Source organism: Zalophus californianus, chromosome 15 (genome assembly GCF_009762305.2).
Source record: "Zalophus californianus isolate mZalCal1 chromosome 15, mZalCal1.pri.v2, whole genome shotgun sequence".
Lineage (NCBI taxonomy): Eukaryota > Metazoa > Chordata > Mammalia > Carnivora > Otariidae > Zalophus > Zalophus californianus.
Window position 1 is genome coordinate 67947222 of NC_045609.1, and position 72089 is coordinate 68019310.

At 39.2% G+C, this 72089-nt stretch overlaps 1 long non-coding RNA gene across 1 annotated transcript; it reads right to left on the bottom strand.

Annotated features, from left to right (window-relative positions):
* Positions 1-3015: 3015 nt before the first annotated feature.
* On the bottom strand, positions 3016-33527 carry LOC113923479. The gene is made up of 3 exons (XR_003520339.1): positions 33436-33527; positions 31380-31520; positions 3016-3079 (listed from the first exon to the last, which is right to left on the bottom strand). It is a non-coding gene; the product is annotated as an uncharacterized LOC113923479 (long non-coding RNA).
* Positions 33528-72089: the final 38562 nt, after the last annotated feature.

Sequence of the window (72089 nt, forward strand, 5' to 3'; positions counted from 1 at the left end):
TAGAAAGATGCCAGGTACTTGGTAGATACATATGTCTAACCAATGAAGGAATGAATGAATTATGAATTAATGAATCAAGGGTAATGGAGTGTCAATCCAAAGTATTGAGATAATTGTTAAAAGTTTTTTTATTAGGGCGCCTGGGTGGCTCAGTCGTTAAGCATCTGCCTTCGGCTCAGGTCATGATCCCAGGGTCCTGGGATCGAGTCCCACATCGGGCTCCCTGCTCAGCGGGAAGCCTGCTTCTCCCTCTCCCACTCCCCCTGCTTGTGTTCCTGCTCTTGCTGTCTCTCTCTGTCAAATAAATAAATAAAATCTTTAAAAAAAAGTTTTTTATTAGATATTGACCATTAGTATTACATAATCCCCCTTATTATAATTGTTTCTTTTTCCAAGGTCAAATTTGGAGTGAGACCAAACCTTATTTGTCCTAATTCAGATTCCCCAGAAACAGATACTGAGACAAATATTGGTGCACCATGACTTATTAATAAGCACTACCAGGAGAGACTGGTGAAAGGCTGGAGTTGCTGGATAAGGACTGGGAAGAGGCCAAGCAAGGCATGATTTTAGGTAACATCTCAGACTCAGTTTGAGCCTATAAAGAGCTCTAGAGATCAACTTCACAGTAGTTTATCACAGTTTAAGAATTGTCCCAACTTGACATGAAGGTGCTGGGTTTTCATACTGCTACACCAGTCAGTCATTGGTTTGGGGCTATGGAGGGGGCTGTAAATGACTAAGCACTTCCTGTTGTGGTCCAGAGGCTCTAGTAGCCCAACAGTAGTGCTTTAAAGAAAGTTGTAGGGGAAGCACACAGAAGTTAGTAGCTATGCACCCAGAACTGGTAAAGGTCATCAGAGGGGATCTGAGCAGAATACCTACAGTGTCCACTACAATATTTAAAACAGCTAAGAAAAATAAGACACATACCACATATTAATTAGAATTAAGTCCGAACCTCAGCTCTGTGCTCATTACCTATATGGCCCTCGGCAAGCTACTTCCCAATTCCTGAACTTCATATGTTCTAAGTTAACAGCATATACTTCATAGGTATGTTAGAAGGAACAGATGAGAAATACATGGAAAACAACTTAAAACTGTGCCCTGACTATAATAACCACTCAATAAATGTTAATTATTGTTATCATCATCATCAACATCATCACTATCATCACCATACTTTCCTGGGCCAGACTAGTTCTTTGGATTAAACACCATGGTGAGTCTATATTTCTTTTTACATCTTTACACCTAAATCCCTATCTCTTCTGGTCTTAAGATACTTAGCTCTATGCTCTGCTTTCCAACTTTAGAGCGTGTCCTCCCCTTCTTCATCTTTCATCTTCCTCTTTTCCTCTATCCTCACTTTTTTTAAGATTTAAAAAATCTTGTGCATAAGCAGGGAGAAGGCCAGAGGGAGAGGGAGAGAGAATCTCAAGCAAAACCCCACCCCCCCCACCCCCACTGAGCCCAGAGACCAACTTGAGGCTCCATCTCATGACTCTGAGATCATGACCTGAGCCAAAACCAAGAGTCATATGTTTAACAGACTGAGTCACCCAGGCACCCCTTTCTTCATTTTCTGACCGTCAGGCCTGAGTTTCTTTTGACCTTGACCTTGGAGGCAGATAATTCAGACAGTGCCAGTCCAAGCCAGGAGAATGTGTGACTCTAAAACTAATGGATTGTGTCAGGCATCTGCATCTGAAATTAATGAAAGTACCACTAGCTCCCAGGAAGATCTGCCAAGAAGCAGTGGTGACAAGGACTCCTGGCAGCAATAGTGCTGCAGCAATAGGGCCTTGGTGAAAGGACAGCAATGGACTGATTATAGAACAGGGCTGCTAGACTCAGGCAGAAGAGAAAGGACTGGAGCAGTCCCAGGAATTTTAAGATGTTATTCTACATGTTGGATGAATTCATTTTCTTTTTTTTACTTTTTTTTTTTATTATTGTGTTCACTTAGCCAGCATATAGTATATCATTAGTTTTTGATGTAGTGTTCAACAATTCATTAGTTGCATATAACCCCCAGTGCTCATCACCACACGTGCCCCCCTTAATACCCATCACCTGGTTACCCCAGCCCTCCAACCCCCTCCCTTCTGTAACCATCAGTTTGGTTCCCAGAGTCCACAGTCTCTCATGGTTTGTCTCCCTCTCTGATTTATTCCCATGCAGTTTTCCCTCCCTTCCCCTGTGGTCCTCCACACTATTCTATTTGAGTGAGAAAAAAAGAGATTAAAAAAAATCTAGGGTGAGTTTAAAGAGAAGTGTTGCTCAGCACCCTTTCAACAGACATGTTTTCCTCTTACTAAGAGATCTAAACTCTTTAAAGAACCCCTATTTCTCATTAGCTCCGCCTCCTTGGCTGTTCATCATATATTTTCTTTGGGAAGGCAAGGCTACCCTATTTGACCACTTTGCTGATAGCCACTGTGGGATGTCATTTGTGTCAGGCAAATCAGACCCCAGACAAAGGCCTCCAATGGGGTACCTCGATGACTCAGTAGGAGAAATATTGCCCTTTGACTCTTTTCTCTTGCCGTAAAGATGTCTAATGATAAAATTCCTTGAAGATTAAGACAATACCAATAAAACTAATACTGAATCTGAGAGCACATTTCAGGTTAAAGAGTAAAAATTATTTTGAGTCAATTCTTTTCTTATTTATATTGATCCATAGGTCTCCATTTTTATTTACTTTAAGATGCAAATTTAAGACAGATTAGAAATTCCTTGCTGAAAAATGGTTCTAGAAGGCATGCCAGGTAGACCAAAATTGGTGTTTATATGATAGATTGTGGCCACTTATGCTGACTGAGAATCCTCAGTTAGCATATTTGATTCCAGGTAAGTTTGCTGCCTCCCAAAAGACTTAGACCTCAGATAATGGCACAAGAACAATAAACCATCTTAGACACCCAGCACTCAACCTACAAGGGTGGCAAAGCAGTGAGTAGAAATGTAGCAAAGTATAAAATATTCTACACACCTTGTGTTACCAGTGGTAATGTGAACCGGAGGGATGGGAAGCATCCATCAGTTACCAATGTTCAACTCGGAACAATACCTAGGGAGAGATAGATTGTGGGGTCAGAGAAGGTCCGTGACTTGAAACATTACAACTTAGCCCCTTGCTCTTTTACTGGCTAGTAACAAAGATGAAAAGAATAGGAAGATTTATAGACACAATTCAGGAGTTTTGTTGTTCCTTTTGTATAAAATGTCTGAGTACATAAAGTGAAAAGAGCTGCAATGTCAAATACCTCTGAGAACCAATGAATCAAAAAACCAAGAAATCTTGTTTGAGTAACTATTATGTCCCCTAAACTGTACTTATGACTATGGGGATGCAGAACTCTATTTTCAAATAATGTAGAATTTAGTTGATATGGAAGGCTAATCTGTACGAAAATATCAGGACAGTTTGCTGCAATAAGGGAGAACAGCCTGAACTTGTCAAAAAAGATGCTGCAGCTGGCAAGGGTGTTGGTAGCTGACAAAATCCTGCGAAACAGCTCAATAAATCATCTTGTTTGAAGGGTGTTCATAAAATACAAAATGGCCTGCATCCTGTTAGAAGCCATGTTTCAGAGGGAGGGTCTATAACACAGCACAGGGCTGTGAAATCTGAACTGGAATTGATGTGAGTAAGAAATTAAGTTGTCAAGGATTATTTTTTCTTGCAGCTGAGTCTAACTTATTCTGATTACTGAAAATACTGTTTCCTAATTTTTTAGCATAAATCCCAGGCCCAATTCTAATTCTACTGGTTTGAGTCATGTGCCTAATCTCATACTACTCCCCAAGAGGACCAACCTAGGAGAAACCAGTTGGTTGCATTATATGTTCTATGGTCTTAGTGGTATTTTGGTAGACAAATTACTATATAGTACTGCCAAATACCTAGAATTCTTGGTATAACACATGTCCACTGTCCCTTGGTAGCTGCAAGTGTAACTGCTCCAAGAACAAGAGTGTGGTCTCTCACTAACATAGATTCCCTGGATATTTTGTGGTTCTGTAGCCACATATTTCCTCAGGCAAAATAATTTTCTGTCATCCACATCACCTTTCAGGTCTTGGAGTTAGCACTATTCAATTCAGTGGTCCTATTCAAATAGAGAACAGCTCTATACAAATTTCTTGTTTTTCACTTTTACTGACAGTCATCTGGGCTTTGTTTTATTAACTAGTAACACATTTGTCTATGGGTAAAAATTCTTCTTTGAAAATCCTGGAGAATTGGAAAGTTAAACTTCAGATACTGTGATTGATAGCGTTTTAGTATCCTTTCTAACTCATCAGCATTAGTCCCATTTGGGGACCAATTTTCATTATAGAAAATCTATTTCCTCTTAGTAAATAGAGCAGAAAATGTTCCTATCCTGATACCACAGGGAAAACATAAACTAGGTATTTTGCAATGAAATCAGAGATCTTTAAAATCATATGGTTTCTCTCATTTTGAACTTCATATTTCTTTAGAAATTTGTTTCTGTAATTGGACATAAACTTAAGGAACAACTTTTGTCATAGCATAGGTTCTTCCTGTGGTCTGCAACCATATTTTCATTATGATTTAAATGTTATGATACAAATATATATATGTATGTGTGTATACGTATATGACATGGAAGAGAAGATATATAGAACTGCATGCCCTGATTTGTGACAAAGACAGTAAGTTAATATTGAAATTGCTCATGCTCTCAACAAACTTGGAAAAATAGTAAAACAAGAGCCCATGTATCTCTCATCTCAGTTCACCACTCTTTTTTATCGTTATGTTAATCACCATACATTACATCATCAGTTTTTGATGTAGTGTTCCATGATTCATGGTTTGCATATAACACCCAGTGCTCCATGCAGAACGTGCCCTCCTTAATACCCACCACCAGGCTAACCCATTCCCCTACCCCCCTCTCCTCTAGAACCCTCAGTTTGTTTTTCAGAGTCCATAGTCTCTCATGGTTCGTCTCCCCCTCCGATTTCCCCCCCTTCATTCTTCCCCTCCTGCTATCTTCTTTTTTTTTTTCAGTTCACCACTCTTAATATCATCATCTTTTTAAGTTGGTCCAAATTATTTCAAATTTGACCTGTATAGGTCCCTTCAAGTCAACTCTTAACCAATTTGATAAGACCCCCTCCCCATGGGTCTCCTATGGAAATAGCTTGATATAATCTTGACTCTCAAAAGTGGTAGCATGCAAGTCTGTTTCCTTACACACAACTAACCCAGCCATTCCTCCAAAGTATATTGCAGGAATCTGAACATAACCTCACATTTCGAACTCATCACCTGCACCAAAATTCAAATTATTGCATCATAACAAGGCGCCACAAGCCTATTATATTTTATTATATATACTGTATTATTATACCTTAAGGTCTAAATTTTCAACAAATTTAGAGGTCAGTGTAGTAACCATATAAAGAAAATCCCTTTTCAAAGTGGTATATGTTTGTGGCAGTACCCACAAAAGTGTGTTATCCTGGGACCCCAAAAAATATAATGAGAAACTGCATGTGACTTTATTACTTAGCACAATGACTTACAAGGGCTTAATCTGTTGACAACATAATAGTTATGATGGTGATTTTTTCCATTTTTTTCCATTGTGTTTCTTTAGCTACAACTAACTAATATTTAGATAACTAATATCCAGATTTATTCAAATATAATGATCCTAGTCTTTTAAATAGTGAGACTCATTAGAAATCTTTAAAATATGATTCAACTCACACATGGTTGTCAGGGAACACAGCAAATGTGCTGTGCCAGGTACACTTTCTGATGGATTGTGGGAGAATTTTAAGCCATGGTCTCAGATGAGGCACAATTAGTACCTAGATTTCCTGAACCAGTTTGGAAGCAGCATACCGAAGCATGCACAGTTGTCAAGCAGGATTTTTATGAGAAAAAGCAATTAAACTCTGCCACCACATGGCAACTCTTCCTCTGACCAGCCCTGCTCCAACACCCAAGCACCTCCTGGGGAGGTGTTTAAAGAAGGGAAGCAGAAGTTTTCTTGGAATATTCAGCTGAAAAAATTCCTCAATGCTCCTGGTTAAATATCAGCAATAAATTATGGCCATGACAAACCAACACTAGAGTTCTCCGCTCCCTTTTAACTCAGTCTTTCAATTCCAGCAATGGAAATGATGGCATCTGTATAAGTATCACTTTCCTAGTCCAGCCTCCCACACATATGTTCACTCATATAAAGCTTTAACAAAGATTGTTTGTTTAACCAAACTTTAGTTAGGTTCTAAACTGTCCCCTAGGCCCATCTGGGCACCTGCTCATAAAATCCAGTTTTAGCAAGAATTGAGCTAAGTTAGTTTAGAAAGAACCCTCCCATCCTCAATATCTGATCAGGTTCATCATCCTCCATCACCCCTAGGTGATAGCTGATCACTGTGGTCTGTCTTCAGCAAGAATTCTGTTAGGTCGGTTTAGTCAGAATTCTCCTTACCCTTGATGTTTCCTTTTAGTAATTTTTCAACCACTGACCTTCACCCTGATCCTTGGCAGCAAATTCCCATTTGCTCATGTTATATTTGGACTTGACCCCAGTTCTATGCTGAGGTCTCATTTCCTCTATTACTGTCATCTTGAATGAAATCTGTTTTTACCCCTCTAACCACTGCCCAGCTCTGGTTTTTCTTTGGCAACTTTCTCTGAGGCTCACTAGAAACCATTGTTGAGTACCTAAGTAACCTCATTTGTTGCTCTGTGACTGACTTTTACTGAGCTCCTTCCACTTACCCACATAAACTCACTCTGCTCAGAATTTAGCCCAAACTGCATATCCATTTCTTTACTACCTGGTGATTTTCCCCCGTTCATCATTTAAATCCAGCAAATGTCCCATTTCATGATTATCCACATATCACCAACTCTCAAGTCTGGCCTTCTTTTAATACAGAGGAGAAAACACAGTACTCTGAGAAAGCGCAATTCTTACTCTTTAACAATGCGAGGGCTTCATTTTTATTCCTGAATTCTTTTCCCCCTTGATTTTTTAAATTCTCTGCTTCAGAATGGGTAAATCTCTATTCAGAAACAATGCTTAACTCTGATTCAAACATTTCAATTACCAGCTCTCTTTTCATCCCCATTTTTCTTGCTGTTTACAATAAAAGAAACCCCTGGTCTCCACCAGAGGCAGCCTCCTATAAGGGAACAATGTACTTTGCTTCTTAAGGGTCCAAATCCAGTAACATAATATTTATACAACATGATTCATCTAAACATGCCAGCTCATGATATTTTAAGATTCTCACTTCTCAGAGGTGGCTAAGCCCCATTAGGGTAAACTGAAGATGGCCCCAGGAAAACTCAGTCCTCCATTTGACTATAAAGTATATATTCCTGAGAGAAGGGACATCACCTGTTATTTCATAAATATCTTTAAAGATAAGAAGTTAGGGTGAACATGTGGGGAAGAAACTGAGCAGAACAAAAAATGTATTTATTGTCCATATTCTATCTATATTTCCTTGCTAACTCTCTTGAGTTGTTTTTCTAAAACTTAAACCTTTTGTTTTCATGGTAATTTGAGAGAACAGTGATTGATAATGTGCTTGGATTTTACAGATATCTTGAGTGATCCAACAAAAACATAAAAGCAGGAGTGGGAGGTGGGGGTGGAGGAGGATCTTGGCTAAGCTAGTAATTACAGATATATTTGACAGGATAACTGAACAGAAATTCTGAAGAAGTCATTCATTTTTCTCTAGACCCTACATATGTTTCTGTTTCCCACTGAGTGTTCACGAGGAACTACCAAGTCTTCTGTTTCCTGCTACAGCAGAGGCATTAGAGCCTTGAAGTGCAAAGTGGTAAGCTATTACTGTGATAAATGGAAAAATTCCTATCTCCTCTGGAGTCATGCTCTGTTACAGGGAAGGACACCCAAAGAACACTTTTAGGTCCAAAGCCCTTGTAGAACTTTTCTGTTTTTTTACCGCTGTGCTACACTGACCTGATAAATAACTCCTTCAGGGGGTTGGCTCAAGAGAAAAAGTCAAGTAATGGGCTCCATTTTGCATATAGAATTGTCGCTCACCTCCAACAATGGAAGCTTTCCAGACCATTCTTCCCTTAGACAGGGTTCTCTCCCAGGAGTTGCTTCAGGCCCCAAGCAAATAAATCCTGGGTAAATTCCGCTACCTCTAGGGAGGCATGAAGGAATCCCACTCAAAAATAAGTTTGCTCCATCCCCTGCTCTCTACAACTTGTCAGCATCCCCTATTCCCTATTCCCAACTATAAAGTGAAACAGCAATTGTGTTTTCCCTGCTGTTGTTTCTTTCCATTAAGTCTATCTTTGCTATGCTAAATATGGGTCTAGTTAGTTCACTTAATTAGCACAGAACATGAGTGAGGTAAAGTCTTGAATTAGTTGTCAAATGGCTTAGCCTAGTCTGGCCATGGCCCCTAGGCCCAGGTAACAACACTAATCCAGCCACTTTATTATGAGAAGCCCCAGGGGTAAAAAGGGAGGCCAGAAAAGAGACAGTTCCAAGGATACATGATCTTTTCATGGCAACATAGTGGAGCCATCTGGCAGCATCACTGTTTCTGCCTTTGAATAGTTTGAAGTTTGGGAAGGATAAATTTTCACTGGTGAGAGAATGATTAAACACCCTGGGATAGCACAGACTCAAGTGCTCAACCAGGTATTGCTTTGGGAATTGCCTGGGATTGACACAGTCATTGAAAATGACATAGAGGCCAAGGAGGCTGAGCAGGGTCCTCAGGGCTACATACAATTTAAATAGAAAAGAGGAGTGGACGGTCTTCAAAAGTGAGGGAAAAGAAACTTTCACATCTTCAAAAACATAGTGACTCAGATTCTTATGTTTGCTTGTCATTAGTAATGATGACTTTCAGAAAGTATTTAAGTCATTGTAAACCCATGGAAAACAAGGAGAAAAAGCTTCCATATGACAGATGTTGCTAAAGTCCTTTAAGGACCAGGAACTATGAAATAAGAACCTATCCCTTTTCATGTTATTTAGACACAAAATTATTTCCTCACATTTCCCATCTTCTCACCTAAACTCAAGACTTGAATTTCCTTTCAAACCCAGGATTCCTTTAACACTGGATGAGAGTTAATTTGCTAAAAATTCCAAGTGTGAAGTAAATGCTTTGCTACTTTCAAACCAAATTAGCTTTGCTTAATAAGCATCAAGCCTAGAAATTTTTTAACCTTTAATGATCTTAAACACCTTATTCTATAACCCAAGTGCTTTGGCAAAGCTAAGGAAAATCACAGTTTGTTTTAATATCCTCTTGATTTACCAATCCAATAAGCCAATAAGTTGCAAAAATAAGTTATTTTTTGGACTAAAACCTGCAACATAATTAGCCTGGGTTACCCTCGGGCTCTTAATCACACAGCAGTAACCTTCAAAAGTGGTGACAATGTTTAATACTTTAACAACTGATGCAGTTTCTGTTGAGGAAGAGAAATTTCTCAATGGACTTCACTTTGACTTGTGTGGGAGAGGTAAGGGGAATCAAGAACAGAAAACAGTCTTGTTCTTGGAGAGGCAGATACTCCTAGGCTTATATAATTATGAAAGATATAGACCTTTCTTATTAATTAAGTATATGTTCTTGCTGTTTGCATTTACCACTTAGATAATGATAACATAAAGTATGGAGAATTTAATGCCTCCCCTTATTCAGGCTTCCATAATTTTTAACAATTTATAATTATTTACTTTAAGAAGAAGGAGGGATTACAGAAATAACATTTTAAGAAAATATATTAAAAAGCAAGTAGACTTTATTCATTATATCAGCTTTGATTTTAAAGCACCACAATGGAGGAGAAGAGAAGCTATGGGTAATATGGTCAATCATCAACAGAAACTGATTTTCTCCAGTATATAAAATTGAAAATCATCAGACAAGCTTGAGAACTAACTTTGATTCATCTCATAAATATCTGGAGCCTTTTTGTGTTTACTATTTAACCTCTTCCCTCACAATCTTGGAAGAAATCCTTTTAAAGCCCCTGCCATATTTACCATAGGTTGCCAGTTGACTTTCTCTAAAAATAATAGCTATGATTCACTAAATACCTATCAGACCAGTCATAGTGATAAGTGCCACCACCTTGCCCCACCCCCCACATAATTAATCTCATCACGTCACAATCACCTTGAGAGGATATACTATTATTCTCATTTTACAGATGAGAAACCCAAAGTTTAAAGAGGATAAATTGCCTAATGTCTCATATATGGTAAATTGCAGAGCCAGGATACAAAACTTCATCATCTTGAATGGGTTTACAAAATGCAATTTTACAATTTTACAATTTCACAATTTCAAAATGCAAATTACAATTTTCAAATTTACAATTTGAATCATGGGTCTGAAGGGTAACATTTAGAACCCTTACCCTCCTATGCTCACTGCCTTGTAAAATTCTGATTCATGTGAGAATGTCTATCCAAATAGCTGACAGAATACCTATCTGTACTTTAAGGTCCTTGAAATCAGATGCCACCTTGTATTCATTTTGTGATTCCTGACACAAAGTCCTGGGCACCATCATCCAGCAGATCTCTGATGCTACTATAGTCTGACCCAACAGAGCTACTGAGGAAATGATGGAATCCTATGCTCACTTGTAAAATCAATGCTCCTTGTAGAGACACACACTGAAGGCTCCTTCATGTCAGGCAAATCCCTCACCTCTGAGAAGCCTTTGGAGACCCAGAAATTCTACATCAGGGGACAGATCAGTTCCTTAAGACTGAGTTGTATAGGATGAAGGAGCTTATTTGGAAGAGGAGCTTCATTGGTCCTGTATTCTGTAACTTTGCCATGGCCCCAGACAAGCTCATTTCTTATCTGCATGCCTCTGACTTCCCATAATGTCCACTCTGATCCAAACAGAGCTCACTGTCTCCTGAATCAGACAAGGATGCCCAGATCTACCAAACTCCCTGCAGTTTACCAATTAAGCCATTTTATATATTTTCCTGTGTTCCCAAAGGACTATGTAGACATTTCTTTTGTGGCCCTTGTTATATGGCAATATTTCATTTTTCATGTCACTTTCTACCACAGGGAGATTTGGCTCAGTTTTCATAGCTATATGAGTGGTGCTGATGAAAAGAGACGGATAAATTTTTTTCTCCTGCTCCCCAGTTTTTACAGCTTTTCCTACCGGCTTATCTCACCATTCTCTGTAGTAACTGGTGATGCCAAGATTTGAAACTCAGGTAATGAGTGTCTAAGTCCCTCAGCAGTGAACCCTGGGGGTAAAGGTGAGAACAATTACCAAGAGTAAAGCTTACCTTGTGTGCTTTAGAACTGCAGCTCTATACTTTATTAGCAACTAAGTGGCCATTTTATCTTCTCCAATTTCCCTGTACTAATTGTCTGACTCAGAGTCAATGCAGACAATTAGAAAGAACAGGAATGTGGTATCTTTCACATCATAGGGAAATGTCGCTCCATCATTAGGAAGAGATTTCAGAAAATGCCAGTCTTAGAGGATCTGGAAGGCTAGATTTTGTTTTGCTGTCATCCTACAGGCTGCAAAAACATATGCATTCCTAGGTCACTAGGTCCGAGAAGTCAAGGCAAGGTCGCATTTATGAATAGCAGGTGTCACGAAACATTTGTGAAAATGATGAATGAGGAAGCCAAAATACTATCTTTTGAATACTCTCCTCAGTTAATCACTTGAACTTGGTTTAATAAAGTCTTTAATTTTTTTTTAAGATTTTATTTGTTTATTTGACAGAGAGAGAGAGAGCACAAGTAGGCAGAGTGGCAGGGAGAGGGAAAAGCAGGCTCCCCACTGAGCAGGGAGCCCCATACGAGGCTCGATCCCAGGACCCTGGGATCATGACCTGAGCCAAAGGCAGACGCTTAACTGACCGAACCACGCAGGTGCGCCTAAAGTCTTTAATTTTAATATCAGACAAATTTCACATCATATGGAAAGACATGTTGCTTTGTGCTACTAATAAAGAAGGAGAGAAATAGATATCAGGGGAGGGAGGGAGAGAGGAAAGGAGGGAGGGAGGAAGGATTTGGAAGGAATGAATGAAGGAAATCAGTCACAACTGTATAGAGAAAATGGAGAAGACCCCATCAGTAGCAAGAAATAGCTCTCAGTTTATTATATTTAATGGCATTGCCATGAAACTCAGCACAACTGACATCCAAAAAAAAACAATGCAAGGAGGGAAATACAAGGATGTGGGTCTTTAAAATGCATGATTTCCTTAGTCCTAAAAAATGGAAGCTTATGCTTTCCTATGCTTGTGCAAAAAGCCAAAATCAGTTTTTCTGGGAGGGAATATCCCAAATACTCATCATATCTTTTCATATCTTATTCCTTTCTGACCCTTCTCACTTGTCCGAACTAATTGTGTCTCACCTCTTAAATGTTAGGGAAGAGTTAGTTTCAAATTTGTATTAGGTTCTGGTAATTCATGGAGAAATTCAAATCACTGGGACAGTGTGGACACTGCCTTACAGAAATATTCAAACTGGTTGTAGAACTAGACATGTACATATTAAACAACAAAAGGACAATCCCAAAGCAATTGTCAACAAGTGTAAAATAAGATGCTTCATATTACTTAATTACATATTTATGTTATCTCTGTAGTTTTGTTCTACCATCCTGTTATTCCATTCAGAGTTTACAGAAATTCTTAATGAACATTGCTAAAAATAGCATCCCTCAAAGACACATATGACTTACCTTGATAATGGTGATTTCATTGCTTTTCTTATTTTATTTGTGCAGCAGGTGATCATTAAAATTAAACTCTTGATTAAAATTACCCAGGGTAACTTATCTCAAGCTGCCTTTTCATTTAATAGGTAAAGAGATTCATAAATACTGATAAGACTAAAGTTTTCACCATGCTTAGTAATTCCTTGGGATAGAAGGTGTTATGTTAGCATAAAATCACAATAATTAACTAGAATAATCCAACCCCTGGGTATCAACAGACATTCATAGAGTCATTGGCAAATGTAATGAAGAAATTGTCACTATTATGCATATTTGATATAAGTTTTAATTGACAAAGTATGAGCCTGGGCCTTAAATAGTTTCTTAATGGAGGGTAAGACCTCTTCTTATTTAGCATTATTCATCGAAAAATGTTCACCAGCAGCAATATTGCATACTATAACACAATTCTCTCATCTAATAAAAGCAGTAGAGATAATCAAGCTACAGTTTCAAGAATAATCACAATCAAGATTTGCTAAATATTCCCTGGCCTCCAGTATTGCTTTTATCAAATAGATGGAACGCAGTACTCTTTTGTCCTACTCTCATTATTCTGTGCAGTATTAACCATTACTCCTTCAAAAGAAAGGACCCTGAGCTACTCTACATGGTACTAGGCTAGTTTGGTTGATGCCAACACTGGAAATCATGCCCAGCTGAGAAAGAGTCAGAGCTAGGTCTGTTGCCTCAAGGACTCCAGACAACTCATTACCTAGCTTAACACATCTGTAGGCCATTGAAACTTTGACATGGTGACCCAGATGGTCAAAGAGATATGGTTTTATCCAAAATCAAAAGTCCCACAGATCCTTCAATGGATGTAGCCATTAGATGATATTTTCCAACACACTCATTATTTTATAAAAATAACATATATTGGGGTGCATACGGCCCTTCTTTTCACTACATCTGTGTCTTTGGGGTAAATACCCAGGAGTGCAATTGCTGGGTCATAGGGTAGCTCTATTTTTAATTTTTTGAGGAACCTCCACACTGTTTTCCAAAGTGGCTGCACCAACTTGCATTCCCACCAACAGTGTAAGAGGGTTCTTCTTTCTCCACAACCTCTCCAACATTTGTTGTTTCTTGCCTTGTCAATTTTTGCCATTCTAACTGGTGTAAGGTGGTATCTCAATGTGGTTTGGATTTGAATTTCCCTGATGGCTAATGATGATGAAAGGAAGGGGAGATGCACCATGAGAGACTATGGACTCAGAGAAACAAACTGAGGGTTCTAGAGGGGAGGGGGGAGGGGGGAGGGGAGATGGGTTAGCCCGGTGATGGGCATTAAGGAGGGCACGTTCTGCGTGGAGCACTGGGTGTTATATGCAAACAATGAATTGTGGATCACTACATCAAAAACTAATGAAGTATTGTATGGTGATGAACATAACATAATAAAATAAAAATTTTTAAAAAATGAAAAAATAACATATATTAATTTTAGAAAATGAGCAGGATCTTGGTTTCCTGCCAATTCTAAAAAAAAAAAAATCCAAAAGAGCTGATGGCCTAATCCCTCACGTCTTACTGACCCCAGGCCTTCTAAACAAGTGCTGTCCCATCCATCCTTCTTATGAAATATACACATTATGCTACATTTAGAAATACATCAGTGTGGAATTTCATTCTTCATGGTGAAAGCATTAAGCACATCTGCTGTTAAAGTTTTCCATCATATGTATAGATAAGGAAATAAACTGTCATCATACTAGAGATGTTTTAATGTTCTTTAAGCATATTATTTGCACATTTGATTGTAAGCCATCAAAGAGTGCTTTCCAGAAGATTTTTTTCTTCGTAGGGAGAAAAGAGATAGAAGTGCATTTGTAATTATAGAAACATGCAAAATGTATTTGAAACATCCAAGGTAGGTATAATTTCATAATGCCAAGTGATAAGGAATATATTGAAATAATTATCTCTTTCTTATTAATAATTACTATTTCTATAAGGGAGATAGATGGAGAAATTTATCTAGAGGTTATACCTTTAAATAGCTATATTAAAAGCAGTTAGAAAATGACTTCTGAAGTCTGGGTGCAATTGAAGTGGATTTGGCCAGGCCATTTCCATCACAATAGGATTTTTGAAGTGGAGTGCAAAGGGAAAAAAGGGCCCATTACAGACAGATCACCTGATCCAGCCCTAGAGATAATGTGAAATTGTTCCATAAGGTAATGTCTGCAGGGCTTTATCCAAAATAGTCTGAAGTGGATAGTCAGAAAAATGCACAGTTCTAATAACCCTCCTCCTTTATTTTTAGCATGAAACCCTAATGGCAGTAATGACTAGTCTGCCTACTCATTCATCTTCCATTAAAGATGTAAATGAAAGCAGTATCTTGGGGGACCACCATCCATGGGGAGAGTTGCTTGCAGGTCCTACATAATAAAGAGGAGAGAGCTAAGGTAACATCATGTGCTTTTTAAAGCCCCAACTCATCTGGCATTGGTAAAATATGCTTTATCCCACGGGGAGCCTGAGAAAATGAAAAGCCTGAAGGACATGGAAGTGAATTGCATGGGCTGTGTCAAGGCGGGGGTGGAAGACACCTTGAATTGCACATATATACCTCTTCTTGAGTCTCATCTGTAGAAAAGACTACTGATCCTTGAGCAGGAAAGAGACATCTATGTGTTATGTTCTTTCTACAGTACAGCAACCAAATGTCAAATTAATCAGTCTAAGATCCAGTGTCATAAATCATATCCTAACTCTTGTACTACTACATGGACAATTAAGTCACAGAGAAAGTAAGATTTAGATGGCACTATTTAAAAATACTGTGGCCTAATACAGGGTCTCCCATATACACAGATACTCCAGGATTGTATCAGTGCCAACAATGGTCAAGGCATTTTCCTTGACATTTTTATGTTATTTAACATTTGATGCCATTATCACGAGGGAAGATCATCTGGGTTCCCTTGATTTCATGGACTCCTTCCTTTCATTCCATGGACTTCTATTGATTTCACACTCTCGCTTTCTCAAAACTCCAGAAACTACCACCCTCTGTGTTAAGATAAACAGACCCTGCCATCTTCAGCTCTTTAGAAGACACATAAGGAAAAGAGAAACAAATTTGGGAGGAAAGAGATCTGGACAGATACATCAGGTTAGATAGTATCCATCATAGGCATCATTATTCACAATTAATCTGTCCTGCATTCTGAGTGTAAATTGTTCAGATAAAACAAAAATGCATTGTCTGAAGTAGTGTTCTGGTTCAGTAGAGAGTAGTTAGAAATACAAAAATATATAGATGCACATATGATGGACCCCATTTGGACTTCTAAAATTAACTGAGGAGGGGAGCCTGGGTAGCCCAGTCAATTAAGCATCCAACCCTTGATTTTGGTTCAGGTTGTGATCTTAGGATCATGAAATTGAGCCCTGAGTAGGGCTCCATGCTCAGCACAGGGTTGGCCTAAGACTCTCTCGCCCAGTCAAGGTGCCTGAGTGGATCAGCTGATTGAGGATCTGACTCTTGGTTTCTGCTCAGGTCATGATCTCATGGGTTGTGGGATGGAGTCCCATGTCAGGCCCTCTGCTCAGTGGGGAGTCTGCTTGAGAGTCTCTCTCTTCCTTTCCCTCTGCCCCTCCCTCCACTCTTGCACTCTCTCTCTCAAATAAATAATCTTCAATAGAAAAAAAAAAAAAGACTCTCTTTCCCAGTGTAGCCACTCTGGAAAACAGTATGGAGATTCCTCAAAAAGTTAAAAAGAGAACTATCCTACAACTCAGCAATTGCACTACTTATCCAGAAGATATAAAAATACTGTTTAGAAGGGGCACATGCACCCCAGTGTTTACAGCAGCAATGTCCACAATAGCCAAAATATGGAAAGAGCTCAGATGTCCACCAACAGATAAATAAAGATGTGGTGTACACACACACACACACACACACACACACACACACACACACACACACACACACACACACACACAATGGAATACTACTCAGCCATCAAAAAGAATGAAATCTTACCATTTGCAATGAGGTGGACAGAACTAGAAAGTATTATGCTAAGTGAAATAAGTCATTCATAGAAAGACAAATGCCATTTGATTTCACTCATATATGGAATTTAAGAAATAAAACATGAACATAGGGGAAAGGAAGAAAAAACAAAATAAGATAAAAACAGAGAGAGAGGCAAACCATATGAGACTCTTAATTACAAGAAACAAACTGAGGGTTGCTGGAGGGGAGGTAAGTGGAAGGATGGGGTAACTGGGTGATGGGCATTAAGGAGGGCACATGATATAATGAGCACTGGGTGTATATGCAACTGCTGAATCACTAAATTCTACCCCTGAAACTAGCAATACACTATATGTTAGCTAACTTGAATTAAAAAAAAAAAAATTCTCTTCCTCTGCCCCTCCCCCCATCCCTGCTCTCCCCTCTCTCTCTCTCCCTCTCAAATAAATAACTAAATAAATCTTTAAAAAATAAAATAACTGATTACTTTAATTAACTGAGGAGATTTTTAGGGCCAGGGAATAAGGGCAGAAGGCTAGCAAGAAAGTGGGTGCTAGCCATCATTGTGATTTCTACATTAAATATTAATGTGACCTTATTTGTCCACAAAGCCTCTTGTGGGTGATAACATACCAGCCACTATCTCTCAAACTAGATTATAAACCTTTGAATTTAAAGGTTGTGTCATTTACTTTTATATCCACAAGCCTAAAAGAGTAAAACAGTATTTAGAACATAGAAGAAATCCATTAAATGTTAGTTAAATGGATAAATATGTAAATATTGAATGAATATAAATAATGTACACCTACCCACCATAGAAACTAAAGGGACAGTCTCCACTAGTAACTGTGTCTTTATTGTTTTCTGCTAAATTATTAGGGTAACAATCACCCGTTCCTGACGTTCACTGAAATCAGGCAAGAAAACAGTAAGTTTGTGATGGGACGAAAAAATTCTTCCTCTAGCCTTCAAGGTTTTCCAGCTGGACTAAGAATTAAATTTACATGAGACAGATTAGCAGGGGAAAAAAAAAAAACAAAAAAACCCTAAAGTTTCATTACAGGCACACAGAGGCCCAATAATTAAATTGAGAACTAAAGAAACGACCAAGGCAGATGTTTTTTATACATTTTAAACAGAGACAATAAATTTGTGAGGAATTGACAAGATAAAGAAAACAGGTGTTTAGGGGCGCCTGGGTGGCTCAGTTGGTTAAGCGTCTTCCTTCCGCTCAGGTCATTGATCCCAGGGTCCCGGGATCGAGCCCCGCATCGGGCTCCCTGCTCCACGGGGAGTCTGATTCTCCCTCTCCCTCTGAGGCTCCCCCTGCTTGTTCTCTCTATCAAATAAATAAATTTTTAAAAAAGAAAACAGGTGTTTAGAAGCTTTAATTAGAAGGTGACTCTAAGCAGAATTTAGGCTAAGGTAGTAGATTAGAAAAAAGTAAAAAGCAACATGGTTTGTTTCTGTAGTGTTCTTAGCTTTGAAGTCCAATGGGGATAAGGTGATAAGAATGTCTTTTTACTTCTTAGGGCAGGGAAGGTATATTTCATATAAAGAATTTGTTTCTTGTGCTTAGGGACACAAAGGAGTATCTGAGTATCCTTGTACTAGTTGTTTAAGTAACTCTTATTTAAAATGATCAACATGCCAAAATGGCACTTTTGGGGGCAGCCTGCCCTTGGCCCCTACATTCAGAACAAGAAAAAGATAAAAATCATGTAAATCAAAGAGGACACGTCTAAAAGAAGTAAATGTCTTTGGGGGATAACAATGTCGATGTAAATTCATCGATTGTAACAACTTTGTCACTGGAGTGCTGGATGTCAATAGGGGGAGGCTGTGCGTGTGCGGAGACAGAAGGTATATGAAACTCTGTAATTTCTATTCAGTTTTGCTGTGAAACTAATATTACTCTAAAAAATAAAGTTTATAATTTCTAAAAAAGTAAACATTGGGCTGAAAAGAATGAAAACATGTAGTCCTTAGAAGCAAAACCAGGCATTTTCCTAAGGTATGCAGGCATTGCTTTTATTATTTTACATATCTTACCTCATTTAATTCTCTAAAAATTCCATGAAGGAAGTGCTATTACCCATATTTTCCTCTGTGCTCTTGTCTGATGCCTTTTCTAAGGCATCACAGCTACTTAGAGTACAGGTGGGATTTGAACCCAGACCACCTGGCCGCAGGGATTATACTCTCAAACTCTACTCTTTCCTGCCTCACAAATGGATGCTGCTTCTCCACAGGAGATGAAGCAGACTACAAAAAGCTTTTTCAGTCCCTTATTACATAAATCAGGAAAAAAAAAATCACATGGCTCCAATTTCACTAAAGCTTGGAAAATTAAACACATACACACACACACACACACACACACGTAATTTGGAGTTTGATATCTGTTCTTTCTCAAATCTAGTATCTTCTTCAAAACTCAGGGACTGCACAATAGCCAAACTGTGGAAAGAGCCAAGATGTCCATCGACGGATGAATGGATAAAGAAGATGTGGTATATATACACAATGGCATATTATGCAGCCATCAAAAGGAATGAGATCTTGCCATTTGCAACGACGTGGATGGAACTGGAGGGTGTTATGCTGAGTGAAATAAGTCAATCAGAGAAAGACATGTATCATATGACCTCACTGATATGAGGAATTCTTAATCTCAGGAACAAACTGAGGGTTGCTGGAGTGGTTGGGGGTGGGAGAGATGGGGTGGCTGGGTGATGGACATTGGGGAGGGTATGTGCTACGGTGAGTGCCTGAATTGTGCAAGACTATTGAATCACAGATCTGTACTTCTGAAGCGAATGACGCAACATATTTTAAGAAAAAAGAAAAAGAAGAAGATAGCAGGAGAGGAAGAATGAAGGGGAGTAAGTCAGAGGGGGAGACGAACCAGGAGAGATGATGGACTCTGAAAAACAAACTGAGGCTTCTAGAGGGGAGGAGGGTGGGGGGATGGGTTTGCCTGGTGATGGGTATTGAGGAGGGCACATTCTGCATGGAGCACTGGGTGTTATGAACAAACAATGAATCATGGAACAGTACACCAAAACAAATTATGTAATATATGGTGATTAACATAACAATTAAAAAATTAAAAAAAAAACTCAGGGACTGCAAGACTCAAATGCTATCACAATTTTCCTTTTGTTACTATTCAAAGATTAGAACTTCTGGGACACCACAAAGATAACTAGCATGTGTTATTTCAAGTTCCTCATCACACTATTGAATAAAATCCCACAGAATAGGAACCTTAGTCAAGTGGAGCAGGTTTTAGCAATGTATGATACAGTCAGATTCTACCCTTATCTCAGTGCCTGCAGCCCAAGCCTTTCTACACTAGAAAGGATTTACCAGTCTCCTGAGGGACAAAGAAAAGTAAACCTCAGAAAAGAGAGTGCTCACAATGGCAGGAATACCAATGCCGCAGGGTGACTGTAGCAATAAACAGGGGTTAGTGCATCCAAGGCATATGCTGCCTGACATTAGAAAGTAATATCAAATGAAAGATGTTTATTGAATGGGCCTCTAAAACAGACAAATACCCAATCGCATAGCTGATGAAAAAGATTAGCTTGCTACTAAACATTAAATGGATCAATAATCTATTAACTCTAACCTTGTTAGTAGGAGCTTGCAGTACAATATGTGACCTGCCTTTTTAAACAAGCTGTCTTCAATGTCTATCTTTGACTAAAATAATTTTTTCCATATTTGGCAATGATATACTTAATATTCCATATTACAGGTTTCCCCCATTATCTAAAAGTAGAGCTTCCCTATGAAAACTTTCTTAAGCCTTTCAAAATAGCATAAAGAGAAGAAGCAATTACCATTACTTTATATGGAAATTTTTTTAGTGCTCCCAAACCCAAAAAATAACTTCTCTTAGGCTTTTCTGATACCTTAGAACACATCTTGCTAATGGATGCACAAAATAAATCGAGATAAAGCACAGAGGCTACACAGTCTGGAGCTTTGGCAGCTGATGCTGAGATGCTGAGTGTAGTTCCTGGGGAAGGAGCTTGGCAGGGCCACTCTTGCTACTCAGGGTACACTGTCTCTGTAAAGGTTTACTACAAAACAATCCCTGAATGCTATTTTTGCTTTTCAACCTTTTTTTTTTTTTTTTGAAAAGCAAAAATCCTCTTCGGATGTCTTTTGGTTAGCGAAAACAGGTAAGCAAGGCAGCAGAACACAAACTTTGGAAAAGCAGCACAAACCTGTACATCAAATTGAATTTTTACCTTTCTTCAAAGACTGTTCACCTTCAAGGCCTTTCAAGATCATTACATATTATCATTTTATTTGGATGATAATAGCATGATTTTTATTTTATGAGCAGAAGCCACAGCAGAGACCTAGACAATAGTCAGTGAATCTCCACAGTCATAATGAAATGTTATGAAGTCGTTGGTGACAAATCATATTCATAAAGTCATTGTCTTATTAGCATAAATATTCTCATCCACATTCACCTACAGGCAAGAGTGAGAAAAGAGTCAGTAAATGACCATGCAGAAAATGTTCTGATGGAGAAATGCAGGGAGAATGAGAGTGAGAGAAGTTTAAGAGTGAAATCTCCATATTCATGCCAGTTAAAAGAGAGTGTATCTTGTAAAATAAAAGTGTGTTGGAGGGGGATGATTAGTAAACTTGACTGTTTCTTTCTGTTCTCTGTTATTATTTCCCTCCTGTGACAAACTTCAGGATGGAGAGCAATGGCAAACCCTATGTATAAATGAAAGAGGGGATTATGTAGGAAATATGCTATTCCAATGATCTGGCAACAGTTGGGGACACTGCTTCATGCTGGTATGTTTCAGCCAGACCTCTAGCTGCAAATATAAGTTTCTCTTCTAAGTAAACCTTAGTTCCTGCTATCATCCAAACCTACTCATCAGAATTTCCAATGCTGCCAATCTTAAGAAGGTAGGATAGGAAAGAACAAAAGTTCTGAAATAAAGTATATTCTCATGAAACCAACATAAAGTAGAGTGAAGCAAATGGCTAAAATAAAAGCCAGGAAAAGATAAGAAACTTCAGAACAGAAATAAGGAAGTTCCCCATAGCATTTAGAATGAACAAATATTGAAATGACTGTCCAAGGAGGTTTCATAAGCCCTTTGAGCTAGTTAGCAAATTTTACAGGGAAGTGTGGGCTATCCTTAACATCAGCCAAATGTTTGTAGGGACTTTTGGAAATTAATGGAGAAAAAGAGAAGATTATCATTGGAAATTTAAAGACTCCTGAGTCCACACAAATCCTCAGGCAACTAGCTTTCAACCAGTATGTATTTGACATCTATCTTCTAGATTGCTACGCCACGTACTAAAGATATAAAAATGAAAAGTCAGCATCCCTACTCTCAAAAGTTTAAAAAGTTTGGAGAGGACTGGCTGAGCTTTTGGATGGATACAGCCACCTATGGCAAAAACGTGGGAAAACAATCTCAAATGGTTTAGACAGTCAAATACAAGGCAACAACAGAATCCAAGAATCATCAGCATCTCCACAGCATCGTAAAAGAAAGGAAAACTGGAAGAGAAGGAAATATTAGATTCTTCTTTTATAAAACCTGTTGGAAAGTTTAGTCTTTCTGAATTTGTGTTTGTGTATTTTCTGTGTGTGTGTGTGTGTGTGTGTGTGTGTGTGTGTGTGTGTTGTCATATTTGGAGACTGAGTTAAATCTTTTCAACTGCCAACTTCTTACCTTGTTTTTTCCTGTTTATTCAAATTTCTATAATATACAAATTTCTGTTTATAAAGCAGGCAAAATTTGAGTTATTATAAATACGATATTGACTTTTTAATTTTATTTTTGATGTAGTATAACATGTGAGGAATAAACCAAAAATGAATAAGACAGGTTTTGAAATGAGACAGACCATGTAATTAATTTCTGTTATTTACTCAGTATATAGCCTTGAACAAGTATAATTTCTGCGAATATTCAGGTTCCTCATCTATAAAATGGAGGTAATTAGACTTAGGAAGAGTAAGCAAGGTAGTACAGACAAGTGTGGGTATAGTTTCTGGGGCAGAAAATCACTCAAATATTGATGATATTGACCACATTTTATTAAGAAATTATTATATTCATATATATATAGGTAGATAGAGACAGAGAGAGAGAGAAACATTTTCTTCTTTATTCCTCAGAAAATATCACAAAGCAGGAATAATTATTATTATCCCATTTTCAAATAAGGAAACCAAGGTTTGCAAAGTTTTGATTACTTTCCCTTTTTAGATAAATCTTTTCCTGGAAGGACTGAAGTATCATATTTGCTTTGAGTTTTTTGGAATTGTGGGGGATAATGTACAGTTTGCAGGTCATATATAGTATGGCCTTATACTTTATCTCCACATGGGGATACTTTTGAAAGAGGGAAAGGATGCTAAATGGATGGGGTGCCAAGAAAACATAAACATGAAGTGTTCTGGGTAAAATAGAACTTGTTAGTAGTTATTTGTAATTTTAAACCCCAAAAAAGTATGAAAGAAGGATGTTCTCTGATCACAACAAAACTATAAATAACAAAATTAAATAATACTTCCAAACTACCCAGGGTCAAAGAAGAAATCACAAACAATTAGAAAATATTTTGAATGAAATGATAGTGAAAACCCAACTATCAAAATCTGTGGGATGTAACTCATGCCATAGTTAGAAACAAATTTACAGTTGTAATGTTTATATTAGAAAAGAAGAAACCTCTAAAGTCAATGTTCTAATATCTCACCTTAAGAAGCTAAGAAGAAGAACAAATTAAGTCAAAAGTAAAGACAAGGCAATAAAGAGTGAAAATCAATAAAATGGAAAACAGAAAATCAATGAATCCAAAAGCTGGTTCTTTGAAAAGGTCAATAAAGCTGATAAATTTCTAAGTAGACTGATTTTAAAAAAGAGGGAAGAAATAAGTTATCAGTATCAGGAATGAAAGGGGGACATCACTACAGAGCCTACAGATAATATGAACAACTTTTTCTTACTAATTTGACAACTTAGATGAAATGGAAAATTCCTTGAACTACACAAATTACAAAATCAAACACAAAACAAAGTAGCAAATGTTAATAGCCATGGAACTATTAAAGAATTTGATCCATAGGAAAAAATTTTCCACTAGGAAAATCCAAGCCCAAATGGCTTCACTGATGAATTCATTTATGTAAAAAACAAAACCAAAACAATAGAAATTGATTAGTGATGCCTTATACATAGTAGGCTTTTTCCTATTCTTATTTAACCTCTCTGGGCCTTAGTTTCTTCTTGTGTAAACAGGAATTTCTATACCAAAACCTCATAGGCTTGCAAAATGATTAATTATGATACTTGATTTGCAGGCTTTAGCACAGTGCCTGTCATATTGAAGTATTTAATAAGTGCTAATCATTAACTTTTATTATTTTATCTCAATATTACATGATAGTCATCTAAATATATTAAATCCACCAAATTTTTCTTTTTTCTTCCCTTGAAATGATTTCTCCCAAATCTTGTAACCAAATATGGAAAAACTATGAACTTGGGAAATTATAAAGACAAGTTTAGATGCAGAACAAAACAAAGCCAAACAAACAAGCAAAAGCTTTCACTATCCTTTGTTTAAAAAGAAAAGCCAAGAATCGGAGGAACATTTGTTATAAGACTGGTTCTGCCAGTTACTGCCCATCTAAAACTGCCACCTATAGATTCAGTTCTGCTTTATTTCTAAGATAAATCCAGACTTAGAGCAGAAAAGACTTGTGTATTTTCATCCTTACCTCTTACTCTCCTGCTCTAAACCATGGACCCTTAACTAAGACCAGACCATTCTTACTGGGATTTCCAGAAAGGTAAGATTCAGTACTGACTGTTAGACACCTTTACTCTCCAGTCACATTCCTTTTTATTCTGATACTATTGAATTACTTCTGGTTTCTCAGCTATACTCCAGTCCTGTTCTCTCTGCAGCAATACTTTCTACCACACCCCTACCCAGTACCTCCAGTTTATAAAACATGGCACCTGCATTTGTCCTTTCAAAAATTATACCCTGGAACTGTCCTCAAAACTGATGCACAGCTTTCTTGTTGCAGTCCTGTAGAGCACGTAATGACTCAGAACAAATGTAGCAGTCCTCCAAATGGAATTTCTAAACAAATGGGCTCCACAGACTGATTATTTTAAAAATGTCTCAGTCGCCTAGACACAGATGAGCAAATGCTCTCAGCATCTTTTTGAAATCTTTGGTGAGCCTGCCAGAATGCAATGTTGGTGTTTTTAAGTGCATTGGACAGAGCTGAGTTGATTTTTAGTTTTATCTGTCAAAAAACTCAATCAAAAAATGGTTTTTATGGGAGCGCCTGGGTGGCTCAGTCGTTAAGCGTCTGCCTTTGGCTCGGGTCATGATCCCGGGGTCCTGGGATCGAGCCCCACATCAGGCTCCCTGCTCCACGGGAAGCCTGCTTCTCCCTCTCCTGCTCCCCCTGCTTGTGTTCCCTCTCTCGTTGTGTCTCTCTCTGTCAAATAATAAATAAAATCTTTTAAAAAAATGGTTTTTATGAACCCATTTGTTAAATGCTCCACACTGTACTGGAAGCTATAGGGGATTAAAAAGAAGAGTAAACCACAGTTCATGACTTCAAAGACTTTACAATCCAGTTGTGGATACACACACACACACACACACACACACACACACACCATTCACAAAACAAGATTACACAATAAAAAATGAAAAATTAATAATGATAATCTCTACCTATTGAGGTCCTACAGGACTGAGCACTTTACAAAGGAGATTCTGCAGCCTTACAACTCTGTATTCTCTCTTATCTTTTCCCCATTTTCACAGTTAGCAAAATAGGCAGAACCAAGTCTATCCAATGCCAAAGCTCATGCCCCTTCCTCTAAAAAAAAAAACAAAACAAACAAAGCAAAATAAAATAAATGCAAAATCCTGGGTTCCTCTTCAGATTCTTATTCTGTTGAGGTCTGGCCTTTGATACCTTTTTCTTTAGGATGTCAGGTGATCTACTGGAGGAGGAGAACTGAACTAAAACAATAGTCACCATATCACCCATATACACAATACATAATATGCAAAGAATATAGGTATTAAGAAAGTTTGGTAGTTGATAATTATCAGCAGGAAACCTGGAATGAAACAACTTCCTCTACAACAGATATTTCCCAACCACAAATACTTCAATGTTAATCAACTTGTTCCAAAGTCATAACTTGACTATATAACTTGACTATATGTATATATAAAAGTATATATTTATACATATATATTAATAAGAGATTATATTGTATCTTCACAAGTACCATTTCATTTTAAGCATCATAAGAATTAGGGAGTGAGTAGGGGTAGTTACTTTATTTATTTATTTCCTACTGAGAAAACCAAAAGCCAAAATTACTACAGGTCACACAGCTAACCAGTGACTAAACACTGTGCTCATTTCATTATTTCACTCTGACTGGCCCACTCCCATATCCCTACAGCTCAGTGACACTGAGGACTGGCTCCTTATCTGCGTGACCCAATACAAAATGAAAATTCAGAGCTCCTTGTTCAAAATGTGTCCAGAATTTCAAGACAGCAACTGCACAGTATTAAACCAAGTGCAAAGTCCTTCTAACTAACTGCACAGGTACATGCCCATAAAGCTGGCCCAATGACACCACTGCAAATTAAACCATAAAATCAATAATTCAAGGAGCTACTAATTGAACAAGGCAAAGGGTACAGACGCATTAAAAATAATCACTTCTCCAGGAAGCACTGCAAAAGTACCTGTGACAGATGCAATCCAAGCTGTATGATCATAATCACCCTCCTCTAAGTAAATTATTCAGATTAGGAAATGCATGCCCATCAGCTTTTGGTGAAATTAGATAAACGCATTTCTTCCCAAGTTACTCACTGAACACATTAATATGCATTTTTCCCAAATGTAATGAATTGACATACTTCAGATCGTGACAAGGTGAAGGCATCAGAAAGTTGATTCAAGAGCAGAAAAACCATCAAATTAACTTGTAGCTTTCAGCAAACCCACCCTATTTGGCCTATGCTTCCAGCATGTCCTTTCAGAATAAACGGCTTCAGAAAGGGAGCTAGGCAGATGCTTTCACAACAGAGTAAGAGCTGAAATAAACACCTGACAGTGCTGGCAATGAATAGCAGATGTTCTCAGGGGAACTGGGACCCGTGGTTTGAATTCCAAGAGTAACATGATCTTCTGGAATGTAGAAAAACCCACTGTTGTCTGTAACTTCTGTAGAATCCCTCAACACTGTAAAACTAATTGGGTTAAGAGCCAGCTCCATTCCTTGTGAAGGAACAGTGAGGAACCAGCACATTCCTCTTCTTGTCTCTTATCCGTACTTCGATCTTAGAAAATCTCTGAAAACTGGAAATCCCATCAAGAAAACTCCAGAATGAGTTTTGAACCAGAAAATGTGTAATTAGGAAGTGGAGGAGGGAAGGAAAATTCCTAAATGAATAAAATGTGTCTTTTTTCATTCAAAATAAGATAAACGTGATCTAGAAAAAAAAGAAAAAGCATTTAAATCTATCAAACATGAACAAGGGAAAAGTTACAGAAATGTTTCTTTTATTCTTCAAAACAAACATCTACAGATTACAATTTCTTATTGGGCAGCAATCATCTACACCATTTGGTAGTAAATATAAAGAGTTGCCCTTCCTGGAGTTCAACCAATCTGTATTCCAACCCCCAATATGGGTGAGCTTGATTATGGATGTTAGGTTCTTTTGATCTGTAAGTAACAAAACTAACTTAAGCAAATAGGAAATGATACCAGGGTTTATTACTAAATCCAAGAAATAGTTGTATATCCAGGTCATAGGATCGGGCTTGGGGGGGGGGGGGTGCGTGATCAGGACAGCTCCAAGGACCTCAAATGGACTTTGTGGCTCTCTCCTCTTGGTCTCTTCCATCACAGCAACTTGGTCTCTGCTGAAAGATTCAGCAGAGTTCATGTAGAGAATATATCCACACTCGAAACTCTTTTAATGCAGGTGTATTAAGTTGAATGCATTTTATTCATAAGTATCACTTGCAGCTCACACAGCCAAAGGTACTAAAATGTTCACAAATACCCAAAAGATTTTGAACATGAATGTTAGTTCTAGGACAGGAGAGTGTTATTTTCAGGCTCCTTTCACTTGCCCTCCTCGTGAGCGGACAAGAAATACATTTGAGTGATTGAAGATGAAAAGAACTTTTGTACTATGGGTGTGCTTAACTAAGGACAAGTGTTTCCCCGGAGATTATTACAAGGAACTAGCACAGCATAGTGATAAAGATATGGATTTTCTGAGACACAGCTGGGTTCAAATCTGAAATGATCCATTCCCTAGCCAGCTGTTTGAGACTGGGAAAGGTACAAACTATTTATGAATTTTAGTTTTTAACTAATACCATTTTCCTCTGAATATTAAGATAATGCAAAGTCGTTCTAGAGATGTGAAAAACATAGGAAGTTTCAAGGCATACACTGTAATTGTCCTGTAATCTCATCTCCTGGGCCTGCAAGTTAAAATTGCAATCAAATTCTTATAAATTTCTAATCTGTGCCTATATGAACATATATATATATTCCCCACAATCACTGTTTTGGCTGCATCCCACAGATTTTGAAGTTCTGTTTCATTTTCATTCACCTAAAACTATTTTCCCTGGCAATTTTTTCCTAGACCCATTAATAATTCAGAAGTGTGTTCCTTAATTCAAAGTTTCAGGGATTTCCAAGATATCTTCCTGTTATTGGTTTCTAATTTACTTTTGTTGTGGTCACAGAACATTCTCCATATGATTTCAATCTTTATAATTTACTGAAAATTATTTTATGGTTCAGCATGTGGTCATCTTAAGTGTTCCGTGTGCACTTGAAAAGATTGTTTTTTCTCTTCGCCGTGCACTATAAACATCAATTAGTTTGGGTTGGTTAATAGTGTTGTTCAGTCTTTTATATTATTACTGTTTTCCTGTAGCAATTATTAAATCAAATTTTAGATTAATATTTTGAAATCTCCCATCATAATTATAGGTTTATCTCTTCCTCCTTTAATTAATGCCAAACTTTGCCTATGCATTTTCAATCTATGTTATTAGGCATACACATTTAGCTTTGTTATGTTTTGTTCATAAATTAACCCTTTGTCTTTATGAAATTTTCCTCTTTGTCCCTGGAAATCTTCCTTGGTGTGAAGATGATTTTTTTCTGATATTACAGTTACTCTAGCTCTCTCAAGATTACTCATTGTATTAGATGTTTTTTAATATATTTTCAGTCCTTTTCATTAAACCTATCTCTGTCTTTTTATTTAAGTGTTTCTTGTAAATTCAATATAACTAGATCTTTGTTTGAAAGCCAATTTTACAATCTCCACTTTTAATTGTGTATTTAGATCATCTAGTTATCAACATTGTCATGTGTAAACCTATTATCTTTGCTCTTTATTTTCTACACATTAAATCTTTTCTTTGTCTCTTTTTTCGTGCCTTCTTTTGGATTTATAGAATGTTACTATATTCCATTCTTGCTCCACTTTGGCTCCTTAATTATACATCCTTGTTTCATTTTGTCAGTGGTGGCTCTGGGTTAAAATATGCATCTTTAACATATGACTGTTGTCTTCAAATACTACAGCCCTTCATGTATGATATAAGAACCTTAGAACAAGATCCTTTCATTCCCTCCCTGGTCCTTCATGCTGTTGTTAGACATTAATAGAACTTAATACAAGATATATTCTCCCCAGGTTTTGTACCAAGTCCCTTTCCCATAAGTAGTATGTGAAAAGTACCAATTTTCAACATCCTTACCAACCCCTTAGAATTGTCACATTTTAAAATTTGTGCCAATACGATATTTATGAAATAATACATCATGATTGTTTTACTTTGCATTTCCCAAATAAAATTCTTGAGGCTCAGCATCTTTTCATTATTTGTTGGCCATTGTATTTCCTTTCTGACAGTGAAAAGTTTATATATATCATACACATTTCCATGAAGTTGTCTTTTTCTTGTTGATTTGTGAGTTTTTATTTAATAGACTCTAATATTTATCCTCTATTTTATTCATTACAAATATTCTCCTTGTCTTCACCTTTTGACTTTGTTTTCTGAATTTTTAGATAGTTTTTTTTTAATTTAGTGAAGTCAAATTTCTTAATATTTTCCTTTATGGTTTGGGCTTTTTAGATCATTAAAATAAATTCTTCCCAGTTTTAATAAAATGAATAATTCCTGGACTTCCTTCTAAATGTTTAAAAATTTTGCTTTTCACATTTAAGCCCTTAATCATTCAGAATTTAAACTTTCTATTACCTTTTGTTCTGCTTTTTATGCACCCTACATACAAGTACATTCCAACATTGCATTGCATCCCTTTTTACCTCAATCCTGACTTTTTTATAGTTCAGCTTAGTTACCCCTTCCTTCATGAAGCTTTCCTTGACTACTCCAGCCCTCAATGACTTTCCCTCCTCAACTTCCTAAGACATTTATCACTGAGCTTTGCTATTAATTGATGCCTATGCATGGCTGAGAATTAGAAGGCTCTGCAACATTCAGGCAGATAATCTTAATGAATCAAGAGGGCCAGAACTGAAGCCTATAAACAGAATGGAGAATGGAATAGCACAAGTCTTATTTCAAGGGGAGGTGCTACTCAGCCCTGTCAATTATTTCTGTGTGGTACATAAGCTCAACATGGCCAAGTCTCTTTCTCTCTTTTCTACAATAGAACCTAGGAATGTAAAATTTTTTATGTGAGATATCCTGACATTTAAATATTGCCAACTCATTTCAAGATATTTTTAAAGCTTTATGTATGTGTATTTCAGGAGTGGATGGTTATCTCCTGGTCAGATTCAGTCATCCCACTACCAGTCTCTAACCTGTGGTTTGATTGTTTCTTATTAGTTGATCAGTTTAATCATCTCTTCAATTAAATCATAAATCTCTGAGTATAGGAATACCTACTTTGTAACCACCACAGAAGCTGTCACAGGAAGAAGCTTATGATAATTGCTCTGTAAACCTCTGACTGACTGTTGATTGACGGGAGACATCATTTGTACACCCTGCGCCAAAGTCCTGTCCACACTGAGGTGCTAGGAAGAGGACTGGAGCAGATCCCACAACAAGGCACTATGACCAAGATGGCTGCCCACCCAGTGACTGTCATTCCAGTAAGGCATGCTTAGAAAATAGATCTTCCCAAAGCCAGGTCATTTCTTCCCAGGACTGCGATGCCAGGAGGGACACATTCTGGACAATCTGCCAGGATAAATTCAAGAGTTTTTAGGTACCAGTGGTACCTACGTAGTATAAAGAGCAGATGCCCAGTCCCTAGAGACACAAACAGGAGTAGAGAGAAGTAGAAAATGCCTCCAACCCCTTCTTCATCTTTTAGGAGAATAAAATCCTGCCTCTGAGGAAAGTTGTGGTATGACCATTGTTTATTTGTAATTCTGGGTCCTTACTCTGAGAATCACCAACCTCACAGTATCAAGTTCACTTACAGCCTGAAGAATGAACCCAAGGTCCATCTCTGTAGCGAAGGTAGGCTTCAATCAGGAACCAGACACTCAGATTCAAAGCTTCAGTGTATCCCTGAAGAGCTCTAGCTGAGGTGCTTGACCTCTCTGACTCTGTCTTCTCACCTTTAAAATAAGAACATTCAAATTACAACTCCCTCTTAGAGAAGCAGTATTGGGGCGGTAAGGAGCACAGACTTAAGTAAGACAAGAATTTTAACCTACTAGTTGAGTGACCCAGAGAAAGTTACTTAACTGACCTCCCTGCGCCTGAGTTTCCACACCTACAAAATGAGGATATATAGAATATATCTGACTGTGTTCCTTTGGAGACCAAATGACATTCTGCATGTAAAGCTCACTACAAATGATAGGTTTGAGTTCATGGGTGTGTGAGAAATTGGTGACTGTAAGGCATCATTATTATAGGATCTTCTGTTCCATTCTCCAGAACAAAAATATCCCCCAAACAAAGTGGCCATTCCACTGTTACTGTGTTTTGTTATTGTTATTCCTTCCTCAAGACTGCAGGGTCACGTGAAGGAAAACTTCTTAGTAGGATCTATTTCTGTTGAAAGGTAATGTGTTCCCTCCTCTGAGGCTACACAACTTTCACGCTCCGTGCCTCATGCCCACCTGGAAACAGGCCCAGGCAAAAGCACTTCTGTGGCTAGGAAGAAAATCTTCAATGATGCTTCAAAATATAACACAAAAAAAGTCCTAAAAGTTACTAAAGTGCACATCTGAGCATGTGTCTCTTTGCTGCACAGTGTCTGAATGCTCCCCCATGTACCTCTCCATATCTCTGTAAACAGCTTTCTAAGGAGATACAAAGAGGCTCCCTTCGCTCAGGATTCAGCTGCACTCACCTTCAGAGCACGGTGCCTTCTGATTTAAAATCCTGCTTAACAAAGAGGGGCACCTGTGGGGAAGGTCTGTGGAGGGACAGTCTATTGCCTACTTGCAACTCCTGCCTCTAGAGAAGTCCTGAAAATCTGAAGGTCTTCCACCCATGTAGACAGACTCATATTTAGTCAAGAGAAAGGTAAATTCTCAGATGGTCCTTGGGAAGCATTACTGCACGTGGCGAGTACCTAGAGCTCAGTAGGTACTCACTAAATACTTGTTGAAGGAATGAATTGTTTTTTAGCAACCTGAACAGGTAATCCAGAGGGCTCTCTCAGCCAGTTAAAAGATGCACAAAAAGTCAATGAAGATACTTTCTGAGGTCACTGACTTTCTCACCAGGGGAACCCTCCTGTGCAGCAAAATACTCATGGAAAAGATAGAGGTAAGGGATATGCTGATGTTCCCAGTAAGAGATAGGTAAAGAAGATATACAACACATTATGTACCCTGAGCCTATTTAAGGAAAGATTAATCTTTAAAGATAATGGGGGTTGGATTGCCTGGAGAAGCTAAAGACAGGAAAGATGGAATCCTCCCAGAATTTTATTTTATTTTAAGTAGGCTCCAAATTGGGCTTGAACTCATGACCCTGAGATCAAGACCTGAGCTGAGATCAAGAGCCGGACGCTTAACTGACTGAGCCACTCAGGTGCCCCAAAAGCCTCCCAGAATTTTGGAGCAGGGATTGGCCCTGGAGACTGTCCGGCCTAACCCTCTTATTTTGTAGTTGGAAACCTGGTGCCCAGAGAGACAAGCAGGAATACATCCAGTCCCTTAAATGACTAGTGATAAATTGGGATCAAGAACCTCAGCTTATATCCTCATCATTTGTCACCCTTTCCAAGTTCCAAGGCTCTTTACCTCCCTCTAGAATGGCTTTGAGCAGAGCAAAGACAAACTTGTCAACTTCACTAACCAGTGTATGGACCTTTATAGCCCTGGGGACTCCGTTTCCTCGAATCACCCAAACCTTTTAATAGAATGATCAAAACTTCCTTTCCTTTGGGAATCGAGAAGAAACCCTCCCTTTCCACACAGGCCCACTATTTAGAACATGGGTGAAATGGTCACAAGCTTTATGCAAACCTTATTGTTAGCAAGAGGAGTTTGAGATTACCTCGTTATTACTTACCCTCTGACTCAGGATGATGAACTCCTGGTGATGTAGCAGGGGAGTATCAGGTGCCCGTACTTTCTGATGAAATCAAATCTCTTCCTGAGAGTTTGGAAGCAGAAAAAAATACATATATAACAAACAGTTTCTTCGGTAGGGTGCCCCCCAAAATGTCCCAGGAATAATCCTAAGGTTTACGTAGCATGTGTTTTTATAAATCAGTCATCATTTAACTTTGTTCAAGCAAACTGCCAAATTGATGCTGCTATCAAGGTGATTCAATAGCCTTTTTTATCTGCCCCAGAATCCCAGTTATCTCTTACACACCATACTCTCTCTGCCCCCACCCTGCCCTCCACACACATTTGCAACTGCCTCTCTTGAAAGCAACAGGCTGCCACCCACTGGCAAGAAATCAGCCATGAGGATCCACAGGCAGGATCACAAGACCCTTGAGAAGAAAAATGTCAGGCTAAAATTTGTTGGTTCTTAAAAGGTGCTTCTTAGAAAGTGACCCTCAGAGAAATGTTACCAGGATTTAGTTTGCTAGGACATGAAAAGAAAATATATAAGAAAAAAAAAAGAACATCAAAGCAAAACCTATAAGAGAAAGAATTTTTCCTCGCTGATTCTGCCACTTTAAGCTTAGCACTTACAGGCACAGCATGCTTTCTTCTGCATTTCCTTTCTCCCAAGAACAATAAAAAAAAAAAAACCTCAGGATTGAAAGACTTTACTATACCTCTTGAATCCCCCGCCCTGACATCAGGACTTCATCTAGCTGCCCAGTCTGCTCAAATAGGTGCAGCAATTTTGGACTTGTAACCCTCCTGAGAAGCTCATCCCATGTTTATATATGTCTACTTTACATTCCTGCGTGGTGAACAGAAAAAAATCAGTGGAAATCCCAACTAGTAAACAAAATAAGGGAACAATGTTATTCTCACTAGTAATCACAGAAATGAACTTTAAAACATTAACGTGCTGTTTTTCACCCAGGAGGATAGTAGAAATATTTGTCATTGATAATACCTCCCATATAAACAAAGATGCAATAAAATTAGCACTTACTTACACATATACTGCTGGTAGCAATACAAATTGTTACCACTTTTTAGGAAAGCACAGTGATATACAGAGTTCACACTCTTTGACCCAGTGGACACGGTTCTCGGAATATTCATCAAAAAATAACGCAAGGGAAAAAGAAGTTATACACACAAATATATCCACTGCAGGTTTGTTTTGAAATGACCTACTTTTCTAACAGGTCAGAGATATGTAACATTACAGAATTCGCTTACAGTACAATGTTAGATTTAAAAAGCACAATGCTGTAATCAGCCAGAATCTTCCTTATAAGCACTAGAGATCCACTTTCGTTAGTTTCACCCCAAAAAGTATATACTTAGGTAATTCCCTGGGACCCAGAAAACCAGGGAGGGAGCCACCTGGCCAGGAATGTGATACGCTAATCCCAGGAAGATACAGTGGATGTTGCTGCCCAGGCCCAAACACCCATGCCTGCAGGGCTGGCAGCCTCAGCACCAGGACATAGAGTCATGGGCTGTGCTGCCTCCCCACCTGGCACAGCCATCCGGTGCTCCGTCTCTGCATCTTCCCATCAGCCGCTTTCAGTTCAGGTCTGAGGTGGGGTGTGGGTGACCATTCGTGAGCTTCAGAAGATGCTGGGAAAGTGAGGCCCTGGCTTTTGCAGATGTGACAGTGATTTAGAGGGTCCCCCAAAGATTTTTGCCAAAAAAGATTTAATGCTGAATGATCAGAAGGTAATGAAAATGGCCCACCAGAAACAAACAAAAAATATTATATTATGATCACAACCAGTAAAAATGATTTACACTAGGGAAGGACTGAAAGAGACTAGAGTCACACATAGAAGCTTGGGTGATTTTTTTTCTTTTTTCCTAATGGCTTATATTCCTAAATTAAATGTCCTATTAAAATGCAAACTATTTGTATTGCTTTCTTAGAGCAGCCATAACTAATTACCACAAACTGGGTGGCTTAAAACAGCAGAAACTTATTCTCTCACAGGTTGGAGGCCAGAAGTGGGAGACTGAGTTGCCAGCAGGGCCATGCTCCCTCTGAAGGATCCAGGGAAGAATTCTTCCTTGACTCTTCCTAGATTCTACTGGTTGCTAGCAATCTTTGACATTCCTTGGCTTGCTGCCAGACCACTCCAATCCCTGCTTCTGTTGTCACATGGCCTTCCTCCCTCTATGTTTGTCTAAATTACCCTCTAATCTGGTATGACTTCATCTTAACTTGGTTATTTCTGCAAAGACTCTATTTCTAAATAATGTGCCATTCACAGGTTCCAGGCAAATATGAATTTTAGGGGTTACATTTTTCAACCCAGTGCAATATTCTAGAGATGTCTTTCTTTTGTTGAGGCAAAAATCGAGCTTCTCTCATCAGGGATTGGACCTTTAGTTCTTTGAAACCCAAACATGCCTTCCATTATATCACCTAGCATTGGGCGCAGTACATATTAACACAGAGTAAACACTTGATGAGTAAGAGAGACAAGGAATATATTAGGCATGGAGGGAAAATGCATAAATTCAAAAGAAATAAATAAATGAATCATTCTATATGGAGCTCATTTTCTTTAAGATTTTATATATTTACTTGAGAGAGAGTGAAAGTGAGAGAGATCACAGAGGGAGAGGGAGAAGCAGACTCCCGGCTGAGTGAAGAGCCCAGTGCGGGGCTCAATCCCAGGACCCTGGGATCATGACCTGAGCTGAAGGCAGATGACGCCTAACCGACTGAGCCACCCAGGCGCCCCTATATGGAGCTCATTTTAAAATCTTCCACAACCTCAGAGATAATTTCTTCAATCTCTTCATAATCAATTCCAATATCATCATCATCATCACCATCATCTACTAAAGGATCTGACAAAAATCACATCTGCATGTCCTTCTCATCAGTATCACAGTAAGGACTGCTTCCTAAATAGAACCCATAACAACAACAAAACAAATAATCCATTACCTTGAGCTAAAGTCTCTCAACTCAAATTTAAGGTAACATTAAGAAAAGCTATAAAATAGATAATTTCATTGATAGGTGATCTTCATGTTTTGAAAAGATAGACAGATAAATGGGTAAGTATGGTGAGACAACAGGTTAGGCAAGGTAAGCAGTCTAGGAGTGTTGAGTGGGTTGGGAAGATATGTGTGTAGGTGAATAGATACGCAGTGCAGATTAGCAGAATAGTAGATAAAATTCACCTGTAGCCTATCTGCATTTCCCATTTTCCATTTTCCAAGTTTCTTAAACTCCCAGATGACAATACCCTGGGAAAAAGCAAAAAACAGGAAAGGGCTATATTGTGACAGGTTGGGCTTTGGGAATCTGAGCACAGGTTAAATTTATTAGAGGGTAGAAAGGCGAACGCTAGCCACTTGGCACCAGCAGTCATAAATTCAAAGCATTCCAAGTATCATGCCCTTACCACACAGCACATTTCAGTTCTTCACTCTCAGAATCCTTAATTACCCATCACTGTATGGGCTCTTTGATTTCTCATAGTCATTCCTTTATCCCCACTTCAGGAAAACTGAAATCCAGCTCCTGGGAGCCCTCTTGCCTAGCTGTTTGGGAACAGACATCAGCAGCAAAGAGCAAAAAGGGCAGACTTCTATCAATTCAAGGGCTCCAAGGCTCTGAGTTACTTCATGTTTGCTACTATAATCCTATTTGAAATGCTCCCAGGAAGCTCACGGTAGCTCGCAGTTGACCCCAAGAGTAATTACTTTTATACAATGAATAACAGTCCTAATTTATTACTGTGCACAACAGTATGTGCCTATTTTGTTGAATAAACATAAGCTCACCTCAGATACCACTGAGGAACATGGAGATATTTCCACAGAAGCCCCTGTCCTGCATGACTACACCCGGAGAAAGAAAAAGTAATTCAAAATAGGCCAACACATTAGTTTTGCAATCTATAAAAGTTATCAACATGCTCAGATACTGTCCCAAACACTCAAAGATAGGTCTTTACTTCTCTTGAGCTACTTATAATCTCAAGAGCCAACACTAGAGACAGAAAATAAGATGAAGACATATATCAGGAACAAAACATGTGTCAATTAGAATGTATTTATTAGGGAGTTAATATTTAAAAAGCTCATGAACAGGGGCTTAAATAATAAAGACATTTGTGTTTACATCAACAGGGAGTTTGAAGGCAGGAGATTCAGTGGAGCAACCCAGTGTCATCTTCAAAAACCTATGTTCTTTGTGTCCTCTGTTCTGTCATCCTCAGAGTATTGGCTCTTCATTCTTAGGTTTGAGCCTTCACCATTGCAAGATGGTGGTCAAAGTTCCAAACTCATTCAAGGCAAAAAGACAATAAAACCATCTATGGACCTAAACAAATGTCTCTAGTCTTAAGGTCAAATAAGGGATAATTCCATTACATCTGTAAATATTTCCCAGGAAATTCGTGGACAGTTTCCTCCCATCCCCCACTCCAATTAATAAGAACGAAGAATTTAACCATGCAGAGGCAAAACTCAAAATAAAGCCAGTTTGCACTATAATGCAGCAAAAATAATATTACTTAGTACTTATGGGTATTTATCCATAGAAAACAAAAATGCTGACTCAAAAAGATATATATACCCCATGTTCATTGCAGCATTATTTATAAGAGCCAAGACATGGAAACAAACCACTGTTCACTAATAGCTGAATGGATAGAGAAAAGTACGGTATATATATATATATATATATATATATATGTATGTATGTATATATATATGAATATTATTCAGCCATAATAAAGAATGGAATCTTGCCATTTGCTACAACATAGATAGACCTTGAGGGCATTATGCTAAGCAAAACAAGTCAGACAGTGAAAGGCAAGTATCATATGATTTCATTTATATGTGGACTCAAAAAAAAAAGAAAGAAAGAAAAAATATTCATAGTTACACAGGACATATTGGTGGTTGCCAGATGCAGAGTGGCCAAAATGGGCAAAGGGGGTCAAAAGGTACAAATTTCCAGTTATAAAATAAATGTCATAAGGATGTAATGTACTGCACGGTGACTATAGTTAATAATATTGTATTGCGGGCGCCTGGGTGGCTCAGTTGGTTAAGCGACTGCCTTCAGCTCAGGTCATGATCCTGGAGTCCCGGGATCGAGGCCCGCATCGGGCTCCCTGCTCAGCAGGGGGTCTGCTTCTCCCTCTGACCCTCTTCCCTCTCCCCTCTCGTGCTCTCTGTCTCTCATTCTCTCTCTCTCAAATAAATAAATAAAATCTTTAAAAAATAATAATAATAATAATATTGTATTGCATATATGGAAGTTGCTAAGAGAATGGATCTTAAAATTTCTCATCACAAGAAAAAAAACATAACTATGTATGGTGGCAGATGTTAACTAGATTTGTTGTGAAGATCATTTCACAATGCATACAAATATTGAATCATTATGTTGTACCCCTGAAACTCATATGTCAGTTATACCTCAATTTCTTTAAAAACCCAATCAAGTTTATGAGACACAATTCTACCCTCAGAAAACAGACAACTTTTCTTCACTGGGACCTTTGTTGGACAAACTCATCAAGGAAACAACTCAGTTTGCATTACTTCCTGGCACAGGATATCTCCCTTACAAAGTCAATTATTTTTTGAAAGGCACCACATGATAGAAGATGCCTTCCCATGAGATGACTAGTTCCTTTCCTGATAAGAGTGCCAAAGGTAATACTCTGCGGTAAGCCAGGGCAAGTCCACATTTCCAATCATGAGCTACAGAGAACATTCTCAGTTGTGTGTATTTTCAAGGACTACAATATCCTGTATCTAAGCATTAAAATAGAGTGAGAATTTAAACGTCATCCTCAAAAATGTCATCAGGGATTTGATACTCCTACTACTATACACAGCAGTCTACATATACTATGACACATGGAACACTGACTGCAAGAAATTCCTTGGCGTGCTTTTTATTTCTCATCAACCAGCATCACCCCATTTCATCTGCTTAACATCTTTCTTTACTGTCCACATATTAACCTATATAATTAAGGAGCCCCAACTTGACCTTTAACTTATATTTTCTGTCCCTACCAAAAATACTCCATGAAAACAGTAGCCTTGTCCTTGGTTATTCACAATACCACAGCACATAGCACAGAGGACATGCTCGGTATCTATTTGTTAAGCAAGCTAGTAAAAGACCATGTCAAGTGATTTTCAAACATGGTTCAATTTCAAACATGGTTCAAATCTGCATTTCAGGATGTAAATTCTGAAGCTCGGAGGGATTCAATCACCTGCCCCCAAATATGAATGTATTCAATGGCTGTTGAACTTGAACTGAAGTCTGGAGTAAGCCCCCTCACTATTTGGCTACAAAGCCCATACTCTTTCCTCCAAACCACCCTGCCTTTGCTGTTTGAGTTTTCATCTGTATTTGTTTCATCCCTGTCCATCACGCATCTGCAAATTAACATTTTCAGAGATATATGAGTCTTACATTCAACTCCCTCCCTCGGTGGTTCCCTCACTCTTGCATCTATCCCTCACACAAACTACCAGGCTCTCAGACTAGGCATCTTGAAAAAAGTGTAAGATAGAAACGTACCCAGAGTAGGAGAGCCGTATCTTCCACTTTTGGTGCCCTCAGCAGAGCAGTTCCTGGCACATGGATTGTGTTAAATACGTATTGATGAATCCACTCATAGTTAATGATGATGACCACCTCTGTACAGAACTGCCAGCATGAGAAGCGTGTCATAACCTCTCTTCAGATCTCACCCAGAGCCCCACGAGGGCAGGGAGTGCGGCACATCTCTCACTATGACAGAGAAAGAATTTGAATTGAGAGAGAGACCACATTTCAAGGCTGGTTGGCAGAACCAACCTAAATATGGGTTTTCCTATAACAACCTCCAAGTTTCCATCCCAACTTTCTACTTGGTGAGCCGTTTACTCATCCTTCAAAAACTAGTAGATACTTACCTCTTCTGTGACAATGCCTGGAGCATGTGAGCCTCAACCTGCTCTGTGTGCTATCACTCTCGCACATACATTCTGCAATATTTATCACAATGTAATGGTCTTTGGTTAATAGGACTCTCATATGAGACTGAGAAATACCTGGAGAATAGCTCTCCTAACATTATCATCTCTCCAGTGCCCAGCATAGAGCCTGAGTACACGGTGGGAGTTTGAGAAAATATATTTGATATTTTATTAGTTAGATGACACCAAAAAAGTTAAAACCAAACTAAGATATTCATAAGACCTTGTTACTCTCTAGTAAACAAGTATTTGCTTGCTAAAAGGATACCTGCAGATGAATCTCACAAACATAATGCTGAGCAAAAGAGGCCAGATCGAAAATAGTACATATTTACTGGAAGTTCAAAACAGGCAAAATGAACTGATGGTTTAGGAACAGCTATTATCATGATTTGTCTTAGTGCAATCTATCCCTGAACACCAAAGTGATTCAGAAAAAGTAAACTGTTATTTTTAAATGTTCACAAATTTCAGTATCAACTGACAATGAGCCAACAACTAAAAGTGACATCTCTCTGGGGATGTTTCTCGCAACTGCATAACCACTGAAAACACCATGAAAGGTACTTTGACTTGTTAATGTTCTCAATGCCTGGGGAACATTTTAAAATGGTCTTTAGCTGTTGCATCCAATTTAACTTTCTGGAAGCTAAGTTTCCATAATCAGCTTAAATTGTTATTTCAGATTTTAAAGATGCATAATTTCCTTAGAAACCCAAAACCTCACCTGCAGAGGCCAAAAGGGCTGGCTTCCACCTGCTCTGTGTCTAGCTCAAGCCCAGGCATACCCACTCTCCCCAGTTTGGGCCTCCTGTAATCCAGGGATCCCTCTCTTCCCTCCATAAAGCAGAAGGAGGACCATCTTTATTCACGCTATTCACTAGAGGAGGCCAGACAGAGGGGAAAACAGGGGCCTTTTGTCATTAGGACATCCTATCTTCCTTGGGCTTGTAACACCAAAGAACAGTGGCTCATCTACAGGCTGGAAAGCTCCGGGTCTGACCACACTCCCCCACGCTAGTAGAAGAGCTGCAGAATTCTCTCTCTGTAATGCAGGTGGTGAGTCCCCAGAAACTGGGAATTTTCTAAGGACGGATAGTCTATTGACCTCTCCTCCCCTCCAGAAGAAGAAGAGATGAAGAAGAGACTTCCCATCTAAACTACCCTATGAACACAAACCTTTCCGGTCTAACTTGAGCCCATCAGTAAGTCTAGCGATTTAAGGCAAATTCCCCGGAAGGCAAGTCAGCCTGCTGACATTTAACTCTTTCATCTCCGCTGTCCTGAACTCTGTTGTTCTCAATTCTTTGCCTGGTTTTCAGCGACACCCAGCCCTGTGAGCAGGGGGACAAACCTTGTCAGCTCACTCTGAAGTGTTTTCAGGGTTAGGGTCTAGAAAAGTAGATGGGGATTGGGTGAGATGGAGGTAGGTCTTGCAGAAGGTAGGCAGAGGCTCCAGTTGGCAGCACTTCCTGAATCCAGAAGCCCAATCTACTCATGCTCTGTACGAACACCCAGCCCGCTCTAATTCCCACCCCCCCCACCCCCCCGCTTCAAGTTTGCCTCCAACCCCATCACCTCTTCTCTCCTCGGGCTCCTGTTGTGACCAGAACAATACAAAGTTTAGACGCGTGTGGAGTCGCCTGTCAAGAGTAAATGCGCTGCTGATTGGCCTTAATTCCTCCAGCTCCAGGCGGGCGGCTTTGCCTGAGTTCCGATCTTGAGCCCTGCACTCTCCGAGATCCGCAGTTCGCGTCCCCGCCATACCCTCCTCAGTAGAAGGAGCGCGCAGAGAGAGGCAAAGGAGTGGCAGCAGCCGGGCCTCTCGGCTTTAGGTGCGGGCGCCCCCGGGGAGGGGCCCTGGGACCACGGGACACCGCAGGAGCCGCCACCGCAGGCGCCCAGGGCGCCGAGGACCCAGAGCCCCGCGCCGGCGAGGAGAGCGCTCAGCCCCGGGGGGAGTCGCGCCCCGCGCTCCCTTTTCCCATCGCGGGAGCGGAGAGCAGCGGAGAGGGGGCGAGCGGCGGCGGCGGCGCCGGGCTTTCAGCTGGCCGGCTGTTGGGGGACAGGCGCACAGGACCCAACTCCGTCCAAGTTGGACCGCGGAGGCGGCGCGGGGCAGGTCGCGGGGCGCGCGGAGCCAGGCGCCTGCCGAGCCCAAGCGCGGGGCTGAGAGGCGCGGGGCTGGGAGTCGTGGGGCCTCTGGCTCCGCGCCCCTCTCTCCGCGCGGCTCGGCTGCGGGCTGACAGCAGGCACTGCAGATACGCAGCCACCGCAGCCGCCGGGACACCACCAACCCGCAAATGCGTCCGCCTCCGGGCTCCGGGAACCCTGCGGCCCCTAGCATCTCAAAGCTTGCACTACCTCGTGGGAGGAGGCTCCCTGCTCTCTGCGGGTGGGGGCCTTGATCTGACCCAGAGCAAATGGTCTGGGCAACTTCAACTCCACAACTGGGTATTACCACTAGCTTGCAGAGGATGCTTGCTCAAACCACCTCAGCTAAGCTTTAAAATGAAGTTGTTAGGTGGCAAAGTCTCCTCCGGGACCTAAAATGCTGATTTGTAGTATCAACCCAACCCCTCAGCTGCTATGTAAATAGTTCAGATGAAAGTCTATGGTGAATGAATTTTTAAATGTGTTTTACATTAGTAAGTTTTTCTTAAAAAGCCAATCTTTTTTAAAAGTAGGGCTTAAATGTCTTCAAATTTCTAAGTACTCACAGACTTTGTAACACTGCTTGTATGTACATAAGAATTACGCAGTAGGTATCCATGACGAAATAAATGAATGCCAGGACTGTTAATGCTTATCCAAACAAAAGTACTAAAAAAAAGGAGGGGGGGGCGCCTGGGTGGCTCAGTTGGTTAAGCAACTGCCTTCGGCTCAGGTCATGATCCTGGAGTCCTGGGATCGAGTCCCGCATCGGGCTCCCTGCTCAGCGGGGAGCCTGCTTCTCCCTCGGACCCTATCTCCCCTCATGCTGTTTCCCTCTCTCTCTCTCAAATAAATAAATAAAATCTTGAAAAAAAAAAAGTACTAATTCCAGGATATGCATGAGTGTGTATGTGTCCGTTTGCGCATTTCCCATTGCTTTTTCCATGGTATTTCCATGGTAACATCATTGAAATTTGACCCCTGTGTCCATCATGGGTCACCTTGAAGACAACAGAGGAATAGTTCTTCATGGATGTTTTCAATGAGATTCAAGAAACCACAAGAAAACCACAAACTTCCCAAGGCAGAATTATAACAAAGTTCTCTTGAGTCAGTCTTAAACCACTCCATGATAAGTAGGAATAGAAGGAGAGAAGCTTTCTCAATCATTAAAGTTGAGTGTGTTGATATTTAAGAGTGATGTCTGACATTAAAGGAGCCTGGAATGTCCTTCCAGAAACACCCTGTTGTGGCCCTGACTAGCGGTTTGTCCTTGGAACCCAGCTCTGTACCCTTCAATAAACGTAACAACATCTGGCAGTCTGGGACCTCTAGATAGGGAGACCATTGTGAAGATTCTACCTCACCCAGATTAAAAACTGCTCTTTGTGAAATCCAAGCCAGCCATTCCCCTCCCCTCAGAAAGTTTTCAGAGCTTTGCTGGATCATTTGCTTAATGCCTTTTCTTCACGCCCTGTTAAACTCCTTGCCAACCTGGATAAGTATGCCAGAGTTCCTCCAGGAGAGGAAAAACAGATTTAAAAGTCAGAATCCAAATAGATCCCTATCCTGTTATAGGAGTGGGAAAAGCAAATTGAAAGGGGGTAGGAGAGAAGACATCAGGATATTTGTAGGTTATGAGCCAATATTGATTTTGCCTTAATATACTTCCATTTGGACTTAGGATTATTACTGCCTTAAATCCTGCATGAAGAATTTCCTGCAAAAACTTGGTGAAAATATGACTGATTTTTCTCCCCATAAAGGTTACATCTCCTTTCTTCCAGAACTTACCCCTGTTATCCCCTTTGAGATTCATCCAAGAGGAATTCACAGACACCTGATCATTTTTCTTTTTTTTACTCAATAAATTATTTTTTATGTTATGTTAATCACCATATATTACATCATTAGTTTTTGATGTAGTGTTCCATGATTCATTGTTTGCATATAACACCCAGTGCTCCATTCAATATGTGCCCTCCTTAATACCCATCACCAGGTTAACCCATCCCCCCAGCCCCCTCCCCTCTAGAACCCTCAGTTTGTTTTTCAGAGTCCATAGTCTCTCATGATTTGTCTCCCCCTCCGATTTCCACCCCCTTCATTCTTCCCCTCCTGCTATCTTCTTCTCTTTTTTTTTAACATATAATATATTATTTGTTTCAGAGGTATAAGTCTGTGATTCAACAGTCTTACACAATTCACAGTGCTCACCATAGCACATACTCTCCCCAATGTCTATCACCCAGTCACCCCATCTCTCCCACCCCCCACCACTCCAGCAATCCTCAGTTTGTTTCCTGAGATTAAGAATTCCTCATATCAGTGAGGTCATAAGAACAAATGATCCAATCAAGAAACGGGCAGAAGACATGAACAGACATTTTTCCAAAGAAGACATACAAACAGCCAACAGACACATGAAAAAGTGCTCAACATCGCTTGGCATCAGGGAAATCCAAATGAAAACCTCAATGAGATATCACCTCACACCAATCAGAATGGCTAAAATTAACAAGTCAGGAAACGACAGACGTTGGCAGGGATGTGGAGAAAGGGGAACCGTCCTGTATTGTTGGTGGGAATGCAAGCTGGTGCAGCCACTCTGGAAAAGAGTATAGAGGTTCCTCAAACAGTTGAAAATAGAGCTACCATACGATCCAGCAATTGCAGTACTGGGTATTTACCACAAAGATACAAATGTAGGGATCCGAAGGGGTACATGCACCCCGATGTTTATAGCAGCAATGTCCACAATAGCCAAACTGTGGAAAGAGCCAAGATGTCCATTGAGAGATGAATGGATAAAGAAGGTGTGGTGTATATATATATATATATATATATATATATATATATATATATATATATATATAATGGAATATTATGCAGCCATCAAAAGGAATGAGATCTTGCCATTTGCAATGATGTGGATGGAACTGGAGGGTATTATGCTGAGCGAAATAAGTCAATCAGAAAAAGACATGTATCATATGTCCTAGTCATTTTTCTTAAAGCCCCAATTTAATTTTCCATTTGAGGAAGGGTTTAATCAGAAAGATCTAGATGAAATTGGTTCCAGGACTGGTTGATTGTTGGTTTTGTTTGTTTGTTTTATGATAATTACCTTTTAACCCATGGAGCTTTGCTCCCTATTGGCCTCTGTCATCAAACCCATCCTTTTTAACAAAACTGTCGAATAAATAGCCTAATCAGGTAGAGAAGTGGACTAATCTAATTAAGTGGTTTCCAGCGCAGTATGACCTTAAGATTGTTGAACAGATTTCATGGATATGGTGCTACAAGGTTGTGCCATCCCATGGAAAGAGGAGAGGGCAGCTAATGTCAGGAGCCAGGCAGTGGATATAGATGGATGATTCCTACAAGAAATCTGAAGACTCTAAACATGAAAAATATATATCAATTCTTTCCACATCTCATTATGTCTACCCCAGCAGCTTCCACATTATTGTCCCTGCTTCTCTGATGCTCCTTCTCTATGTCTTCTCTACAAAATTCATACTCGAGTTGGGGTTTATATATCCAATACCACCAGACAATGACACAGTGCAAGAAGAAGCAAAATCACCTGTTGTACATCCTTAATTTTTATATCCAAAAGCTAGCAATCTACCTTTACCAACGTTTAACTCCTAAAGGGTAGCAACACAGTTTATAAACAAATACGAATATTTGAGGAGCACATGCTCAAAATTCTTCCAACTCAATGAGATATTTGATCAAAACATTATAGACATCCTGTAAAACAGCAAGTGATGGTATTTTAAACACATAAAAATGTCATGCAAATTTCTTTTGCTTAAAAGCCTTTGACAGTTTCCTATTTTACTCAGAATAAAACAAAAAATGTAAGAAGGGGGAAAGTTTATCTACCTGATTCAAAAACTGCTGTAAAAGTTCATTCAACTTTATAAACCTCTTACCAGTACCAATGATACTGCTTGGTATCTATGATACACCTCTCTCATCGATTGCTACATTGTTTCTAGATATTTATTTGTAAACGGATAAATCTTGTAGCAGTCCTCCCTACTCCAAAAGAGAGAGAAGGCAGGTATTTCTTATCATGATGGAATACAATGAAACTTACCCATCCGTAATCATAAATATAAAGAGAACACAACTTTACTATTGTTAACCACAATTTGCCCAATTGCCTCCCCATTCTGTGTCTGTATGTCAATGTATTAAAGTCACATATTATTTCTAAGTTATTGCACACTATTTGCACAAGCATTTCAGATTTGAAAGAATAGCTTGTATAATCAAACTGAAATGGTGAAGTATGAAATAATATCGTCACCAATTTTATCTTCCAGAAAGGAAGAAGTAAGTACTGGTAGACTATTGCTTCTGCTGCTTTAACTGGAAAAAAAAAAGGACGCATTATATAAAAATCATATTTTAAAAGACATTGTAGAGCTGTGAAGGCAAATGGGACTAGATGAATTAAAATCAAGAGAGAGGAGTCCTTGCTAACATGAACTGAGATAATCCATGGATGGACATGTGGAACATTGACCTTTTGTTTCTTAAAACTATAATACCAAAGATGTGCTACTACGAGCAAGCCTGTACAACAATTAAAATTGTCATACATTGATGTGGGGATTGCAAAACAGTATCTACTCTGGAAGATGGTTTGGTAGTTTCTTATAAAGTTAAACATATAAAGTTATACAAAGTTAAATATAAAAATGTAAAAATACCACCTAACCCAGAAATCCTGCTCCTAGGTACTTGCCCTGGAGAAATGAAAAACCTATGCTCACACAAAAACCTGCATGTTAATGTTTAAAGAAGCTCCATTCAGAATTGCTCAAAACTGGAAACAACCCAAAAGTTTGCCAATGGGTCATTAGTCTAATGAACTGTGGTACATGTATTCAATGGAATGTTTCTCTCAGGGAAATCCAAATCAAAACTTCAATGAGATACCACCTCACACCAGTCAGAGTGGCTAAAATTAAAAAGTCAGGAAACAACAGATGTTGGCGGGGATGTGGAGAGGGGGGAACCCTCCTACACTGTTGGTGGGAATGCAAGCTGGTGCAGCCACTCTGGAAAACAGTATGGAGGTTCCTCAAACAGTTGAAAATAAAGCTACCCTACAACCCAGCAATTGCACTACTGGGTGTTTACCCCAAAGGTACAAATTAGTGATCCAAAGGGGCACATGCACCCTAATGTTTACAGCAGCAATGTCCACAATAGCCAAACTATGGAAAGAGCCTAGATGTCCATCGACAGATGGATGGATAAAGAAGATGTGGTGTATATATACACAATAGAATATTATGCAGCCATCAAAAAATGAAATCTTGCCATCTGCAACAACGTAAATGGAACTATAAGGTATTATGCTAAGCAAAATAAGTCAATCAGAGAAAGACAAGTATCATATGATCTCAATGATATGAGGAGTTTGAGAAACAAGACAGAGGATCATAGGGGAAGGGAGGGAAAAATGAAACAAGACGAAACCAGAGAGGGAGACAAACCATAAGAGACTCTTAATCTCAGGAAACAAGCTGAGGGTTGCTGAAGTGGAGGGGGGCGGGAGGGATGGGGTGGCTGGGTGATAGACATTGGGGAGGGTATGTGCTATGATGAGCGCTGTGAATTGTGTAAGACTGATGAACCACAGACCTGTACCTCTGAAACAAATAACACATTATATGTTAATAAATAAATAAATAAATAAAATAAAAAATGTACAAAAAAAAAAAGGAATGCTTCTCAACAATAAAAAGGAACATACTATTGTTACATGCAACAATTTGGATGAATCTCAAAGACATCCTGCTGAGTGAAGAAAGCCAATCCTGAGTGATTACTGACTGCATGATTTCATTTAGGTCTCAAAAAAACAAAACTATAGTAATAGAGAACCAATTTGTGGTTGCCGAAGATTAGGGGAAAAGAGAGGGTGTGATTCCCAAGGGCTAGCACAAGGGAGCTGTTTGCAGTGATGGGATTATCATGTATCCTTATTATGCTAGTGATTACCTGACTCCATACATGTGCTATAATTCATAGAACTATACACAAAAATAAATACAAATTTTATTGTATGTTAATTTAAAAATTAAAAAGTGTGGAGACCCTTGAGTGAGACTTCTTGGGTTTAAATCTTGGCACAACCTCTTCCCTTAGATATTTTATTTGTTGTCACAACAATCCTACGAGTTAGATATTATGTCCACTTTTCAGATGTGGAAACTGAGGCTTATGAAAGTTAAGTAAACTCCCAAATTTGCACAGCTAGCAAGAGGTGAAGTACAAATGAGGTCTGATTCATCTTGACACATCTCTGTTGTTGTCATAGAGATTTTATATAATATGCAGTAAAAGAGTCACAAAATGTTGGACTTTCCCCTAAGGATGACTTAAGAAAAATGAAGAGGTGAAATAAGAATGAAACTACAATCTTCATGGTTGGTAAAGCAAAACTGGAGGGCACAGCTGGAAGCAGATCCAAAATAGAGCCTCCTATAGTCTTCCCCTTGGGATGCACAACTGGGGCAAATCATGTCTGCAGAGCAGACACTTAACTCCCAGTCCAGGCCTTTCCTATCCAAGCAGCAAGATCAATGCCTGAGGCAGGAATGGAAGTAATCAGATAATTTTCCAGTAATTAAAACAATGTCTTCAAATCACCAAATATTTGCTTGGCTTTGCAATGAAAATGTTACTGATGAATATATTGGCATTCTGGTCTTCCAAGGTGGAGGTGTCAACACATAGCCAGCTTCGTAAGCCATAATGGTTGAACTCAGTCCTAATCTATAGGGTACTTTCATCAACACTACTATTGGTTTTAGTTGCTGTGGAATTTGTCTTCTTGTCGTTAACAAACACTTCTACAACTGCTTGACTCTGGTACTGATGACTGATGATATAATTCACTTGGACCTTCAGCATAAATGCAATCTTGTGGAGCCAACCTGTGAAATGGCTCATATTCACTTACTTTTTTATGCCTCATCTGAGCATGACAACCTTGTCCTTAAACCCTAGAATGTTTACTACCTGGGACTTTTAGTCTTGAGCACAACTAAGAATTATAGGAGCATCTGCAGAGCAGTTAGATATACTGCTGAGTGTTGAGTTCAAAGAGTTATCCAATTTCTTGAAGGTAGCTTTTCAAATATAGCCATGACACACCCCAAATTTCTAAATTCCAATATCAAATATTCATTATTTCTATTTTTCTAAATATTTGTCCATCTCAATGCAAATTTCTAATAACTTTAACTTAGTATAAATAAATTTGTTCGGGTATGATTTTGTTTGTTTTCTACAGCATCTCGCTGCATAGCCACATTTCACATGTATATATTTTAAATGCCCCCTTTCTGGCCATAACAAGATGAGTCTATCTTGTCATTGATGTCCCTTATATAATTATACCTTTGTTATTGCAATAATTCAGTTTTCTTCATAGCATTTTTTAGGTTCACTACAAAATTGAATGGAAGGTACAGGGATTTCCCATGTACCCTCTGTTCCCACTGAAGCATGGCCTAATATCAACATCCCCCACCAGACTGGCACATTTGTTATAATTGATGAACCTACACTGATACATCCTAGTCACCCAAAGTCCACAGTTTACCTTACAGTTTACTCTCGGTGCTGTACATTCTATAGGTTTGGACCAATGTATAATGACATGTATGGATCATTTCAATATCATACAGAGTAGTTTCACTATCCTAAAAATCTTCTGTACTTTGCTTATTCAACCCCCCCCACTTGATAGTATTGTTACTAAAGTCATTTTAATCTCAATGGAAATGTTACCGCATTAACCACCTTATATATTACCATAAAGATTCAATTAATTTTCAAATTATTAAGCATTGTAATCTCTAATTACAAATTAGATGCTAATTTATTTTCTTTACTTGCTCATTTATTTGAAATCCTTTCTCATGTCATTGCCTCTAAAAATGTATACATTTCATTAATTATTTTTCCCTTTAAATGGGTTGTAGAACAAAGCAGTAATTTTGAAAATTATAGCTATCTAACCCCTACATTTAATGAAGACTCCACACTCTCAGGGATATTAAGTTACAGCAATTAAAAACCGCAACACAGATGTCCCACTGCAAGATACGTTATGATTTAATAAATTTCTAAAATGAAATAAACAAATCTTTAAGGGTTCTTTCCTACCTTGAAGTCTTATAAATCACAATTAAAGAACATGTGCATGTGAATTTATCTTTATATGAAGATTATTGGAAAAAATTTAAAATTCTAGGATATATTTTGGGAAATAGATTATTGAATATCTATGTTGTGCCAGGAATATTATGTATTTATTTTATTTCCCATTTTTAACAACTCTGATCTATGGCATTTTAATTCCCTTCAAACAGATGGGACAACCAAGACTTGGAGATTAAGCAGATTTCTAAGCGAGGTGGAGGGGGGCATTCCAGGCAGAAGGACAAGCATGTGGTGTATGCAATGTGAAGCCAAAGGAACTTGGAGCCCAGAGGAACTAAAGGCAGCGTCTTGGGGCTGGAGCTGCAGGGAGGGAGGGAGTGGTCTGAGCTGAGGAGGCCCAGGAGGCAGGCAGCATAGCTCAAGAAGGATTTAACAGCAAATGCCAAGAGACTGAGCCTTGGTTGTGTTTTCCTCACACTCACTGCAGCATGAGGAATGGTTGGAGGAATAAATAGATGTCAGTAACAGATTGGGGGCTGAGGGTGGCCAGGAAAGGAGAAAGCACATGGTTTCCTGAGAGATTTGGTAGGTGAGAGTCCCAAGCATGACTTACTGATTGCAGGGTGATGGCTAGTGAGGAGGGAAAGGGAGATTTGGGGGTGATTCCTGTGTTTTCAGACTTGCCTAATGGTGTAGAAAGAAGGTAATACTCTTCTCTGAGACAAGGAGAACCAAAAGGAGGGTTTTGTGAATTTGTTCTGAGACATGAGGAAGTGCTTTTGAAATATGCATAATGGTTGTAAGGTATATAGGGATCCGGAGTTCAGTGGAACTATCTGGGCTAGAGATCTAAGTTTAGTGTTAAAAGTGAGGACCATTAAAATATTTACTACAGTGTTTCCCACATTGTGCCTTGGACCACTGACATCAGAAGTCAGTGCTGTTAAATCCACAATCCTGTTAAATCCACAATCCTGTTCTATAACTCAGTGTTTGCAGAGCATCACTTGGGTGTAGCAGAGTGGACAAGTGCATTGTGTGGCCGCAGAGGTGCCTGAGCTTGATTCCTGGATCTGGAGCTAGCCTTAAAACATTTATCTTTCCTCTTTGCCAACATTCTGCCTACAACTTTATTTATCTACATAAACCTGCATAACTAAACCTGTTAGAATAAATGAGACACAGCATGAATTTCATTGCTTTAACCTGCCATATTTGGGGTTTGTTCTTTGATTCAATTATTCACAAAATGCAGGATGACTAGTTCATATTTATACCTCATTCTCATCTGAAGTTATTAGGAAGAGACCTCTGAGGATAATAGGAAGTGTTTTCAGGGAGGAATTTCTGCTCAGCTTGCAGAACAAAGGATTTAGGAGAGACGTATAAGACTTAGAAATATTACCAAGAGGGAGGCATCCAATAAGACACCTTTGCTTACTGAACACATGAAAACATAGGAAAGTACTTTTCATTTGATTGCAAGAAAAACTTCTTGTTGGACCCAGAATTTATTTACTTATTTACTTATTCACTTACTTACCTATTCTACAATAGTCCTGCTACAGAGGACTGGTTAGCAAAGAAAGCTCTGTCAAATTTTAAAAACATTATTTGGGGACAGAATAGAAATAGAGGGGATAAATTAACTGCTGTAAATTTTGCCTCTTCAGCAACCGGTTTATAAAACTGCCATTGTGATATGGTCTTACTTTTGCTCTAATATCAGAAAGGCTGTCTGAAGAAAAACTGCCCATTTTATGCCCAGGAGGAAGCACATAGTGAGAACTGTTGATGCAATCTTCCATTCAGATAGTGTTTTTAGCTCTACAGAACACTTTGGCATTTTCTCTTCTGTGTTCAAGTATCAGTGAGAACTCTGTGAAATGGTGAAGCAGATGTTAGTGCCCATATTTTGTCGATGAAGAAACTGAGACCAAAATGTGAATGATGCATCCATCCAACGTCACATGCGAGTCAGCAGCTGACCCTGGGCTAGACCTCCGTCTCTTTAACTCTATGTTGTTTATATTTTGGCTAGAAAAACCGTTCTAACTAGAACTGAAAAAAAAAATTTCACTCTTAAATATAAGCAAAGCAGTATTTCCTCCTCCTTTCTATTGGCCAATCATATACCCTTCTTCAAATCTACTTACATTTTTTTCCTCCATAAACACTTGCAAAATTCATTTTATCCCCTCTAATGCCCCCTGTTTTATACACTTACAGAATTTAGAGGAAGGGTCGGATTCTCCTATATCTACTTATGTATTATCCTATATTTATTATCTAGATTTGTATGTAATAAAAATAGTCATGGCAAACTGTAGTAAATATCTCCAAGATAAGAGCTAGAAAGACCATATGGCACAATAGTTAAGAGCATGAGCTTTCAATATGTCAAATCTAGAAAAAATCCTGTACTGCTACTTAAAAATGGACAATCTCTCTAAGCTTCAGTATCTTCATTGTAAAATGATTAAATAATAAGACTTACCTCTGGAGGGCATCCAATGTTCGTTTGCCCCTCCCACCACATAGTGCTGTTCTGGTGGGGCTACTAATCATGAGACTTGGTTCCTTAGACCTCGATTTTGTGACCCAGGACAGGCCAACAAGAGCACTCCATCCCCCCGGCTCTGGAATTGGTTATGGTTAAAGGACAGACTTGTGACCCAAGCCAGGTCAATCAGCGTTCTTTCTTGATTTCCCAGCAGAAGCAAGCAGGTTTAATTGCTGCTTATAGCTGCCGGCATCCATCAGTTCTGCCATAAGGAGGAAGCGCATTCATGAAGGGGAACCTGGGGCCCAAGCAAAAAGAGACAAGGAAGGGAAAGTAAACTTGGGCTGGAACTATTCATTTCCGATCCAGATAGACCCACCCGCCCTCCCAACACTTTGAGGGTCTGTTGCTATTGTTGCTACCACTGCTGTTATGCTTGGGTTAGCTTGAACTGAGCTCCTCATGTTTGTAATTGGAGGAGTCCTGACTAAGTGATACTACCTTGTAGAGTTATGATAAGGATTAAATGAGGAAATACGTGTAAGGTGCTTAACACTGTGCCTGGCACATACCAAACCCTCAATTAATGCTAACTGTTCTAATGATGTTAATGGCAATGACACAAATGAAGCAAATCACACCTATTATTTTTCATCCTGCAAGGTATCCAGTACCGTGCTATACTATAGTAGACACTGAATAAATGCTGCCTGAATTTTTTATTTTTTGGGCAATCTCTGTACTGTCTTCCATGAGGGCATCATCAATTTACATTCCTACTTACAGTTCCCTTTTCTCCACAACCTCCCCTGCACTGATTTTGTATCCTGCAAATTTACTGAGTTCATTTATTAGTTATAATGGTTTTTTGGTAGATTCTTTAGGATTTCCTACATATAAGATCATATCGTCTGTAAACAAAGATAGTTTTACTTCTTCCTTTCCGATTTGGATGCCTTTTATTTCCTTTCCTTACCTAATTATTCTGGCTAGGACTTCTGGTACTATGTCGAATAGGAGTGATAAAAGTGGGCACACTTGTCTTGTTCCCGGTCTTAGAGGAAAAGCTTTCAACCTTTCTCCTTTCGTCATAAGCCTGTCAGTTGTGGGCTTGTCATAGATAGCCTTATTATGTTGAGTTACATTTCTTCTATACCCAGTTTGTTGAGAGTTTTTATCTTGAATGAATATTGAGTTTTGTCAAATGCTTTTTCTATATTTATTCAGATGATACTATGATTTTTATCTTTCATTCTATTTCAATTTATTAATGTGATCTATTAATGTGATTGTGTATGTTGAACCATCCTTGTATCCTTTTAATGTGCTGTTGAACTCAGTTTGCCAGTATTTGTTAAGAATTTTTCATCTATATTCATCAGAGATATCCACCTGTAATTTTCTTTTCTTGTAGAGTCATTTTCTGTCTTTAGTATCAGGCTAATGATGGCCACATGAAGTAAGTTTGGGAATGTTCCCTCCTCTTCAATTTTCTGGAAGAGTTTGAAAAGGATTGGTGTTAGGGGCACCTGGGTGGCTCAGTCGGTTAAGCACCTGTCATTGGCTGAGGTCATGGTCCCTGGGTCCTTGGGATCAAGCCCCATGTTGGGCTCACTGCCTTCTCCACCAGAAGAGTGGGAAGGCCAAATTACAAAGGCCAACCAGAGGCCATTTTTAGAGACTGTATTTTGATGCTGACTGAGGCAGGGTTTCTTTCTCTATAAGATCACAAGAAGTAATGTAAGATAGGATCTTACTCTTTGACATGGAAAGAGCCTGTCAGAGAATGGAGCCATTGGGCCAGCAGGAGGTGGGGAAGGAGATTTAATTCTGTATTTTTGACAAATGTAAATTGAGTCCCTAGATCCATCTAATAAAGTCATATTTCCTATAAAAAAATTTTGAGGTTGATCTAATAAAGTCATATTTCCTATAAAAAATGAGTTGGGTTTTTGTCCCTTGTGAACAAAAGTCCTGTGGCTAATATACTATATTAGTTTCTCTTATTATATTGTATTTCAATTCTTGATTCTGATCAAGTATGAACCAAATTGACCCTCTGAGTGTTATTTTACCTAAGATGGTTCACACTCAAGTGAAAAGATAGCCAGCTGTGTGTGTGTGTGTGTGTGTGTGTGTGTGTGTCTTCTGAACAGCATTTAGACTTTAAGCAGAGAGCTCCTATGTGACCTAACTTAAATGGCTTACCTGCTCAGAATCACTAATTTTCTACACTGCCAAAATAAAGTTATAAATACATCTATATATAGATCTATAAAGGTAAATAACTCAGATGTCTCCATAAAATAAATAAGTAACTTTACAGAAACTTCATGAAAGATAAACTTAGATAATTTCATAAACACTGGCCACCCCAAAATTTCTAATAAGCTGAGTCATTTCACCATCTATGTCAATTTTGGCTCATGATTGTGATCTAAAGCACTGCAAAAATATGAAGTGATTTCAGAACCATCTATGGTAAATGTATATGCACATATATTCATTCTGTCTCACTCTGGGGAACCCATGGCAGATGGAAGGTAGAAAGACTTTGCCCAGCCCCCTAGCCCCCCATTTTTTTATATTTTATTTTTTTAAGATTTTATTTATTTATTCATGAGAGAGAGAGAGAGAGAGAGAGGCAGAGGGAGAAGCAGGATCCCCTCTGAGCAGGGAGCCCGATGAGGGACCCGATCCCAGGACCCTGGGATCATGACCTGAGCTGAAGGCAGACGCTTAACCATCTGAGCCACCCAGGCGCCCCCCCATTTTTTTAAATGACAATCCAAGTCTATTAAAGATGAGGGTTTTATGGGAAGGTGGAGAGTGACTTGAGTAAGAGAAGGGTGCAAGGATGGGCTTTTCTGAAAAGGAGAAAACAATGCCCCCGTGCTGCAGAAGGAGAGAGAGCACTTGATCCCTGGGCAGGTGAGGTGAGGGGTCCTGAGATAGCTCCTAGGCAGGTTCTAGAAAAGAACAGGTATGAGGATGAGACCAACAGCATCAGAGACAGCCTCACCCCAAAGTCTTTCATCCCACAGAAGGGATTGATATGGAGGACCATAGACAATGAGGATGTCAGTGGCTGCAGCATCAGAAAAAGAGGAGTCATCCCTCCCTTTTCTGGACATTACCTATACCCTGAAATGATAGAATAGTTCTACAGGTGGAAGATGTCCCATAGTGACTGAAATTGAATTTCCAACTAATCCAGCTGGATGATACTTGGGGCTAAATTTTGTTGCATTTAATGAATGTAAGTAATATTTCTTGCATTTCTGAGCTAATGGGCTACCATGCATAACCATTATAAGTGCTGTGTGTAATTTCTGTAGTCCTAATCTTTGATAATTAGAAATCTGCTTGTGATAATCATGGAAACACTGGCATCATTACAGGCATTTGCTGAGAACCATTGGATATCCACAATATCTATGTCTCATCCCGGCCTAGGCAAGACATAATTATGATATTCCAAAATCAGAAATTAAATGCACATGTTTCCATGTACCTTTCAAATAAAGGTCAAAAAATGTGAATGAAAGAGAAACTGATTTTTAAATTTAGATTACGTTTAGGCATGCATGATGGAACCCACTTCCCATTCTCCTTGCTAATACTTGTTATTTTCAGACTTTTTAATATTTACCAACATGATGTCTATCAGTTGGTTAAGGACTACCATGTCTCAAAAGACAAGGATGCCCTGGCCCTTACAGTCTGAGCCTAGGCAAACAGGTAAAGCCTGGGGGAGGAAGGAAGAGGGAAACACCTAGATAGAGGAATTGGGAGAATTATCTTCTGAAAACTCAGATCCCCAGGGAGAAACAAGAACAAATGTCCATCAAATCCTAACCAAACATAAGCCCAGGACCTAGTATTGATTTATTTCTATTTGGTGAATATGATGGCTTTGACCTGTACCAAGATGGGAGGTGCCAGCTTCTCATGCTTGTCAGTCTTAACTGAAGACTAGGATTTGCCTGCGAAGTACATCACACTCTGGCTTAATGCTTATTCAATAAGAAAACGCTTTCCTTTCTCTACTTATATTTGTGGAGAGGATTTCTGGGTTGGGAGAGTTTTGGGGTTTTAATTATATTTCTTCCAGCCTTTTTCCACATGCAATCAGTGATTGCCACTTTGAAAAATTATATTCAAAGTGGGAAAAGTTATGTCTTCACATTTTTCTGTTGATATAAAGTGGTTTTATCAATGTGCTCACCAGCATCTGTCTCCTAGTTTTTCCCCGTCCACATTTTGAAGAGAGGTTTTCTGTTAGACGTCCCTCCAATTCCATAGAAGGTGGCAGCACTCTTCAAAGTAGAGGATAACTAGAGAGAATAAAGGGCACAAACCATGAAAGCTTAAGAAACACATAAGCTTGCATACTTCTCTGCTCACTCTTGATAAATGAAAGGCCATGGGAAGCTCTCTGGACAATGCTAGAAGGTAGAGAATGGCTTGAAAAAGAAAAGGGTGCAAGAATAGGCTTTTTTGAAGGCAAGGAAGCAATGCCCCCATGCTATGTGGGGAGAGACAGCACTACATTTCTGGATGGGGAAGGGAAGGGAGTACTGAGACAGCTCCTAGGTAGCCTTTAGAGAAAAACAGATGTGAGGGTCACCATGATGAGACCTCCTGCACCCAGGACCCAGCCTCATCCCAAGGTCCACATCCCACAGAATAAGTTCATGAGATTTGCTGGCCTCTTCTGACCTGAAGTTCACATGGCTTTTTTCTTACTAGGGTTTTCTAAGCAGCACCCTAGTCACTGTCAATTCCTTGGAAGAAGAGGGGTTGTCTTGTCTGCTTCCCAAGACCTAGTTACCCAACTTCTTGGATTCATTCATTCCCTACTTAATTAACTAAGTATTTGTTACTTGAAAGCCAAATAGAATTTAAATCCAGACCTAGTGACCTCAAGATGGGAACCCTGGGGGAAGGTATGTGTTGTGGTGAGCACTGTGTATTGTGTAAGACTGATGAATCGTAGACCTGTACCCCTGAAACAAATAATACATTATATGTTAATAATAAAAAAATAGAATAAAATAAATTAAAAGAGGGAAAAAATGAGAACTCTGCATCTTCACGTATAAATTAATGATAATAAATCTTCAGATAATATTTGCAATAGGCACATTTTTGAAGCATTAAATGTGGTGTAACACTGTTTCATATTGGTTGATTTATATCTTTATAGTTGTCCTTAACATCATTATTTTAACAGATAATACATCTTAAGCATTTAGGAACTTTATCTTCTTTTCTTCCTTATTCTCCAGTTACCAGTCAACAGATGTCTTGAGTGTCCTAGGACCAGAAGTCCCCATTTCCCTTAAATCTTCTAGAAAAGTAAAATGATCCACCATGGGCCAAAAAGATGAATGCACTGGCCACTCTCTGCCACCTTGCACAGAATGAGTGAAGTCTCCCATTCCAAAGGGTTCCACAGTGTGCAGAAATTCCACAAAGGGGACCCATAACACTGGACTGTTCTCTGTTTTAGAAAGTCATTCTACTCTGGAAATTAAAACCATGATCCCAGCTCCCTGGCAAACATCTGCTGTGCATTGATAGCACCATCTGGTATTTCAGTTCCTCACTCTATTGTGGAAACTTCATATAGCTGCCTCCCCAACTTAATTATTCTATAACAACTTGTTTTCTGGAAGCACAGGCCAAATAGAGTAGTTTTGCTGAAAGCTACTAATTCAATGGCTTGCCTGTTCTTGAGTGGGCATCCCTGTGCCTTCCCCTAGTCATGGTCTAAACTGTTTCAAGTCATTATATTCAGGGGAAATGGGGAACCAGAGGGAAATGCATACTAATGTCCTGAGCTCGTGGCTTCGGAAACAAAATATGTTTATCTGCATTTCACAAGCTCATGATCATGCATGCCCTAATCTAAATCATTTATTTAGAAGGATGATTATGATAATATAGGCTGAGATATGTCTGTCATAGGAACTTAAAGAGTGCTTCCTAGAGTGGTGATGGCTTTTAACATAGTTGTACCCTTCACCCCATTCAATTAGCAGCTTCCTCCATTATTGATCTCACCACCCAATCTGCAGCAGTGCCATGAAGTTCCAGTGCTGTGGGAGCCACTGAATCTAGGTGATGTGATGAAGTGAGCACTGTATGGAGTCACTAACTAGCCCAGTGATGTTCAGTAAGTCACTTAGTCACTCTGGATCTCAGTTTTCTCATTGGTAAATAAATTACCTGGCATCACATCCCAGGCTGTTGTAATACTCAAATGACATAAAAATAGTAAGATGCAGTACAATCAGTAATAAGCCATATGCACATTTTACAAACTTGATACTTTTATCTTTCCTTTACAGACCAGAATTTGATGAAGTTAGGGACTCATTGTTGCAACTCTGGAGCAATATGTCACCTCTAAGTATGTGTGGTTTAGGGGCAAATTGTCTTATCCCAGCTCACCTGCTCTAAATCTTTACAAACTGAACTCTCTCTCCAAAATATACTCTTTTTTTTCAACATTGGGCTGCACAATGGCAGGAGGATTTGGCACAGTGGTTCTTCACCTTGCTGACACATTAGAATCACCTGGGATTCTTTGAATTAGCCAATACTCAGACCTCAAATGAACAGAATCTCTGATGGCATGGTCGAGGCATCCACATTTTTTTAAGTGTGTCAGGTGATTTAAATACACAATGAAGAATGAGAACAGCTCATTTACAGGAAAGAGCACCAGCTCTGGAATCAGACACCCTTAGGTCTAGCATTCTGCTGACTGTGTGACCTTAGGCTAAGGTCTCAGCACCTCAGTTTATGGTATGTCGAATGGCAAAGGGAAATTGACAACTTTTAGAGTTGTGGTGAGGATACAACATCAGTTATGTAAATGGCACAGCCCAGTAGAAGCACAGATGTTAATAATCATTTATGCACCGACTTTTATTGTATACTCTCTTTTCCTGGGTGTGAAGTTGTGTGTTTGTGTGTCCACAACTGGAGTATAAACTCTGTGAGGATAGAGACTGATTTACTCTTCCTCTAAATCCCCCACAACACCCAACACAAACTGAGCATAAAGTAGGGAGTACATCACAACTCAAACAACTATTTTTAATCAATTTATTGACAGAAAGGAAATTCAAAATCATCTCCAACTCTGCCAAGTATATTTAAAACAAAATTGTGTTCTAGTAGACTCACCACAGCTTTTAATGAAATCCAAAGACCATTTGATCATCTGAGTCTAAGCCACAGAAAACCTTTTCTATAATCAAACTGTGAGCCATTCAGCTCTGCATTCAGAATAGAGTCATGTTTGCCTTAGGGCATTTCATTTCATACAGGGCTGTATCAATTGTGAAGGCAGGACCTGGCTTTCATTTTTTGAAAGAACTAATGTTCATGTCATGTTCTAGAAACTGGGAGGATTGGCACACAGTCAGTATAGCCCAGGTGCTTAGGTGCGTGAAACTGGAAATTGGACAGACTTGTGAAGGAGGAATGGACACTGGGAACAATGTGGGGAATTAGAGGGTATTCATTACGGTATCAAAGTAGCAAGGAATTATTTACATCCTTTCTGGCTTAAGCCCAGATTGGACTTAGAAGTGGAGCAGAGGAATCTGTGGGGCCAGCTGTCACAAGGGGAGAGAGACAAAGCAAAGGAGATCAGCCAGAGGGACTGTGTCCTCTCTCAACTTGACATGCTGCACCACCACATGAACACCCTTGCTACTCTTTGTTCCGGGCAGCAGGCAGAGTTAGAGCAGGCTAGCAGGCGGCAGACATGCTGTGTGTTGTTAGCATTTTTAGTTCATATCATATTTTAAAGCACTGTGCAGCTAAAGAGGTGTTACTCTAGATAGTAACAGAATTCAGCAACTTCACCACCTTCTGTGCCACCTGCCTGCCCTTGTATGATTTTGAGTTTGCAAACTTGAGTTAAAGCCTACTGATAACAACAGAAGACAGCTGTTGTCACTGTCACATATTGCCAATAAAATGCTCTTCATTCTATTGCACATTCCAAGCTTCAGTCCAGCTTGATTGGACTGGATTTCAGTTCCCCATTAAGGTAATGGTAATTCAAACCAATGAGAAAGTAGAGATTTGGTTCTTATCCTGAGTCATCATCAGTTACAAGGCACCCAGATAGCTTTGAAGTATGTGCCATAAGGTGTGCAAGGGATTTGGAGATCCATGGTGTTGTACAGAAGCATATGGTTGTAAGAAGTTGGGCCAGAAACTGTAGGTCAGGGAATACTAAGGCTCCAAAGTCATGGCTTAAAATGAACCAATTGAAAACTCAAGTCATCTGAGTATGGAGCCATTAAACCAGGATAGGAGGCAAGATCTCCATGTATCTACGAAAAGTTACCTATGAAGTCTCGTATGTACCATTCTTTTTACCAGTGTAAGGTTGACCCCAGGCATCAAAGAGCAGACAAAACATGGGAGCAAACTCCCAAAACATGGGAGTTTTTATATGTGTTTTACCTGAAAGAGAAGGGCTCTCACCAGCTCAAATTTCAAATATATTTCTAGTTTTAAGAATTTGCTACTCTTTCCATTTTCTCTCAAGCCTCAGAAAAACCACCTTTGTTGGAGTAACTAGTCAAAAGCTAGGTCTTATATAGGAAAAAATATGGAGGGTCATTTTGAAAGAGATGATTCTCTGGGCTGATGTCTTTCTACTTATTGGATTTCCATTAATACCTTATTACGCTGTAACTATTTTCATAATGGGTTTTAAATTTTGATTTTTACTCCTTTTATAACATAAAATCCATGACTGTAACACCACAGTTTTTTCCTTTTTGCATTCCTTTCCCATTTTTTCCCAAATGTACCATTATTATGTATTATAATACAGTTCTATGACTATTTGCCATATAATCTGTCATAAAATTTTTCTCTTAGAAAAATACCATTTTTATATTCATGAAGACAATATTTTTCTATAGCAAAGTTATCTTTTATTAACATTAAAATGACATTGGCATAATAGTCATATACATTAGCATAATATTCATTGATACTAACATAACATTTGATTGCATTTACCTAAAATAAATTACCTAAAACAGATTAAGTACATTAATGCACATTTTGTTACCAATTTTTAAAAGACTCCTTACTTCTTTATAATTATTTCTTTAGGATAAATCCCAAGAGTTAGATTGCTAAATCAATGATTCTGAATATAAAACCAGACCTGTTAAGTTTATAAGGAATGTCTTAATAAGTTGTAGATTTTAACGCTAAAAGTTTCTGGTAAAGCAGGCAAACACCAATAATTTCACCCATTTTACAAGAAGAAAAACTGAGTCTAAGAGAAGTTAAAGTGGCTTGCCCAAGCCAGTTGAACCACAGTAGCAGAATAAGAGTTAAAGGTCTTCTAGTTCCTGGCTTTTCCTTCCAAATAAGAGACATTAAGGAGATCTGTTTGGCTTTGTTTTATTTTCTAATTGCCATTATAATTTCCCAAACTTATAATTTTTCTTCTTTTGTTATAGTCTGGAGAAAGAGTAACATGGGAGGAAAGAGAACAAATTATGTTCAGTGAATTTCAATAATAATGAAATCCAAAACAAAATAATGATAAAATTTATAATAACTACCTATAATAATTGAGCCCTTCAGTATTCCAGGCACTGGGCAAAGTGATTTCCATCACTGCTGTGTGCTGGGGCTGGCAAGCTATTGTGTGCACACATTCCCAACTTGAAATGGTCCAGGTGGGAGCACTGACACCATAGAAGTCAGCAAATGTTGACCTTGTCCCCACTCCACCCCAAAAGCTGATGGTTAAACATTTGCTGGCACACCCCATGAAGTGAATTATTTCACTTAATGGGTCCAAACAAGCCAATTTTACCATAATAATCCTCATTTGCCCGTGAAAAGACTGAGAGGTTAAATGATTTCCTCGTAGTAAACAGCTATAAAGTAGCAGATGTGGAATCCAATCCAGGCAGTCTGGTTCCAAAAATTAACAATTTAATCACCAATTACTGTTTCCTATTCTTTTAAAACCAATGCAGATAGCTAGCGAATATTCTAAGATGACTGGGAACAGATTTTACATTGTGGATTTTGATTTTGCCTTATTTTCCCAACCTCAAATGGATGATTAAGACTCAACTGAAAATATCTTGCTGTCTTCCAACAAACCCACTGTGACCCTTTGAGGCAGACTGATGGTAAAAACAAACAAACAAAAGTCTCCACTTTTTATGAGTCAATCCTATGTTCCAAGGGCATGAGTATCCTGACCAAGGTGACTAAATCAGTCAACAGGCCACACAGCCCACTCGCTCCATTAGGCCCTCCTGCTTCCTATGATGAATGAGCTGTGAGCCTTGTGACTCAGACAAATATTGAATATGGATGCTCAGACAGCTTCAGCAGTAAAATGTCATGTAACTCCACCATTGTATCTGGTAGTGAACAACCATAATTTCCCTTATGTAAATCATTCCCCACCCCTTAAAGATAGTGGACTTGTTACTATTATTGTTCTTTATGCATGCCATCTATGACAGGGCCAATTATTCAGGGGAGTTTCTTTGCAGAATTCTACTCTGCTGTTATTCTGTGACTTACATAAAATTGGTTTATTACTTTTGCAGATGTAGAGAAACACCAGAATGTAGGCCAACAATGGATAATAGTAACTAATAAAAGGAAGGTATTTCGGTTGGTTATTTATAGTATGGAAACAAATATTTTTGGTGTGTCAACAGCAGGCAAAAAAGAAAAACAGCCCGGCATTTCTGGGGGCTTAGAAACTACCTATCAATCATATGACATGGATCATATTGTTTCTTGGAAGACTGGGACTTTGGAAATGAGTTTAGTAACTACAAATGAGCATTCCCTTTGAAATAACTTCCAGAAAACGTGTTTGAGTAAAATCACTTCATATTTGTGAAACATTTTTATAGCCTTGAAAAGGTTATGGTTATCATCTTTGGAATACAATTCTAAGAGAGATGACATTAATACTTAAAGTCACACAACTCTCCAGTGGCAAAAGAACTTAAGTTTTCTTACACAAATTCTAGTTCATTTTCAATTCTACCAATACCACATTGTGTCTCTGGATACAGGAGACACATTAAAGGTGCATGGGGGGGAAAAAAGTCCATGAAATAAACATTAAAATGCCAATCAATGATTTTTAAGATAGTGGGCATGCTTATCATTTTTCTGGTGAGAACTCGTCAGAAAAATAATCCAGCTCCTATCCAATATCTGCTAAATTTTTCTGACGAGTTCTCACCAGTCTCTTAATATTTCTTGAGGTAAATTGTTTTATTATATATTTGGAAAATTATTAGCCATTCTTTTCTTAATGTGAGTCAAAATTGGTCTTCTACCTTGATTCAGGACTTCCATCTGTAGTTACACAAAAGATCTACTTGTAATATAGCAGAAAGTTATTTCCAACATCCACTCCAGTTCAAAAACTGTACCTGAAAACTCTTCAGATATTGGAATTCTCTCATCTAAACCGCTATAGATGCTCCCCACCCCCAATACATCTAAATGCTTTTTTTTCTACAGACTCCAAAGAATAATTGTATGATAGGGGGTCCAGTTTCCTCACTAAGATGGACATGTTTAATCTGTCACTTAATTGGCCAAAGGTGAAAAATCTTAAAATTCTTTATGATGTGCCAAACCACAACTCTATCTAGGATGTCTGCTCTCAGTGGGGAAAGCAATAGTGTGAATTATGATGGTGAGAGGGCAGACTTAAGTAGACCTCTGGGAGAGCAGCTGAGAGCATCATGACCTTGTTTAATGGTCATGGAGACTGATTTAGTGGAAAGAGAATGAAAAATTGGTCAAACATGGAATAAGTGTGATGACAGTGACTGAGAACTCTACTCTTTGGCAAACAAAATTGGGCTGTATCAGTAAATAAAGGAGTAAAAGTTTTCAAAGTTAGTAGAAACAAAGTAAATTAATTTAGTAAGTATAGAAAAAATGTGGGGGCACCCAGGTGGCTTAGTCAGTTGGACATCTGACTCTTAATCTTGATTTCAGCTCAGGTCACGATCTCAAGGTTGTGAGATCAAGCCCCATGTGCGGCTCTGCACTGGGCTTGGAGCATGCTTGGGATTCTCTCTCTCCCTCTGCCCCTCCCTCCCACCCCCAACCTCAACCCCTGGCTTGCACCTGAGAGGTCTCTCTCTCTCTCTCTCTAAGAAAGGAAGGAAGGAAGGAAAGAAAGAAAGAAAGTGCAGGTTGTCAAGATACCATGGAAAAACATAAGATACAGTATGAAAGGAGATTTCTAAGTAGAGCAAGCAAGCCTCACTAAAAGAGTCTCTTTTAAAAATAGAGTGGGGAGGCCAGACAGGAGGTGGAATTTATGCATGTCCTCAGTGGAGGAACTATGATCTTTTTGCCAGCTACAAGCCCTCAGGCTGGACTTAACTCCCTCCTCATGAGGACACCTGAGTCCTTCACATTCTTCACTTGGAAAGGAGCAAATGAGAATTGACAAGTTTAAATTGCTCATTTGCATGTTAACCCAACCAATCTCAGATAACCCAGTTTCAATCCCAGATTTGCATGGAGGTCCTAAATAACAACTGCGCTCATGACCTTTTCCCTTTATAGCTCTGCCCCCTTTTGTCTTCTTCAAAACACGAGTCAGGTTTCTACCTGAATCTGTGTCTCCCGAATTGCAATTCCAATTGCCCAAATAAATGACTGTTAGCTTAAATTTTCAGTGCACTCTTTCTTGGTTGGCAATAGGAAGAAACCGCTGCAGAATTCCTGCCTTTGGGGCAACAAAAGGGTGGTCCAAACCAAGTAGTCTTAGATTCTGATTTATATCGGCTGAACTGCTTCTTTCTCAGTAACTGTCAGACAATAACACCCAGTGCTCCATGCAGAATGTGCCCTCTTTAATACCCATCACCAGGCTAACCCATCCTCCCACACCAGCCCCTCCAGAACTCTCAGTTTGTTTTTCAGAGTCCATCATCTCTCATGGTTCATCTCCCCCTCTGATTAATCATCTCACTCTTAATCAGAGAAAAATTATATGAAATGTTGTGTTCAACCCCTCAAATTTCCAGTTTTAAAAATGTTTTAGCCAAGGGAGGAGCAAGATGGCGGAGGAGTAGGAGACCTAGATTTCGTCTGGTCTCAGGAATTCAGCTGAATACGGATCAAACCATTCTGAACACCTACGAACTCAACAGGAGATCGAAGAGGAGAGTAGCAACAACTCTCTGAACAGAGAAGCGACCATTTACTGGAAGGTAGGACGTGCGGAGAAGTGAATCCGGGGTGATATTCGGGAGGATAGATGGCAGGGGAGGGGGCCTCCGTCGGCCGCTTCTGGCAAGTGCTAGAGCCGCAGAGCACAAAATTAGAACTTTTAAGAAGTTGGCTCCGCTGAGGGACGTCGCTCCAGTGGCTAAGCGGGGGGTGGAACCCTCGCGGGACAGTGTGGACTCAGGACCCTCGGGGTCACAGAAAGTCCAGGGGTGCCTGAGTGCAGCCGAGCTCCCAGGTATCGGAGCGGGGAAGCCGGCTGCAGAGACAGAGCCGAGTTGCGGGTTCTCAGCTCCGGGTTGCCATAAACTGTGATCCGAGGCCCAGTCGGGGCCACTGCTCCTCCAGCAGGGACCCAATAAGCGGCAGAGCCAGGGAGACTCCCCTTTCTCCCCCGGGAGGAGCGACGCAGGAGCACACCGCAGGGATCTGCTGGGTTTGGAGACTCCACACGGGGTCGGGTGCCAGAGATAGAAACGCTTGGTCACAGGCCGGGTGAGCACGGAGTGCGGCCGGAGACCAGGGACACGGGAGTGACTGCTTTTCTCTGGGGGCGCACTGAAGAGTGGGGACCCGAGTTCTCAGCTCCTCCGGGCGGAGATTGGGAGGCCACCATTTTCACCCTGGTCCTCCAAAGCTGTACCGAGAGTTTGCAGGGAACAAAAGCTCCTGAGAGCAAACCCGAGCAGCTTGCTTAGCCCGGACTCACAAGGGCGGGGCAATTCAGCCTCCGGCAAAGACATTTGGGAACCACGGCAACAGGCCCCTCCCCCAGAAGATTAGCACAACAGCAAGCAACCCAAGACCAAGTTTACGGATCAAGGAGAACGGGAGAACTCCAGCGCTAGGGGAATACTGCACATAGAACTCATGGCTTTTTTTTTACCATGATTCATTAGTTCATCAAAGTTAATTTTTTTAGCTGTTTTTTTTTAACTTTTCTTTTTTGCTTTTTCAACCAACACCTTATCAATCCCTTTTTTAAAAAAAAACATTTTTTATTTTTCATTTTTAGAGTCATATTTTATCCCTTCATAGTAGTTACCCTTATTTTTGGCATATATATATAAGTTGTTCTCTCTTTAAAATTTTGAGATACAGTTTCTTCTAACAGATCAAAATATACCCTAAATCACTAGTGTATGGCTTTGTTCTAGTCTCCTGCCTGATCACATTCTCTCCCTTTTTTCTTTTTTTTTTTAAATCTTCTTCTTTCCTTTTTCAAACAACTTATCTTATCAATTCCTTTTATAAAATCTTTTATAATTTTCATCTTTACAGTCATCTTCCATCCCTTCATTGTATCAACCCTTATTTTGTACATATATGTCTTTCTTCCTTTAGAATTTAAGGAGGCACTTTATTCTAACAGACCAAAATATGCCCAAAATCTAGTGTGTGGCACTGATCTATTCACTAGCCTGATCATATCTGATCATATTCTGCTTTTTTTGTATTGTTCTGTTTTTCTTTTTATCTTTTTTCTTTCTTTCTTTTTTCTTTCTTTCCCTTTCCTTTCCCCTGGTTTCAGGTCTTTTCTGATTTGTATACAGTATATTTGCTGGGGACGTTGTTACCTGGTAGCATTTTGTTCTCTCATTCATCTATTCTCCTCTGGACAAAATGACAAGACGAAAAAAGTCACCTAAGCAAAAAGAACAAGAGGTAGTACCGTCAGCCAGGGACCTACTCAATACGGACATTAGTACGATGTCGGACCTAGAGTTCAGAATCATGACTTTAAAGATATTAGCTGGGCTTGAAAAAAGCGTGGAAGTTATTAGAGAAACCCTTTCTGGAGAAATAAAAGAACTAAAATCTAACCAAATCGAAATCAAAAAGGCTATTAATGAGGTGCAATCAAAAATGGGGGCACTAACTGCTAGGATAAATGAGGCAGAAGAGAGAATCAGTGATATAGAAGACCAAATGATGGAAAATAAAGAGGCTGAGAAAAAGAGAGAGAAAGAACTAAGGGATCACGAGGGCAGAATTCAGAGATAAGTGATACGATAGGATGAAACAACATTAGAATAATTGGGATCCCAGAAGAAGAAGAAAGAGAGAGGGGGGCAGAAGGTATACTGGAGCAAATAATAGCAGAGAACTCCCCTAATGTGAGGAAGGAAACAGGCATCAAAATCGAGGAGGCACAGAGAACACCTCTCAAAATCAATAAAAATAGGTCAACACCCCGACATCTAATAGTAAAACTTACGAGTCTCAGAGACAAAGAGAAAATCCTGAAAGCAGCTCCGGAGAAGATATATGTAACCTACAATGGTAGAAACATTAGATTGGCAACAGACCTATCCGCAGAGACCTGGCAGGCCAGAAAGGACTGGCAAGATATCTTCAGAGCACTAAACGAGAAAAATATGCAGCCAAGAATACTATATCCAGCTAGGCTGTCATTGAAAATAGAAGGAGAAATAAGAAGCTTCCAGGACAAACAAAAACTAAAGGAATTTGCAAACACAAAACCAGCCCTCCAAGAAATATTGAAAGGGGTCCTCTAAGCAAAGAGAGAGCCTAAAAGCAGCATAGATCAGAAAGGACACAGACAATATACAGTCACAGTCACCTTACAGGCAATACAATGGCACTAAATTCATGCCTTTCAATAGTTACCCTGAATGTAAATGGGCTAAATGCCCCAATCAAAAGACACAGGCTATCGGATTGGATTAAAAAACAAGACCCATCAATATGCTGTCTGCAAGAGACTCATTTTAGACCCAAAGACACACCCAGATTGAAAGTGAGGGGGTGGAAAACAATTTACCATGCTAATGGACACCAAAAGAAAGCTGGGGTGGCAATCCTTATATCAGACAAATTAGATTTTAAACCAAAGACTGTAATAAGAGATGAGGAAGGACACTATATCCTACTTAAAGGGTCTATCCAACAAGAAGATCTAACAATTGTAAATATCTATGCCCCTAACATGCGAGCAGCCAATTATATAAGGCAATTAATAACAAAAGCGAAGAAACACATTGACAACAATACAATAATAGTGGAGGACTTTAACACCCCCCTCACTGAAATGGACAGATCATTTAAGCAAAAGATCAACAGGGAAATAAAGATTTTAAAAGAAACACTGGACCAAATGGACTTCACAGATATATTTAGGACATTCCATCCCAAAGCAACAGAATACACATTCTTCTCTAGTGCCCATGGAACATTCTCCAGAAAAGATCACATCCTAGGTCACAAATCAGGTCTCCACGAACCATGAGAGATGATGGACTCTGAAAAACAAACTGAGGGTTCTAGAGGGGAGGGGGGTAGGGGGATGGGTTAGCCTGGTGATGGGTATTGAGGAGGGCACGTTCTGCATGGAGCACTGGGTGTTATGAACAAACAATGAATCATGGAACACTGCACCAAAAACTAATGATGTAATATATGGTGATTAACATAACAATAAAAAAATTAAAAAAAAAAAAAAACAAACAAATCAGGTCTCCACCGGTACCAAAAGACTGGGATTTTTCCCTGCATATTTTCAAACCACAATGCTTTGAAACTAGAACTCAATCACAAGAGGAAAGTCGGAAAGAACTCAAATACATGGAGGCTAAAGAGCCTCCTACTAAAGAATGAATGGGTCAACCAGGAAATTAAAGAAGAATTAAAAAAATCCATGGAAACCAATGAAAATGAAAACACAACTGTTCAAACTCTTTGGGATACAGCAAAGGCAACCCTGAGCAGAAAGTATATAGCAATACAAACCTTTCTCAAGAAACAAGAAAGATCTCAAATACACAACCTAACCCTACACCTAAAGGAGCTGGAGAAAGTACAGCAAATAAAGCCTAAACCCAGCAGGAGAAGAGAAATCATAAAGATCGAGCAGAAATCAATGAAATAGAAACCAAAAGAACAGTAGAATGGATCAACGAAACTAGGAGCTGGTTCTGTGAAAGAATTAACAAGATTGATAAACCCCTGGCCACACTTATCAAAAAGAAAACAGAAATGACCCAAATCAACAAAATCATGAATGAAAGAGGAGAGATCACAACCAACACCAAAGAAATACAAATAATTATAAGAACATATTATGAGCAACTCTATGCCAGCAAATTAGATAACCTGGAAGAAATGGGTGCATTCCTAGAGCTGTATCAACTACCAAAATTGAATCAGGAAGAAATAGAAAACCTGAACAGACCTATAACCACTAAGGAAATTGAAGCAGTCATCCAAAATCTCCCAACAAACAAAAGCCCAGGGCCAGACGGCTTCCCAGGGGAATTCTATCAGACATTTCAAGAAGAACTAATACCTATTGTCCTGAAACTGCACCAAAAAATAGAAATGGAAGGAAAACTTCCAAACTCATTTTATGAGGCCACCATTACCTTGATCCCCAAACTAGACGAAGACCCCATCAAAAAGAATATTTACAGACCAATATCCTTGATGAACATGGATGCAAAAATTCTCACCAAAATACTAGCCAATAGGATCCAACAGTACATTAAAAGGATTATTCACCATGACCAAGTGGGATTTATCTCTGGGCTGCAAGGCTGGTTCAACATCCATAAATCAATCAACGTGATACAATACATTCACAAAAGAAAGAACAAGAATCCTATGATCCTCTCAATAGATGCAGAAAAAGCATTTGACAAAGTACAACATCCTTTCTTGATCAAAACTCTTCAGAGTATAGGGATAGAGGGTACATACCTCAATATCATAAAAGCCATCTATGAAAAACCTACAGCGAATATCATTCTCAATGGGGAAAAGCTGAGAGCTTTTCCACTAAGGTCAGGAACACGGCAGGGATGTCCACTCTCACCACTGCTATTCAACACAGTATTAGAAGTCCTAGCCTCAGCAATCAGACAACAAAAAGAAATCAAAGGCATCCAAATCGTCAAAGAGGAAGTCAAACTCTCACTCTTTGCAGATGATATGATACTGTATGTGGAAAACCCAAAAGAGTCCACCCCAAAACTGCTAGAACTCCTACAGGAATTCAGTAAAGTGGCAGGATATAAAATCAATGCACAGAAATCAGTGGCATTCCTATACACCAACAACGAGACAGAAGAGAGACAAATCAAGGAGTCGATCCCATTCACAATTGCACCCAAAACCATAAGATACCTAGGAATAAATTTAACCAAAGAGGCAAAGGATCTGTACTCAGAAAACTATAAAATACTCAGGAAAGAAATTGAAGAAGACACAAAAAATGGAAAAACGTTCCACGCTCATGGATTGGAAGAACAAACATTGTGAAGATGTCAATGCTACCAGGAGCAATCTACACATTCAATGCAATCCCCATCAAAATACCATCCACTTTTTTCAAAGAAATGGAACAAATAATCCTAAAATGTGTATGGAACCAGAAGAGACCCCGAATAGCCAGAGAAATATTGAAAAAGAAAAGC